At 50.5% G+C, this 69,184-nt stretch overlaps 2 protein-coding genes across 2 annotated transcripts; both read left to right on the top strand.

The window, feature by feature from the left end:
• The first annotated feature begins 16,992 nt into the window (after positions 1 to 16,992).
• On the top strand, positions 16,993 to 34,912 carry ARL8B (ARF like GTPase 8B). The gene is made up of 7 exons (XM_071550190.1): positions 16,993 to 17,356; positions 26,512 to 26,592; positions 27,181 to 27,254; positions 27,690 to 27,783; positions 28,385 to 28,452; positions 28,677 to 28,747; positions 30,091 to 34,912. Exons 1-7 carry the CDS (start codon positions 17,234 to 17,236, stop codon positions 30,138 to 30,140), a joined length of 561 nt encoding a protein of 186 aa, XP_071406291.1. The 5' UTR covers positions 16,993 to 17,233; the 3' UTR covers positions 30,141 to 34,912.
• A 1,252-nt stretch (positions 34,913 to 36,164) lies between these two features.
• EDEM1 (ER degradation enhancing alpha-mannosidase like protein 1) lies at positions 36,165 to 48,669 on the top strand. The gene is made up of 12 exons (XM_071550188.1): positions 36,165 to 36,593; positions 37,538 to 37,610; positions 39,176 to 39,279; positions 40,303 to 40,474; positions 41,716 to 41,899; positions 42,399 to 42,573; positions 43,124 to 43,244; positions 43,674 to 43,844; positions 44,455 to 44,528; positions 45,288 to 45,384; positions 46,095 to 46,280; positions 47,154 to 48,669. Exons 1-12 carry the CDS (start codon positions 36,223 to 36,225, stop codon positions 47,241 to 47,243), a joined length of 1,818 nt encoding a protein of 605 aa, XP_071406289.1. The 5' UTR covers positions 36,165 to 36,222; the 3' UTR covers positions 47,244 to 48,669.
• Positions 48,670 to 69,184: the final 20,515 nt, after the last annotated feature.

Below are 69,184 nucleotides of genomic sequence, written 5' to 3'. Positions count from 1 at the left end.
TGGAGGCAGGGGAAGAGCCTTGCCAGGAGCCAGGGCCTTTCCTAACCCCGGTGAGGACACACAGACACATAATTTTAGCTTTTCACCACCTGTTTGGAAAGCTCCTATAACCGAGCACTGGGGACTGGATGGTTTTTACAGGCATGTACCCCGGGAGCTGCTTATTTGCATTATGCATGGACCAGGGCCTAAAATAATCTGCAGTGACGCACATTTTTTGCTGTGATTTTTTTTCCCCCCCCTTTTCCAGGACTCCATTTTTCTGAACGTGCCATGACTTTGGAGGACCACGCATGGCTGCCCAGCCCCGGGGCTGCAATCCCTGATTCAGCACGTCCTCCTGCAGGGAGCAGGGGAGGCTCTGGCCCGGCTGTGACACGGGGAGGGAGCAGGGAGAGGGCCCTTCTCTCCCTGGGCTTTCATCTGCAGAGCGTGTCGCTGCAAGTGCGGCGTGTTTACAAATGCAGGCATTGCAAGATCCCTTGAACTGTGTCCTAGTACAAAAGAGGCTTTGAAACGAGAAAACACGTTGTCATGGCATGTTCCAGGCCAGCAGCACCAGACTGAACCAGATAATTGGTGTTTCTGCTTCACCGTGGAAAAAGCAGCAGGTCTTGAGCAAGTCGGTTTTTCCCTTTAGACACTGGGTGTGATGCTGAGGATGGAAGGAGAGGGTTGGGAATGCCTGGGCAGCGTGGGCAGGGGTGGGATGATCTCCAGAGGGCTGGGATGATCTCCAGAGGGGTGGGATGATCTCCAGAGGGCTGGGATGGTGTCCACAGGACTGGGATGGTGTCCACAGGGCTGGGATGATCTCCACAGGGCTGGGATGGTGTCCACAGGGCTGGGATGATCTCCACAGGGCTGGGATGGTGTCCACAGGGCTGGAATGATCTCCACAGGACTGGGATGGTGTCCACAGGGCTGGGATGATCTCCACAGGGCTGGAATGATCTCCACAGGGCTGGGATGGTGTCCACAGGGCTGGGATGGTGTCCACAGGGCTGGGATGATCTCCACAGGGCTGGAATGATCTCCACAGGGCTGGGATGGTGTCCACAGGGCTGGGATGGTGTCCACAGGGCTGGGATGATCTCCACAGGGCTGGGATGGTGTCCACAGGGCTGGAATGGTGTCCACAGGGCTGGGATGATCTCCACAGGGCTGGGATGGTGTCCACAGGGCTGGGATGGTGTCCACAGGGCTGGGATGATCTCCACAGGGCTGGGATGATCTCCACAGGGCTGGGATGATCTCCACAGGGCTGGGATGGTGTCCACAGGGCTGGAATGATCTCCAAAGGGCTGGGGTGTTCTCCACAAGGCTGGGACAATCTCCACAGGACTGTGATGGTGTCCCCAGGGCTGGGATGGTGTCCACAGGGCTGGGGTGTTCTCCACAGGGTTGGGACAATCTCCACAGGACTGTGATGGTGTCCCCAGGGCTGGGGTGTTGTAACTGTACTGCTGGGGCTGCTGATGCTGACCCTGGCTATGTGACACAGGGTGGGGGGGACGTGTTTTGTAACCCTGATCCCCGGCCAAGAGCCAGGAGATGGGGGTCTCACAGCTCCCCTGCCTTCCAGACCTTTCCCACTGCCCTTCTCCTGGCAGTTCACAGCACTTGACTTGAGAATTATCCAAATGCCTCTTGGTGCCAGGTAAGAGCTGCTAATTGGCCCCTGCATTGAATAGTCCCTTACTGGCCCTGGGCAAGCAGCACCTCTGCCCCACTGGGAATACTGGGAGCAGTGGGGCTCTCATGCCCACATTCCCAGGGCACCACGTGCTGTGCTGGGGTTGGAAATGCAGGGTAATAGTTGTACCTATTTTGGAACCATTTATTTCTTAGACATTTCTCTTTCCCTGAGGTGTGTTTTTGCCCCAGGCACATCACTCCATAGAGTCAGTTAGTGCCTTTGGAAATGGCCAAATAGGAAAAGCTCTACCTGGGAAGGCTTTTTCACCACATGTGCCTCGTTAAAAACTGCAGGGGTGGGGGGTGTGTTGTTACACCACACAGCTGAGGGAAACAGGAATGCCTGGAAATAAAAGGCAGGTCCCCCATCTGCTTTTGTGCCTGCTGCTATCTGTGGGACAGTGGGATCTGGCTGGGGTTTGTCCTGGGCTGGTTGCTACTGGCACTCAACTTTTGACACCCTTGTGGAGCTGCAGTCCTGCCCAGCACCCAGGTCAGGTCTGGCTCAGGCTGGGGGTGGGTGCTGAGCTCTCAGCACTGCCCGTGTCTGTCTGTGGGGGTGAAAGTGCTGCTAAGGCAGAGCTGTGCTGGCCATTGCAGCCTTGGGCTGGTCCCAGAGGTCCATTTTACTTGCCCTCCTGACCTTTGCTTGCTATTGCAGTACCCACTTTATTGTTTCCCTAACAACAGCTCAGGCCAAGGGATGGTGGCTGTGGCCTGTGATCGTCAGAGCTCTCACACCAGAGGAATAATTAGTGTATCTGTGCTGTACAGCTCCATCCTGCCTTCAGCCTGTGGTGCTGCTGGAAGTGCAGCAGCATTCCCTCCCTCCTCCAGTGCTGCTCCCTGGTCACCTCCTTGCAGTGGCAGCGAAAGAAAAGGCCAAGATCTATTCTGCCTTGAAAGTACTGATGAATATGCAAACTGTTAGGGCTGAAATATTGCTTATCCCTGTCACGGGGTGTGCACAGAGCTCGTGCTTGTGCTGCTGCCTGAGGATGTAACCAGAGCAGTGTGGGGCTGAGCAGCTTAGGGAAGATTTAACTCTTATTTCTATTCTGGATGCTGAATCATTAATACGGTTATGGGCATGTTGGGGGCCTTTCCCAGTGCCCTCCTCCCCCTGCTGTGGGGCCTGGGGACCTGTGGGCAGGGTTGGACTCCAGCTATTGATCAGGGCACAGCAGGATAATGTTACAGCCCAAATGGAAGCACTTGCTGATGATTATGGCATGGAATTAGTGCGTGTGTTGTGAAATTGGTGTGATTTGAGATGAAATGTGACCTATGGGCACAGGCAACACATTCTAATGTATTCAGGAACGCCGGGGCTGACGAGCTATTGCTGCTGGTTAAACCCCAGCTCGCTCTGCTCCCATTGAAATCAGTGGGAGGTCTGTCATTGCCTTCCGTGAGTGCTGGACCGCATCCAGCCTGCACTTCACAGGATGCATTATTCCATAGGATTAGAGAGGCACAGGCAGTGGGATTCCTCTCCCTCGCTGCTCTCTACTGCTTAGATGTTTGCCTTGGAGCTGGCAGGGACACAAAGGGCCCGACCTGGTTTTCTGTCACCCCTGGGAGGAGATGGGTGGTGTTTCCTCCCAAAGGTTGGCCAAGGCTGGAGTGTTGCTCTAGGGTGCAGTGACACCTGAGGTGCTGGGCAGCTCCCCTTGGTCCAGAGTACCTGGTGGCATGGGGGACACAGCTGGCATGAGGCAGCATTTCTGTAAGCACTGCCTGTACAAAGTGTTCAACCCACCAGAGTCCCATTTGGGAACCAAGAAGCCCAATCCCACCTCAGAACCCTCGGAGGGGCCCTGGCTCTGCACACGCTGGTCAGGAGGTGGCCAAGGAGGGGTTTTCTCTGGTTCTCGATTTCAGACAAGCGTTTGACCTCAGAGTGGTGCTGGTTGCTCTGGGCTGAATTCCCCCGTGATGTGGGAGGCTGCTGGCAGCACCAGGGCATCGCCCACCCTGCCAGGGCCCCACTGCCCAGCCCCACTGAGCCATGGCAGGGATGATGACTCAGGACCCCGTGCAGGAAGGGGGTGGCAGTGACCCCCCCAGTGCTGCTGGGGAACTGAAGCAATCTGTTTATCGTGGAAAAACTGCTCTTTGCAGCAATTCAAATGGAAACTTCCCAGAATGAGTGTTGCAGAGCTTTCCCCTTGAATCACCAGGCCTCCCAAGAGCTGCTTTCTAAGATGCCCTCGGGAAAGCTGTCACCAGCCTTGCCAAGTGCGGTGGCTCCTCTGGGCAGCACAGCTGGCCTTGATCCCTCCTCAGACCCATTCCCATTGGAGCAGTGGCTTTCTCCAGGAGGGACAGGTATGGGATGACCAGCACACAGGTGTCTCAGGAGCTGCTGGTCAGCCCCAGCACCCCATGCCGGGTGCTGGAAGCTCTGAGGTGATGGACACCCCCAGATTGGGGTGGAGGCTCTGACAGCAGCACCCGCTGCCATCTCACCAGGCTGCTGCCTGTTTCCCTGCCCGCTGGCTGCCTGTCACCCTTTCCATGGTTTAAATGAGTGTCCAAAGGTCGGGGGAATTCAGCCTCTGCCCGGCAGCTCACGCAGCCCAGTGAATAAGGAGTGAGTGTGCTACGCCTGACTCGCTCTGCTCCCGTGGGTGCTTTGCATCCTGTGCTGACACAGCCGTGGCCAAACCTGAGCTGGTGGGGAGCACAGGACCCTGCACTGCCCTCGGTGCCATGCCTGCAGCACAGGGCCCCTGGTGCTCCCAAGGGATGCTCCCAGGGCAGCAGGGTGCCCATCCTGGCAGGGGCTGGGCAGTGGACACGCTGCCTCTGCCACGGGGCGTCTCCGGGCCAGGGTAACCACAGCTGTGTGTAAGCTCTGAGCTGTCAGCCTCGCAGCCTGGGACAAGATAGGAAGGAATCTGGTGTCGCAAGGGCTGGGAGGCCACGGGGCTGGGCAGGGGTGGGGAGGAAGGGCAGGTTATGGCAGCCTGGTGATGCCCACTGCTGCCCTCAGAGTGGAGCTGCCGGGCATTTTTATACATTTATTCCTGCGGTCCCCGCAGTGCTTGTCCCCATAGTAACAGAGCAGGCTGGCACTGCAGCACTCGGTGACATCCCTGGTTCCCAGGGGGAGCAGAGGACCTGCATGGTCTGTGCCCTGACTCCTCAGTGGCACACACGAGCCCAGGGACAGCTTCCATGTGCTCCAGAGCAGGGCAGGCATTTGCTGTCTCTGCAGCTCTGGGAAAGCAAACAGCTGTTTGCCAAGAGCACAGCCAGGGCAGGCGTGGGGCTGGCAGGACCTTACCTGGGGCAGGGGGTGGCCGGTGGCACATCCTTGTCCCCAGGGCCTGCAGCAGCCGGGCAGCTGCGGTGGCAGAGCCTGGCACTGCCGTGTGTGTGACGAACACAGTTCTGGCTGCTGTGTGCGGGTGAGGCACGAGCCACAGGGGTTTCCAGCTGCAGACGGGCACCTGGGCACCTGAGGTCAGGAGGCATGTGCAGCACGAGCTGTTTGAACCCAGGAGTGAGGCAAAGGTGTTTTTAAGGAGATTGGCAGGACAGATCTCCGTGCAGATCCCGCAGCCGCTCAGATGAGTCAAAGGATTCCTGAAACAATTAGAGCTGTGAGGTGCAGCAGCAACAGCACATCCACCATCAGCAGCTCTGCCAGGTGCCCTTGGCCAGCTGCTCGTGCTTTCCCTTTAATAAGGCATATTAGGCAATTTCCCATTAAAAATGTTTATGGGAATATATAAATATTCACTTCTACAGAACTTGCCTGGCCCTTTGTGCACAGAGCAGTGGTGAGAGTGACTTGAATTGTTATAAATCTATCAAGAAAGCTCGAGATGGAGCCTGATGTGTGGTGAGATGGATGTCCTGGAGCCCCTGTGGGGACTGAGTCCTCCTGGTGCCAGGACAGGACACCTCACTCCGAGGGACAGAGTGCCCCACGGAGCAGGTCAGGGCCGTGGTGGGACCTGCGTCACGTCCCTGGTACCAGACACAGGCAGCAGCTGTGGGCAGGGTTTTCCCTCGTGTGATTTCCCGATGGCCACAGGAAGAGCTTGCACAGACCTGATCTGGATTTAATCAAAGGAATTTTTTTTTTCATTTGCTGTCTTATGCGCTGACCACCAAACCACATCCTTCAAGCCTGAGCCCAGCACAGTGAAACAAAAACTAACAAAAACTAGGCCAGGGCTTTTTGCTATATTTTTCTTCTTTCTTTCTTTTCCCTTAGTGCATCAGTTGAGTGCAAAGCTGGCACCCACCTTTCCTCCAGCCCCTCTGTTCCCCACAAAGCATCCCCATGGGACAGCCCCCTCCCGTGGCAGTCTAGCACTTCCCCCACCCCTTACCCTGAGCAAACCACTTGCAGCTCCACGTGAACCCAGGGAACTATCCAGATTATGGCCAGGGAGCACAGTGTCAGTGGGAGCAAATATAGAGGAATAATAAGTAGGGTCGTCCTGGCAGGTCGTGTTGTGGGGCCCTAATAAGGCCCAGCGTGGGGACTGTACTTGGCTCCCACTCGATGCACGAAGCAGCTGAGTGTGTTCAGCTTGGCTGTGGGGTCAGGGCACACCGGTGGGGCCCTGTGGCAGAGCCCCCAATGCCCGTGGGAGTGGTGGCCCTGCTGTGACACCCGACAGCACCCAGGGGTGATGTGCCTGCGCAGGGAAGTTCTCACGTTTGCAGAACAGAGAGCAGCTTTGTTTTATTTTGCAAACCAAAACCAGCCGGGAGTTTCTGAAGCGTCTGCCATCCCCACAGAGAGCTGTTTAGTCATGCCTGGTGTGTGTGCATGTGAGACAGCGATGGGAGGGAGGCTTGAGGACTTTGCAAAGATTAAAGATTTATGCTGACCCTTGAATCTGATCCAAGGCTACTAATCTGTCCTGATCCTATCATCTGCTCAGGGTGGATCTATTTCACTTTCCTTTATGGTGCTCCTGACTCATTGCACTCCCACTCCAGGCCAGTCCAGGGGAATGGGAAGCACTACCACATATTTGTTTGGGTTTGCATTTAAAGTTCTGGACCTGTAGTGGGTGCAGCTCATAAAGGAAACCAGTGTGGATAAGATATGGGTGAGCTGAATGCTTGGAAACCACTCCCAAACACAAGCTGAAGTGGTTTGAAATCAAGGTGGAGTGAAGTACTGAAGGCACAATCCTTGGCAGCTACGCCCAGAGTGTGAGAAAGGCGTTTAAATCCAGGGTGGTGAGGTAGGCAGGGCATCCAGCTCGTGCCTTGCAGGGTCTGCAGTGCCAGGTGTAACCTGTTCAGCAGATAAAGGGGTACCCACCTACCCACCCACCATCTCCAGCTCTGCCCTTTGCACCCCTGTGAAACCCTCTGTGGGCCTTTGGGAACCTGCACTGGGGGTTCTGCTCCTGCCCTGGGAAAAGCCTTGCTGTGCTCCATCACCCTGCAGGGAGAGGCTCCTGGTGGCTACAGGGTCCAGTACGAAAAACTATGTGTAGAGGAGAACACAGACCTGATTTTGCTGAGGGCAGAACAAACCTCCTCTGCCCTTCCAAAAATAAGAAAAAAGGGTGTGGTAAAAAGAGAAATAGGAGCTCTCCACCCCTGCCCAGCTCCCTCTGCCTCAGCCACACGTGTCTGGGGAAGGCTGGGGATGCCTCTGCCACATGCCAGCCGGGCATGGGGATGGATAACACCCGCCGGGCACCGCCGGAGCCACGGGCACACAGGGAATGGGATCTGCCAGACGGGCCTGGCCCGTGGCTGAACTGCCCAGGAGATGGAGTGTGGGATATCCTATTTCAGATCCCCTGGGACATCCTGTTCTCCTGATAACTGATGATATGTAAATATAGCAAATGCAAAGCGAGGCACTTTCCTGCCGCGCCGTGCCCAGGCGGCACGGGGAGCAGCGCCGAGCCCAGCGGCGCGCTGGGAACACCCATCTGCGACTGCGAAACACGCAGCAGGCTTTATTTTTAGTTTAAAATGAAGTTCCTGTTCGTAGGGCCAGAAGGGTTACAGGAAAAAAAATTATGAAGTGGGATCATTTACTGCTATTTTCTTTTCACGTGTCCTTCCTTCCTTCCTCCCTCCTGAGAAATAGGATGTAGCACATCACTATTCCAGGCTGCAACATTGGCTCGCGGGAGGGCTGGTTCCTGCTCCCTCCGAAGGGGCCCATTACGCCTTGTGTAACACAGACAACACCGTCCTCCCAGCCCCGACAATTACCCTTGATTTCCAGTTGCTACATGAAGGCGCTTATCTCATGTAAATGAAACACCGACCTCGCACTGACTCGCACTTCCTTTCTCTCTCTGCAGAGTTTTGGGCTGCCCCTGCCAGGTGGGGTGATGGGCAGGGGATGGGGATCCCTCCCTGGGTCATCAGTGCCCCTCCGCTGCCAGCTGGGGTGATGGGCAGGGGATGGGGATGCCTCCCTGGGTCATCAGTGCCCCTCTGCTGCCAGCTGGGGTGATGGGCAGGGGATGGGGATGCCTCCCTGGGTCATCAGTGCCCCTCTGCTGCCAGCTGGGGTGATGGGCAGGGGATGGGGATGCCTCCCTGGGTCATCAGTGCCCCTCTGCTGCCAGCTAGGGTGATGGTCAGGGGATGAGGATGCCTCTCTGGGTCATCAGTGCCCCTCCGCTGCCAGCTGGGGTGATGGGCAGGGGATGGGGATCCCTCCCTGGGTCATCAGTGCCCCTCCGCTGCCAGCTGGGGTGATGGTCAGGGGATGAGGATGCCTCTCTGGGTCATCAGTGCCCCTCCGCTGCCAGCTGGGGTGATAGGCAGGGGATGGGGATGCCTCCCTGGGTCATCAGTGCCCCTCCTCCCCGAGCCGCTGAGCCGACCAGCAGCTGTGGGACAGACTGAGACAATGGGATGTATTTGGTCAGGTCAGCCAGAGCAGCCTCTTTAATGAGCAAAGCCGAGCGCTAATTAGTGTGGGGTGCAGCCCCTTCCCCAGCGCCCGACCCTGCAGGGCTCCTCCAGCCGGGGGTCACGGTGGTGGCAGAGCCGCAGGGAGGGATCGGGCAGGTGCCCACGTGTTTTCCTCCTTCCCGTGCCCTGATAGGGAAGGGTAATCCCGAGCTGACAGGAGGGAGGCTGCGAGCTGCTGACGGGAATTCCCAGCTGAGGGGTTTTCAGAGCGGTGGGAGCTGCGGCGGACGGATTAGGTTGCTTATATACACTGTAGTGTGAAGGAAACAGGCGGTTTTGCTAATTCCCTTGCACTTTGGTTTAATAAAGCAGGATTTGTCTGGTGGGAAAGTGTAACTGGGATTTAAGCTGTGTGAGTCTCATGACTGGCACTCCCCTGGCTGGGTGGGAAGCAGGAGGAAGCTTTGGTCACATTCTGTCTCTCCTCTGGTCTCGTGTTTTTAGACATGATTTGAGTGCCCACAGCTTCGGATGAGCTTTATTTGGGATTAGGTTTATTTTAAAGATTCATGTGCAGATCCTTGCAGTGAATTAATTGTGTAGCCCAGTTTTTCAGAACTGCAGTGCTGTGTCTAAGCAGAGCCAGGACCACTCGGTTTGTCAGTGCCTTGTGACAAAGACTCACACAAACTGAGAGGGGATGAAGAGGAGGGTAATGGTACACAGAGGAGGAAGAGACAGGTTATTATCTGGTACAGCCTCTGTAGGCAAACAAGATCCTCCTGCTTCTAGTTTTAATGAGAAAGGCTCCAATGGAAATTTGAAATCTGGATCTGTATCAAATCCTCAAAGTTCAGGGAGTTTAGAATGAAGAGTTCGGTCCATTCCATCACACATCAGAGCTGTCTGCAAAATTCACATCCCAACACTTGGTTCCAGCCATGAATTCTGCCAAAGTTCTGGGCTTAGATGTGAGGTATTTTGCTTCTTTTTCATCCCTTTTGCTAATTTAATTCCCAGATCTCAATCCAACCTCGCCATCTCGGACTTTGTCGAGCTGGGACGCCTTGTTTGCCGTTGAGAAGTTTTGCTGTGCCCTCCATGGGGCGCTGGAGTGTCAAACGAGGTCACCTGTCCACGTAGGGGTGACCCAGCCAAGGGGAGCCTCGGGGTCAGGCGTGGGGCTGGCTGATTGCCAGAGCCCAAGTTTTGGGCTGTGCTAGTGAGCAAATCATTGCAGGGCTCCTGCCCTTCTTTCCCTCATTACTAAGAGGATAAATCCCAACCAATTATTGCAATATGCACAAATATGCCACTGATGAGGGCCCTGAGCAACCAGGCAGATTTTCCGAGCAGCCTTGAAGCAGCAAGACACAGCAGCCACATGCTGGGCTCTCCCTTATTTTTATTCTTTTCTGTTTTATTGGTTGTAGAATAAGAGCTAATCAAAGAGATGCTCTCCAGCAGGCTTTTGTGTATGGCATTACAGCAAAATCCTAAATTCCCTTTCCTGCTCATGCATACAAAGCAGGATGGCTGCAGACTATTTTCAGATGATTTAGACAAGGAGAAAATAACTGAGGGGCTGGAAGAAGGAGCTTCTGAGAGGGAATAACCTTGAAGTGCAGCTCTCTGACATGACAGTGTGTGAGGTGCCCAGCTCCCTGGATGGCCCTGCTCCATGAAATGGAACATGACTTCCAGAAGAGGTGACAAAGGACAATACAGACATCCAAAGCACCCAAAATCCAAAGCAAGAGAGGCTGCAGAGTGGGTTGAGTGCTCCCTTCTGGTCCTGAGCAAGAAATGGTTTCAGCATCAACATAAGTGAAGTTCCCCCTGCTCGGTTCAGGACACCTACCAGGAGCTGAGACAAGAAGTCAAGTATTTGGCTGGTGCAAATCAATGCAGCTCAGCTGACTGTGTTCATGGGAGGCTGCCTGTACCTGTAGATGTGTTGCTTCTTCCTCCACTAAAGACAAAGGCATCACTGGGACTTGCCCCTCTCACCTGGAGCAAGTGGGATGCTCCTTCGCCACAAGGCAGGAGTGTGGGCATCAGAGAGTGATACCTGATGAAATTCCCACCTCCCTGTGCTCCACTTCATGGCACCTGCTCTGCAGCCCTCCCTCTGCCTCATTTCAAAGTGACACCCAGGCCTCAGGGTTCTCTGCCCCCTTGTCTGTGGCAACACTGGGGACAAAACCCCAAAGGTGATCCCACCGGGCAGGCTGGGGCTGACATGGGACAATGTGTTGCTCTTTGTGTTCATTCCTCTCTCGTGAACAGCTCAGCACTGATCAGATCCCCTGCTTTGGATTTATTTCCTGCAATGCAAAAGAAAATTTGGTGGACCCCGTGGTGCCCCATGTGCCCAGGGAGGGCTGGGGTGTGGGTGCTGGCACTGCCAGGCCAGGGGAGGTCCTGGGTGAGAATGAAAGTGAGGATGAGGACGAGGATGAGGATGAAGGTGAGTTCGAAGAATGTTTGAAGGCTTTGGGCAAGGAGGATGGTTTTGGTGAGGCTGCATCCCCCTCTGCTGGAGAATCCAAGCAAAGGCAGCAGAGCACCTGTTGGCCGGGGAGAAAACTGGGGAGAAAAAGAGGGAATAAACAGGCAAAGAACACAAGAGAGACCCAGACCCGGAGGGGCCATGGTGGCAGCCAGCCTGGGCTGTACTGGGGGTTCTTCTGCTGCTGGCTGTGCTGACAGAGCTCCTGCTGGGGACAGCCAGATCATCTGCAGGAATCAGGGCCAGGTCTCCTTTGTGCCAGGCACAATCCCCCTCCCTGTCATAGGAATGGTGAGTGGGGCAAGGGCAGCACCTGGCCCCGTGGGTCAGGCTGGTCCTGGTGGCATGGCAGGGTATCACAGCTGGCAGAGAATCATGACTGTAACTAAACTGAAGTGCTCAGACAAAGCCAGTGCTTTGACACTGGGTTCAGAGGTGCTTCATAGCCCAGGTAGTGCCCAGGGGCCACGGCTGATGGGCATGAGGTGCAAAACACTTTGGTGGGACTGAAACAGTTGAGGTACCCAAATGGTGGGCACTGCTGTTTGTCAGGAGTGCTCTCTGGTTCTTGCCAAGCAGCTGGTGGGGGGAGCTCTCCTTCAAACCAGAGGCTGGAGAAAATGCCTCCCCTGGCCCATCACCTGGTCCCTGGTGGGTGGCTCATGCTCAGCCTAACCAAGTTGCCCTGAGAAGTCCCTGCTATGGATTTCCCTGCAGTGCTGCTCCATCTGACTCTGGTCACACAGGTGCCTGCACACGTGCCCAGGGCTCTGTGCTCCTCTTTCTGAGCCTTGCTAGGAGGCTGTTTGTGCTTAGGCTGGAAGAATGGGTTTGTTTCCTTTTGGATTTAAAACCTAAATTACAGAAAGGGTGAAATGTGGTGACTGAGCTGGCAAAGGCCCTGACTATGCAATAAATCTGCAAGCAAAGGCCTGGCTTTTGTGCAGGGGGCTCTGCAAGTGCCAAGGTCGCTGCTAATAAATCTGACTGGAGGACCAGGAGGAAATTTTTTTAAACTTACTGCAAAGAGCAGGCTCCTTTTTAACCACCTTTTTCCCCCCTGCTCCCTTCTGCTGATTCATGCTCCTGCTGCTTCGCCACTGGGAGACACCAGCATTCCTGAAGGTCATCACTTGCATGCAGCAGCTCACACTGCAGAGTGTTTGCCAGCATCTAGGAAATCGAAATGCTAAAGTGTCTGCCATCATTTATATTTTCCCTGGCAGTGACAGACAATCCAAAGCTTGCCAGCCGTGGAGCTGCCACGTTTCCAGGCTGCTCCACTGCTGGGAGGTAAAGGAGGCGCATGAAAGGTGATGCCTCCCGAAGAACCCGACACCAGGTCACCTCGGTGGCACGGGAGGAGGGTTTTCACCTGGCTTCACCTGCAGGCAGCATTCTTAGAGATATGGAAACCCAGGGTTCAAGCATGCCCCCCTCTGACTTACACCCAAACCGTTCTGTCCCCCTGTGATCCCGTGACCCTGGGAAATGAGATCCTTGTGCTCACGTCAGGAGTCACGCTGCTCCCTGGGGAAGCAGGGCTGGGCTGCCCCCACTGCCACCTCCCTCCCTTCTCTGCCTCTGCTCCCCACTGTGGGAAGGACTTGGTGCTGCCCTGGCCTGCAGGATAGAGGCAGGACTGTAGGGCAGGATAGCAGCGTGCAAACACCTCTGAGGAAAGAAGTTCTATTCTAGTTTTTGTGGCGTGTCTCCCTCTTAATGGCAAAAGGATATTCCTGGTGTAGCTCAAGCAGTAACAGCACAACAGACACATTTCTTTTTTTCAGGAAAGCGGCGAGGAAGACACAGTGAAATCTTTCCTTTGCTTCTTCAGGTTCTTTAGTGAGTATTTGTACTGTGGCAGTACCAAAAGTCCTGCCTAAAATGATGGGAGGACATTGTGTTACAGGCTGTGGCAGGTTTAGGAGCCATCACTTCTCTTTAGAAGTGACCACTGATCTTACCCTTTCCTTTACGAGTTTGTAAGAGGATGGCACAGATCTCACAGCCACTATCATCACCTTGGTTTCTGTTGGTAATATTGTAAGTGGGCCTTGGAAAAGAGAGCTGGAAACAGCCTCCAGCAAGGCTCCAGTTTGTCCTTACAGGTCCTCAGCTTCCCTAGATCCAAGAGCTTCTCCCTCACTTGAGAAGGAGCATCCTGACCTGGGAGTCATCCACAGTCTCTCTATTTTACAAATATCCAGCTCAATCCCTGAAAGAAAATCAGTGTCCAAGCAAACAAACACGACACGTGTGTTTGTCTCCTTAAAGCAACGGAACGTGAACAGGCAGGAAGGCACAAGCTCAGAGCATTATTGACACTCTTTTTTGGCTGTGGCTCCTGGCTGGGCAGCAGGGGAGGTGCCACACAGCGGGCGCCTGTAACTCATCAAATCAATTAGTTTCTTTGTCTGCAGCACCGAGCGGGAGGAGCTGGTCGTCAAAGGCAAATTAAAGGAACATCCAGTAAGATACCCTGTTCTGAGAGGAGCTGTCCTATTTCCTCGTACTAATGACAGACTCCGAAATCTGTGCACAGTTTAGCTCGTTATTAGAACTAATTGGTGCCAGGCATTCCATCCTCTCTGATAGGGCTAACCATGGGGATGAAATTTTCTGAGTTAATGAACCAGAGAATGGATTAAGAACTTTCAAAGTGCAGTTCATATCACAGCTTAATTGCAAGGAGTGTATCAGTTGGCTTTTTATGGATACAAAGGAAAGCCGTGGGTTGGGGTGGGAAAGCACTTGCACAGCCACCTTCCCTGCCACTGGGGAGCTGGGAATTTCACATTTCAGCGTGGCAGAGCCATGGCATTTGAAGGCAGCACCTTCCCAGAGTGCTGTCAGGCAGAGAGGAATGGCAGAGGGCTTTGTTCTGTGTGTGCAGCACTCGATATTCCTCCTGCATAAGGACCTGCAGGGAGAAACCAATTCATGCAGCTCTCCCAGGCCAGGGAGCTGTGAGGAGGATCCAGGGTGGATCCAGGCACTGTGGATCCTCCAGATGTGGATCCACATCCCCCAGACTATCATGGCCCACTGTGTGGCCCTGGTGGTTTTATGCCAATCCCACTCTGGTTGATTTTTACACTGTTCTGAAGAGTAGATTTGTGTCACCTGTTTCTCTGGCTCAGAGAAATACATTTTTTTCTGTGTGATTTAGAAATCTTCCTCTGGCAGCGATGGAGAAGGAGGACCCTTTGCAGATGTCCCAGACACAGCATGTGACCTTGGGAGGGGGTGCTTGGAGTGCTTGGCTGCCCCAAATTCACCAGCTGCAGGTGCTGCTGCTCTCCCTCCATCCTGGAGCACAAAGGCATCTGCCAGCTGCATACTGTGTATTTTAAAGATATAATGTATATTTAAAAGATATTATATTGTCTATTAATATGATAATATTATTTATTTTATCTTTAATATATATATTTTAAAATAAAATTTTTTATAAATGTTTAAAATATATATTTTAAAGGCTGCCCATGTTTGAACACAGTTCTTACACATGATTTTTGTTAGCCAGGGGCTAGGATAGCTAAGTTATAGCATTCATTGGGAAAAAAAAGCCTGTTAGGCTCAGCTGTCTCTGAGTTACACCTGGTGCTGTATTTGCTGCTCTTTGCAAATATGAGCAACACCAACCAACCCAAAATTCCCAGGTGCTGCTGCTGCTTCCTTGGGTGCTGTTCTGCACTGTTTGAGTGCTTGGCCCCTCTCTCTTCATTATTCAGCCTCCATAAAACTACTGTACCTTCTTTCCCTGCTCCCCTGGGAGCTGGGATGTCCATGGCCAGGTAGCCCAATCCATTCTTCATGCATTAATTTAGCTTTTTAATATTTGTAACATAATTGGAGAACCAGTGCAAAGCAATGGCTGCTTTCCAACCTATTGGCAACCAACAAATCCTGTTTAATTCCCATTCACAGCCCCCAATTTGAATCACAAAAGTTTTACTGCCACACCATGGAAAATCCTGAGGAAAAAGATGACACTTCAGGTGAATGGAAAATGTTGCCTTGGTATCCTGTAGCCTCCTTGTGATGTTTTTTCAGCCCCACCTTCATTCTCTCAGCTCGTGTCCCTCCTGCCCATCCTCTCTGTGCACAAGGCTCTGTGTAATTCCCAAAAACTGCAAAACTGGAGCTGCACAGTTTGTAAATTTGGGCTTCATTTGTCTGTGCACTAAAATAACCTCAGTTGGAGTGACCAGACCGACACAGTGGCAACATCCATGGCAAATCACCCAAAAAAAGGGTGCAAAATTCACAAATTCCTGGTAGGAATTTCTAGAGGAGGAAGTTCTGGAGAGCTGGATTTCTGGGAATAACCTGGAATAACGAGGTTAAGGGGGCTTTCCCCTCAGTTTTGGCAGTTCCATGAGCACACATGAAAGGGATCACATCCTGTATCAAACATAGAATGGCCAGCAAGCCCAGGGCAGTGACCCTTCCCTTGTACTCAGCACTGGGGAGGCCACACCTTGAGTGTTGTGTTCAGTTCTGGGCCCCTCAGTTGAGGAAAGAGATTGAGGGGCTGGAGCGGGGCCAGAGAAGAGCAACGAGGCTGGAGAAGGGACTGGAGGTGGCTCTGAGTGTCCTCTGAAACACCTCCAGGGACAGAGAATCCACCATGTCTTGATCCAACCTCACTGTGACAGAGTATCCAGGGTCAGAGAATCCACCATGTCTTGATCCAACCCTACTGTGACAGAGTATCCAGGGTCAGAGAATCCACCATGTCTTGATCCAACCCTACTGTGACAGAGTATCCAGGGTCAGAGAATCCACCATGTCTTGATCCAACCCCACTGTGATCACCAGCCCAGGGCACTCTGTGCCCTGGGCTGGTGATCACAGTGGGGTTGAATCAAGGGTTGGACTTGATGATCTCAGAGGTCTCTTCCAACCCAAGTGAGAAGAACAAAAAGGCTGGAGAAGGGACTGGAGCACAAGTGCTGTGGGGAGAGGCTGAGGGAGCTGGGGGTGTTCAGCCTGGAGAAGAGGAGGCTCAGAGGTGACCTCAGCACTGTCTGGAACTCCCTGAAGGGAAGTTCTGGCCAGGTGGGGGTTGGTCTCTTCTCCCAGGCACTCAGCAATAGGACAAGGGGGCATGATGGGCTCAAGCTCTGCCAGGGGAAATTGAAGTTGGAGAGCAGAAAAAAATTCTTTACAGAGAGAGTGCTCAGGCATTGGAATGGGCTGCCCAGAGAGGGGGTGGATTCCCCATCCCTGGAGGTTTTTAACCTGAGCTTGGCTGTGGCACTGAATGCCATGATCTGGTAAAGGGACTGGAGTTGGACCAAGGGTTGGACTCGATGATCTCAGAGGGCTTTTCTAACCCAATCCATTCTATGATTCTGTGATTTTACAGATGTGGCACTGAGTGAGAATCCACCACATCTTGATCCAACCCCACTGTGATCACCAGCCCAGGGCACTCAGTGCCCTGGGCTGGTGATCACAGTGGGGTTGGATCAAGGGTTGGACTTGATGATCTCTGTGGTCTTTTCCAACCCAATCCATTCTGTGATTCCCAGTCTGTGCTGTTCATGTTGTGCTGTGTCAGAGGAACCCTCCTCAGAGCAGAGACACCTCAGACAGGAGAACTGAGACCAGTGTGAGCCTTCCCCGTCTGTGACATCCCCAACCTCTGGGGTGCTGTTTGCTCTGCAGATGGTGGCCATTCCAGGAGGGGTGTTCACCATGGGCACCCAGAAGCCTGAGATCCTTCAGGATGGGGAGGGCCCTGCCAGGAGAGTCCACGTTGGGAGTTTCTACATGGACCAGTATGAGGTCAGCAATTAACAGTTCCAGAGGTTAATTAAGACACGCCCCCCCCCCCCCCCCGCCCCGGTCCTCCCGGTGCCGCCGCCGGCCGGCAGGGGGCGCTGCGGCGCGGGGCGGGGCGGGCCCGGCCGGTCACGTGACGCGGCGGGGGCAGCCGGGCGAGCACAGCGCGGGTGTCCCGGCCCGGCACGGCCCGGACCGGAGCGGTACAGCCCGGCATAGCCCGGCCCTGCACGGCACAGCCCCGACCGGCACCGCCCCGGCCCGCCGGAGCCATCGCCCGGCCCATCCCGCAGCGCCCCGGCCCATCCCGCAGCGCCCCCGGCCCGGCCCGCAGCGCCCCGGCCCGCCCGCCCCGCCACGATGCTGGCGCTGCTGTCGCGGCTGCTGGACTGGTTCCGCTCGCTCTTCTGGAAGGAGGAGATGGAGCTGACGTTGGTGGGGCTGCAGTACTCGGGCAAGACCACCTTCGTGAACGTCATCGCGGTGAGCGGGCGGGAGAGGGGCCCAGCCCGGCCTGGCCGCGGGGACAGCGCCTGTGGCCTGTGTGTGTCCCGCGTGTGTGTTGTGTGTGCCCTGTATGTGTGTCCTCCCTGTGTCCCGTGTATGCCCCGTGTGTGTGTTGTGTGTGCCCTGTATGTGTGTCCCGTGTGTGTGTGGGGTGTGTGTGTATGTCCCCCGTGTGTGTGTGTGTGTGTGTGTGTGTGCCCTGTATGTGTGTCCTCCCTGTGTCCCGTGTGTGTGTCCCCCGTGTGTGTTGTGTGTGCCCTGTATGTGTGTGTGTTGTGTGTGCCCTGTATGTGTGTGTGTTGTGTGTGCCCTGTATGTGTGTCCCGCGTGTGTGTCCCCCGTGTGTGTTGTGTCCCCCCCGTGTGTGTTGTGTGTGCCCTGTATGTGTGTCCTCCCTGTGCCCCGTGTATGCCCCGTGTGTGTGTTGTGTGTGCCCTGTATGTGTGTCCCGCGTGTGTCCCCCCCGTGTGTGTTGTGTCCCCCCCGTGTGTGTTGTGTCCCCCCCGTGTGTGTTGTGTGTGCCCTGTATGTGTGTCCTCCCTGTGTCCCGTGTGTGTGTCCCGTGTGTGTGCCCTGTATGTGTGTCTTCCCTGTGTCCCGTGTGTGTGCCCTGTGTGTGTGTCCTCCCTGTGTCCCGTGTGTGTGCCCTGTATGTGTGTCCTCCCTGTGTCCCGTGTGTGTGCCCTGTATGTGTGTCCTCCCTGTGTCCCGTGTGTGTGCCCTGTATGTGTGTCCTCCCTGTGCCCCGTGTATGCCCCGTGTGTGTGTTGTGTGTGCCCTGTATGTGTGTCCTCCCTGTGCCCCGTGTATGCCCCGTGTGTGTTGTGTGTGCCCTGTATGTGTGTCCTCCCTGTGCCCCGTGTATGCCCCGTGTGTGTGCCCTGTATGTGTGTCCTCCCTACATCCCGTGTATGTCCCGTGTGTGTGTGTCCTGTATGTGCCCTCTGTGTGCTCCACGACCCTCCGTGTGCCGAGGGGACCCGCGGGGACACGGCTCACACCCTGGGCCCGGCTGGTCTGGGCTGGGCTTAGAACATCGGGTGTCTCCGCTGCTTCCTGGCTCTGTTTCAGTGGCCCTGAATGGTTTGACGCGTCCCCCACTCGCGGGTCTCCTCTCCGATGTTTGGTTGTGCTGTTTGCTGTAGTCCTTCTCAAATAATCTCCTCTCTCTGAAGGTGCAGCGTCCTTAAGAAGTGCAACTTTAAGCTAGAGCAGCACCGGGCTGTACTGGGGCCTGGTGATGTGCCTGGAGCAGCTGAAGGAGGGTGTGGGACTCCTACACCAAGGTTTTCCATTATTGAAGGAGATAAAGGGTAGCTTTGCCTAAATGGCTTATTTAGCTCCATCAGTGTCCTGCTGTGTGGATGTATGGGATGGAAAACATTCCAGGACACAAGCTGGAGTTTGGGAGCCCCTCTAGGGAGACTGAAATGGGAATCCTGGGTGATTTTTGGGTTTCCAGGGAGCATGAGGACCTGAGTCCAGAGCACCCAGAATGAGAGCTGGAGGCTTCACTCTTAGGGTGAGCAAACCTTCAGCTTGTCTTTCAGGTTTTTTTGAGGCTGTCTCTTTAACACTATGGAATATTTGTGGGAATCTGTTTATTTAAGTGTCAGGTGAATGAATTACTGAGCAGGAAAAGGACTTCCATTCCCTTGCATTATATATTATCCTTGTACACTGACAGACACCCTGGTAAAATGTAACCAAAGTCTCCTGTAGCTCAGGTGGGAGCACTTGGTGGGCTCCTTGATGATCATGGGGAATGGCTCTGCCCCCACAAAAGGTAACTTTTCTCTACCTAAAATTTTCCTGTGAAAGTTGCTGGGCTAACCCAAGGGTGCCAGAAGCCTTTTGTTTCACACACTGCCACTACCTCTGGGTTTGCATTTCTCAATATGGAACTCTGAAATAGTTGAACAGCCTCAGTCTGTGGCTGCTGAGCTGGCACTGCTTGGGGTTCCTGCAACGTGGGGCTCTGAGGTTACTCTGCAGGTTTTGTGTCCTCTGGAGTCTTCATGGTGATGGTACTTGACAAAGAGCTGCTTTGCCTCTGTGTAGTACCAGCAGCTCAGGGAGTTACCTGTTAAACTCTGCACAGTGGAGGAGTTCAGAACTGTAGTAGCTGCACATCAGTTTAGTCTCTAAGTTGTCTCAAGTGGTAAAAGTTTTCCTAAGTAAAGCTGACACCAGTTTCCAGCTTCCCTTGCTGGGTTTGAGTCTTGCAAGGTTTCAGCCACATGTTGGGATCACACCCAGACTTTTATCTGAGAGTCACTCAAGGAGCCTTGCAAAACCCAGTGCAAGAGGGAAGTTGTGTGTGCTGACACAGCCTGGTAGTTGGGTTGGTTTGGTTTGGAAGCAGCAACTCACATTTCTAAAGTTTTTAATTAGGAAATCTATGAACTGTTTACAAAAAAAAAACAGAGAGAGGGGGCTTGCTCGGGTTTTTATTACTGGTTTTAAAAAAATAATAGCATAAGCCTCAGTCATTAGTGCTTTTTGGAGAAGTACTGCAGTCCATGGCACACACAAAGAACTTGGTAGTTTCTTCCCTGCATTTGGGAATGAGCACTGGAAAAGAGTAACTGCTCTCTGCAGGCCAGTTATTGGTTTGCCTGGATGAGGCTGTTGGGATTCCTTGAAACTAAAATGAAAGGAATGACACAGCAAGATGTCCTATAGGAGAGCTCTAAACCTGGATTGCACACCAGGAGCCTGGTATGGCTTACAAGGTTGTGTTCTGTCCAACAAAGGGCTGTTACCAGTATCAGCAACAGGGAGTTTAATCCAATATAAATCTCTAATGTAATTTCTGCCCATCAAGTCAGGCTTTTGGAACTAGAGGGAAACTCAACCAATTGTACAGGAAGCTTGATACAGGGCCTGACTGCTGCTGGAGTGGGAGGGCCATGAGAAGCAGACAGGCCAGTTCTAGAATAATTGTCTGGGTTGGTCGTAGTGGGTTTGGGCCACCTTTACTCCTCCAGTGTAAACAAGCACTTGGTTTGTAATCAGACCAAACAAGGGCCTGGAGTGATAGGACAATGGGGATGACTTTGAACTGAGAGATGGGGGGTGAAATCAGATATTAGGGACAAATTCTTCCCAGTAAGGGAGGTGAGGCCCTGGCACAGGGTGCCCAGAGCAGCTGCCCGTCCCTGGAAGTGTCCAAGGCCAGGTTGAAGCTTGGACCTGGTGTAGTGAAGGTGTCCCTGGCAGGAGGGTTGAACTAGATGGGTCTGGAATGTCCCTTCCAACCTGAACCATTCTGGGATCAGTTTGACTGGAAGGTTTAAAACCTGACCTTAGCAGTGAAATCTTGTTATAGCTGGATGTGGCTAATGCAGCTTCTGCTTTGCTGAGGCTCTGCATTAGTCACTGTCTCTAATTAGATATTAAGCCTCAGTTTTCCATGTGTGTGAGTAAACTTGCTCACAAGGGAGGATATCATTTCTTCCTGCTCCTAATTTCCCTAATGGGGATGGCCTGTGGCTCTTGCTCAGAGTTGCTGCCTGTCACCTGGGGTCGCCTCTGGGACTGTGGGCTCCTTATCTGAGTGCTGGAAATGCCCATGATTTATGGGGGCTGTTTGCATCTGTGCAGCTCGTGGCTGTGCCAGGCTCTCCCTCCCAGGCTGGCTGTGGAGCTGGGAGTGCTGGCCATGCTGGGGGGGAGGCACAGAGGGGACCAGCCCCTCCTCAGCCTCTGACACAAGAAAGAAGCCTCAGTCCAGAAAACTGACTCTGCTGCCAGGCCCCAGGCAGCCCTGCTGGTGGGTAATGGGGCACTTCAGAAAGGGTATTTCATGGAAGAGTGGCATATCCTGATTTGTTTTAGAAGTTTTGCTTGAAGCCTGGTAGGTTGATCTCAATCCAGGTGTTTGGCACTGGAAGACTGAGGCTCCTTAGTCTGATCCTCCAATACAATTGTCAGGTTTAAGGGCTAAACTCAACCTGTTTGTGGTGACAAGGTCCCTTTTTAGGATTTATGTCAGAGCCTGAATTAGTGTGGTTTGTTTTTTTTTAACTTTAGGATATCCAACAAGCCTTGGAATGAGGCCTTGGTTTCTAGAGAGAGGTAATTCTGGACCACCTCTCAACAAAAGGTTCCTTTGGCCACTTGAGAGCTGTGACTTCCCTCTGGCCTCATGACTGTTATAAGTAACTTTGACTTGAAGAAGCCACACTGGCAAAGTGTGGAAAAAGATTGTTCTAGAGAGTTCCACTGCTGTTCTAATACCTTCTGGAACACCCATGTGGACCATAAATCCTGTGTGTTGTCACTTCATACACGCAGCAACTGAGGGAGAGGAGTGATACATTTTCAAGTGTTGTGTTTCCTAATGGCAGAAGTCTCTTGAAATGCATTGCATCACTTAATTAGCTAATAAAGCTACCAGGAGGTGACTCATGCTCTGTCTTTGAGGTCCTGCTTGCTGTACCCCAGGTGGGCTGAACAGGTGACTGAAATTGGAGTCTGCTTTCCCATAGTGGTCCTGGGTTCCTGCAGAGCACTCTGTAAGAAATGGAAGAGCTCTAAGTAGTAACACCTGGATCAAGATGCTTTTGTGACTGTCAGAGACGTGATATGAGCCCTGGCATGACTGACTTCTAGAGAGAAATATGTCTTTTTTGTGGTAGTTACATGATAAGTGGTTTATGTCCTTTTAAATATTCCTTGGAAGGGTTGGGGAAATAAAAATGCCTTTTCTTGTCGGGTACTGCTGTTTTGCTTTCTGCAGCAACCATTCATGAAGTGCTGGTGCAAAGCCTTGCAGGGGACTGTGAGATCACAGAGACTGAAGCTTCCTGAGTTCAGAGTTGTGAATGTGATTAGGAGTAGCTGGAACAAGTATTTCCAGAAGGAAACTGGACTCCAGGTATTTGATTTGTCCCTCTGTGATGCACTACTTGGTTGAGGCCATGAGTGTTGCAGAGGAGGTTCAGTGTAGGGGTAGCTTCATAAAATGCTAACCACACTGTTTGTTAAATTATTTTTTAAAGAAGAAATTTCTGAGAGATCCAGCCTTTTTTCTTGGTGTTAAAAGAGAGAAATTCAGGGATGAACAGCAGGGTTTAACGTAATGTGCTGGTTCAGGTGGATTGGGAGTGTCCTGGCTGGAATCCATCCGTATTCCACTGGTGTTTTCTCCTACTTGGTTAAGCTTGTTTGTGATCTCTCCTAGCTGGATGCAAAATAGTATGGGTAAAGATTAAAAAATCATTGCAGTGTTGTAACAAAGCCTATATGAAGCAATTGGTCCTATAACAGTAATTAATCATGGCAGCTTTATGAGATGCAAACTAAAGGCTGCCCTGACCTTTTCTGATGATGGAAAGAATGTCCTTGCACAGGCTGTGGAATCACAAACAAGCTGCTTGGGGGGCTTGGTGCTGACAGTGTGGGAAGAGGTGTCCAAGGCCAGCCTGGACAGGGCTTGGAGCAACCTGGTCGAGTGGAAGGTGTCCCTGCCCGTGGCAGGGGTGGGACAAGGTGGTTTTAGAGGTTCCTTCCAACCCAAACCACTCTGTCATTCTGTAGCTCTCTGGAAGTTGAGTCTTAGGGCTATGGAGAGACAGAGGAAGTAGAGTGTGGTTTTGTTTGGTTTGGGGTTTTTGTCTCAAGATACCTGGAAATGGTAGGTTTATTAAGCAGCTTGTTATAACATTAACAAAGTATCAAAGAAGACTAAACTTGCATGCCTTTTACACTGTGCTAGAATGTCAGGTGAGGGCCAGTTAAAGGCTTGCCCCAGGTTTTCCTCTGGGAAATGAGCTGTCCCTGCAGCTGGCACAGTGCTACAGTGTGGGAGAGTTAGTGCTGGTGCTGGATACATGGTCAGCTGAACCCACACTGGCAGATCGAGTACAGTGCAGGGGCTTAGTTCAGTCTGGAAGCAGTTTTGCTGCTCTCAGTAATCCTTGTGTAACAGAGGTAGACAAGGATTACAGGTAAATGAGTTGATATTGCACAAAAATCGTGTGTTCAGGTTCTCCAGGAGCTTTGAATATCAAAAAGGGAGCATCTCTTCAACCAGGAGGCTCAAGGACCATCAGTCCTGTGGGCTCCTCGTGCATGTGGCCTCTGAAATTTGGTCTGTTTAGTCTCCCTGTTCCCTGTCTCCCACACAGGGCTGGAGTTAAGTTTGTTTGCTGACCTTCAGTTTGTGTTTGCTCTGTATGGGCTGCGTGGCCTCAGAGCTTGGGCTTCATTCACAGTCACTCTTGGGACATGGGGCTGCTCCTCAGGAGCCCTGCAGGGAGTGCAGGGCCTGCCTGGTGGGGGGGACACAAGTGCTGGAAAGGAGACAGGGCTGGGTTTGCCAGCAAGTGGCCTTGCTGAGAGTTTGGGCAATGCTGCTGAGTGTGACCACAGCCAAGGGCTTTCTGAGCAGGAACTGAAAATACTGCTGGGCACATCAGATGTGTTTTAAAGCTGGTGCCTGTTTTGGAAGGAGAAAGCATCATATTGTGATAGGGCTGAGTAATCTGTTCTAGGAGGGAAGTGATCCAAGCAGACCTGCCTCCTAAGAAAGGCATATTCCTCTTGTTCTGCTGTGTGAGTAGCTTTTGCATCTGAATACTCCAAGTTGCAGCTGAATTCCTGGCTTTTTTCCTCTGTAGAGGTAGTAAACAAAAGCTCCCTAAATTCTGGGTTTGGAGAACTGTGTCTGGGCCAAGGCAGCTGAATCCAGAAGCAGAATCCATCAAAGGAGATCACTGCCTGCTTGCTAAATCCTCTCCAGGAATTTTAACCAATCTGTGACCTGTCTGAAAAGAGCAGGTGACTGACTGCCAGTGGCTTTCTTAGGGTGCACTGCCTGTGAGCAGAGGAACACCCACACGTGGGAGGAAGGCCTTTCAGATGGAGACCTGAGCTGATCAGTAAGTGCATGTCAGCACTGGGTTGTCCCTCTGCAGAGCAGAGAACAGACACTGAAACTCAGGTGGAACCGAGGACTCTGCAGTGGAGGTTTAAAGCAAGTCAGAGCAAGTCTGGGGATGTGCAGCGTGGGCTGAGAGTACTTGGGAGGGAATAGAAGGTGCTGCAGCTTTCCTGAGGATTCTGTAAGAGCCTCTTAGTGGTGGGTCATGGGAATTCCTTCAACATTACATGAAACACATGGCAAACGAGGTGCTGCTCCAATCTGAAGGAATTTGTGTCCTAAAAGAGCAGTGAGAGAACATGAAGTGGACACTGAGCACGCAGTGATTGGTGGGATGGCTGGTACAAGTGCAGAGCTGCAGTGGAGGGAGGGCTGTGAACTCCTCAGACAGGCTGTGGGACAGGCCTGTGTGTCAGGGCTCTTTGCACTGTCCACAGCTTGATGATGGTCATGATAAGAGTGTTCATGGGTAAGAATCAGGGAGAAGGCCACAAGGCAGTACCCCAGTGGGAATCTGTTCCGAAACACCAACCAGGAAGGAGAGGCACCAAAATACTCCTTAAGCAGCTGGGAGAAGTCTCACAAGTGCCCTGTTCTTGAAGGGCACTTAAACTTCCCAGATATCTGCTGGAAATGCAACACAGCGGAGAGGAAACAGTCTAGGAGATTCCTGGAGTTCTGTTGATAGGAACAGCTCTCTAGTGAAGACTCTGGAAGTATCTGAGTGGGAATAGCTGGCAACATATGGGGTAATATGCAGCAGCACAGAGATGGAGGTTCAGGGAGTGCTTGGGAGATGCTCAGATAGGAGCTGTGGGTGCGGGGTGTGACTGTGGAGGCTGGAATGTGGAGGCAGGAATGCAGTGGGGCTTGAGCAACCACAGCAAGTGACCCTTCAGAGGGAAGATTGGCTCCAGGAGCCAAACTGAGCTGCATCAGCCATGAGGCACAGCCAGCCCTCAACTGCTGAGCTGCACATGAGTGGAGTGGATGGCTCAGACACGGAGATTTGGGGCAGGAATAGGAGCTGATGGACTGGCACCCAGCTGGGCACCACCTTGCTGAGTTAGAAGTTTAGAGTGGATTCTGCAGCAGTGCTGCAGGAGGCTGATCCAAGCTCCTCTGTGCAGCCCTGGTCCTGCTGGCCACATTGATCTGGTACAAACCAGGACCTACTGGCCTTGTTGGCCTCCTGGTCAGGCTTGGTTGGTACTTCCAGCTTGTGGCAGTCAGGCCCTAACCCTGGGGGTGTGATGTTTGAACCTGGGGTGGCCTCTCTGTGCAACATCAGGGAGAGACACAGACCCTGCTGTGATATCAAACCCTAATTAAATAACTGAAGGCTTTTGGATCAGCCCTACTTTCCCCAAATCTGGTTGACTGACTGGTTTTATTACACATAATGGATGTAGTCAGCTTCATAATGGCCACTGTGGCTGATTCACCTTGTGCCAAGCAGCCCAGGGAGCAGGGGGAGAAATCTGCTGTTGATAACACTTGTTATGGCTCCTGGATTGGCTGCAGGAGAGGGCTGGGAACTTGGCTCTCCAGCTGCTACAGAGAAAAGTGTAACAGACAGTAAAACATCTGCCACTGGGGAACCTCTCTAATGCAATGCTGGTTGCAGCAGTTCTGCTGTCAGAGCTTGGGGTGATGCTGAGTGTCTGGTGGAAACAGGCTCAGATGCTCTCCAGTTGCATTCCATTGCCTCTCCCAGTGCTGAACAGGTTGGACACTTCAGCCTGGCAGGAAGCTGATCCATCAGGTCCTTCCACTTTGCAGCCTCCTAACACTCCTCAGGGAGTTACCCCATACCTGTGGGTTGGAGGCTTCCTCCAGTGAGTGATTTATTGCTGTAAATGCTGTCCATGGAATAGCTTGCATCAGAGGAGATCTTCTGGATATTTCTAGCTCCCAGGTAACTGGGAGATCCTGACATGTAGACCTTGGCTCCAGCAGAAGTAGGTGAATGGCTCTTTTCCTGTCCCTGTCCTGGCTGTCCATCTGTCAAGCTGTGCAAAGCACTTCCCCCAGGTGACTTTGCTCCCTGACTGCCCCAAGGCTTGAAAAATTATTTCAGTGCTTGTAAGAAATGACTGACTTCAGTACACATGGATATAATACCTTGGACCTCTTGGCTTCAGTTGGAAGGCAAATGGTTTGAAAAAAGCTTGTGATATTTTACTGTGTAAACCAGCTGTGTCAGACAATCACTAAATTTAACTTTATTTTTTCTTTCCAGTCAGGTCAGTTCAGTGAAGATATGATTCCTACCGTGGGCTTCAACATGAGGAAGGTTACAAAGGGTAATGTTACAATAAAGGTACGTTGCCACTGTTGTCTTCAGCTTCTAGTTTAATATGTGCACACTTGCTCTGTTTTGCTTCCAGCCTTGGGACAAATATAGAAAACTGAAGAGGCTCAGCTAAATCTGTCAAGTAGCTTAAGAAGACATTTATGTTTATTTATGGAGTTTCTTAAATGAGAATCTGTGTGTGATTTCCAGGTTCATGGACTAGTTAAAGCAATCTTGTGATAAGGCTGTCTGGCTTTAATCTGAGTGTTTAGGGCCCAGAGATGCTGCTTTTGTACTCATCAGTATTGCTTAATGGAAGGTTTACATCAAAAGCAAAGTTTTAAGTCAATCCATCCTGTTTTCTTGTCTACCCCAGTGTGTATCCTTGGAGCACAGTGTGTTCTTGCATCTGGTGTGAGGTGCTCTGGTTTGCAGCCCCTGCTGGGGGGTGTGAGCTCTGAGCAGCTGTACAAGGGAGTAGTTCTGGTTTAACATGGGAGGGGTCCAGCAGCTGGTTAAGGAGAAAGGACAAACTGGGGTTTGGTTTCTTGCCTTCTCCCTGCCTGGCACGTTTGAACACAGTGCGTGGCTCACTTGTGTCTGCCCTTCCTGCAGATCTGGGATATCGGGGGGCAGCCGCGGTTCCGGAGCATGTGGGAGCGATACTGCAGAGGAGTCAATGCCATCGTGTAAGTGCCTCCCCGGCTCCTGCTCCCCTCCAGAGGTGCTGCCCTGCTCTGTGGGCCTCCTGGCAGTGCAGGCTTCACTCTCTAGTCCTCCCTGCAATTCTGAAACAGTGCTGCACCCAGACTGACCTGTTTGACCCCTGAGTTCAGGGCTCAGGGTGGGTTATGTTTCTGTCTTTCTGATCTGGAGTACTAACTCCTCCCTGTCTGAACTGGGTGGGAGTGCTCTCTAACTCAAAGGATCTTCCTTCTACTCCAGTCTTAGAGATTCTTTTTTTTAAGAACTAAATTCTTTTCTCAGAAGCCCTAGCTTTGTTTAAAGCCTTGTTGAGCGTGCTCAAAACTGGCAGTGTAAAAGAAAGACTGAAATAAAAAAAGTGTAAAAGAGAGACTGAAGTAGCTCAGTCTCACTGACCTAACCTGAAATTCTCTTTAAAGCTACATGGTAGATGCTGCAGATCGTGAAAAAATAGAAGCCTCTCGAAATGAGCTGCACAACCTTCTAGATAAGCCACAGCTACAAGGAATCCCTGTAAGTTATATCAGCTTGAACAGTATTAAGTGTTTGAGGAATGTGCACAACTTTAGCAACTCTGAAGTCTGCCCTGAACTCTTCATTGTAAGGGCCAACCTTACTGGTCAGTGTAGGCACGAACAATACCTGCCCCCAGTGCCTGAACTCAAATTGTTCACCTCAATCTTTCAGTGATCTGATTTTGTTCAGTGCCCACAAAACAAAACACAGAAAATGGAAACAGTGGTTAAGAGGATTCCACAGTATGGGTTGGTGCTCCTGTCTGAAGGTTAACCAGAGTGTAACACAGAAATGTAGGACAGGTTTGGGGAATCTCAGGTGAAGGTCTGCTGGGATTGTTCTCACATCAGCTGGTGTGTTTTTGTGCTTGCTCTTTGCACAGAACAGTTTGTACCCCCTCTTGCCCTGTCAATAGGTTAGTCTGCCTTCTTGGTCTGGTTTAATAGTGAACATATCATTGTATTACATTTAATTTCAGGCAAGTGCAGACTGTGAGACTCCTGTAAAGTGTGTTGGTTTGGTGGGTTTAGTTCACATTTTTGTCTATTATTTGGTTTTTTTAAGCAAAGCTGCAACCATCTCCTTCTCTGTGTTTCAGGTTCTAGTACTTGGAAATAAGAGAGACCTTCCTAATGCTTTGGATGAGAAACAGCTAATTGAAAAGATGTAAGTCTAACCCTTCCAAAGGACTTACTGAACTCAATAACTTCATGTACACAGGGTTGGTATTAATCAGAGAGCTTGCACTTAAAAGCAGAAAACCCAGCAAGAGGAGGTAACAGCATTGTACAGAAAGAAGTTATGTGGAGGAGGTGAAGGGGAGCATTTAGATTCTCAGTAACAATCCCTGTGTAAGAGAAGTTCATGCTGAAATATTCTCTCTTTCTTAGGAACCTCGCTGCTATTCAGGACAGAGAAATCTGCTGCTACTCAATTTCTTGCAAAGAGAAAGATAATATAGGTAACTATTAACCCAAAATGCTTAACATGAAGAGCCATCAGAGGATGGTTTGGGGGTTCCTGGCTTCAGGAAATCAAAGAACAATGTGTGAGTGCACTGGGTAAATTCAGCAGGACTCCTGGTGGCAGTGAGGAAGCCTGACTGGTGTGGAAGTTGTAGGGTTGTAGTTACCCAAGTGTATGTCAGTCCCTGTGAAATGTGTTCCTTTCTTTGGTTAGTTTGCAGGAAATAGCTGACCAGGCTCACTGTTAGGTTGGCCTAAGTGATTTTACACTTTATCAGGTGCTCTCACCTCTGCCTCACTTGGGAGGAAAGCGAGTACTGGCAGTGAGTTTTTCCTCAAGTCATTCCCTTGAAATAATCACCTTCCCTCCTGTCTTATCAGAGCATTTGTGCTGTGGCATCTGCTCAGCACTGCTCCCTGCAGCCAAACAGTGCATCTGTCTGGCACTGACATCAAATGCTTTAGAACTTCTGGGATTCAAAGGCAGAAACCACGTACTGGGTGAGAGCTGGTTCTTGGCAGTAGTTTTGTGAGTAAACTGAGTGAAAACAACATTTAACAGCACTTGCCATCCCTCTCCTGATGCCCCCTGTGGCTGCCATGGGGTTAACACTGGAGCACTGCCAGGCTAACAGGAGTTTGCTGGTGAGGAAACTTGAGGGAGATGCTCCCAGGAGAAGCTCCACAGGATACCAGGACTGCTTTATATTATGGATTCAGCTTCTTTCTGGGGAGAATGAATAGCCTGTGGAACAATTTTGGCTTCTCTTCCAAGAAGCCTCTGTCACCATCAATTAAAGGTTCAGACATGATGGATAGAAGCAGATACTCCCTTCTGTGATATCCCACACACAGTTCAGCACAGCTGAGCATCACTGGGGCTCTGGGGAAGGAGCTGCTGGGAGCATCAGGCTGGGGTGGTGCCAGTGGCTTTCCCTCCCCAGGAGACCCCCTTTCAGGCATGGAGGGGCTTGATGCCTCACACCCACAGGGCTAAATTAACTTGGCACTCATCAGCTGAGGAGCTGCAGACTGGCTAAATAGAGCAGTGCTGATCTAAAATGAGTTATTGGAGCCATACTGAAGTGTCAGAGTAAGGGATGTCTTTTCCCTGGTGGTGTAGATGACTGAGGAGCCAGGATTGATTTCTGGGGCAGTGACTATTTGTTACTTAAAGAATGCTGAGCAGCTGCAGGACCAGACAACAGACAGCAAGCATTCCAAAAAATCATTGTTGATCTGCCTTGGACCATCCTCTAGAGAAAGACTTGGATGCTCCTATACCAAAGCCATGCCAGTTATACAGACACCTGAACACTTCTCTTCTCTCTCTCTGTAGATATCACTCTTCAGTGGCTTATTCAGCATTCAAAATCTAGAAGAAGCTGAAGTCTTCCTGGAATCTCCAGTACCAGTTGGCCATAATCTCAATTGTCCACTTCCCTCCATAATGAGATACTACCCCAAAATCCTGTATCAAGAATCTGCCTTTTCACGGTTCATTTCTCATGTGCACTGCTGAAGACTTGTATTCCTATTCTGTCACAAAACAACTAGAGTTGTCATGATAAAGTCAGCACAAATATTTATTTTACAACCATCTGTGGTGGGAGGGTTGGGGGGGGGCTTTTTAAAAGAATATCTCTACCATGTTAACTATGATGGTACACTCTGTTCTGGTTTTTCAGGGCCAGGTTTTTATATGATTTTCAGCAAGTGTTTTATTTCTAGTGTTTAGTGGCTTGAAGATGCTGATGCTTGCCAGCATTAAGGTTCTGTAAGATGCCACATACAGTAGTTAGAAAACATTGAAGCGTGAGTTGTGGGATGCTGATCTGTCTCACAAATGCATGTGATGTGTGTGTGTAAGCAGAGGAGTGGAAACTGTTTGCAGAGGGGAGCACAAGGCATAGATCAGCATCACTAGTCTACAGCTGAGATCCTGTCACTTGAAAAACAAAACTGATGGTGAATTAGGAAAGAGTCATCTTTTAAAATCGTTCTGTTGCTTCTGTTTCACATTTGTGTGGGGGATGGGAATGGACTTGTTCTGTCTAACTTTCAAAAATTGGAGTATTCCAGCATGAAAACAAATTGCTAGGAACATGAGGCTTTGTTCAAATACATTCTTCTATCTCCAGATACTCGTGGTCTCTGTCTGAACCCAGAACATGCGTTGTGAGCAGCTGCATGACACCCAAATTACTGATGCTCTTGTATCGAGGTGGTTGTTGACCTTTAGCACAATCTGTGTAATTGTGTAGTGTCTCTCCTGCTCATGGAATGGCTGGGCACAGTTTCACCTGGTGCTATGGAATACCTGGGCTATTGTGACAACTCTAGACCTGCCTGCTTTTCGATGTAACCATGTGCAAAGCCTGTAAGATGCAAGAGGAAATATCCTACTGTGTCAAAGCACAAGAGAGCCAATGATCCTGTTTCTTGACTAGCTCCTGCAGCTTAGGGAAGTGTGTATAAACTCCAGATTGTAATGTTTCTGTAGCTTTCCTTTCTCAATGACTTCAGCCTATTTAAAGGGACAGACTTGTTAAGACTGGTTTGTTCATACAGCAGTGTCAGTGTAGCTTTCCTCCTGTGTGCAAGTCCATGGTGCACCTGCTCGTGTTGCCTCACACTGTGTGTGATTCCTCACCTCAATGTGGTTTGCATCCCGTGGGAGTCCTGGGTTGGGAACACCTCTAGTCCCTGTCAGCTGTGACAAGGCAGTTTTAATGCAGCCTGCCATGGCCTTACAGTCTGCACCACCTCTGGCACTGTTGCACAGACACTACAAGCTGCCTGCGTTCAGTCTGAAGTTGCATTTTAACTTTTTGTCCCCGTTCAGTTCTCTGAAGCATGAAATCAATAAGTCATACTCTGGTGCTGTAGAGGAGAGGGTAAATTAACTTGCTACTGTAGTCCCGAGTTCCTTGGGAACTGCTACAGTTACTTTTATTTAGCAAACTTGCTTGTGCCTAAAATAAGGAACCTAAACTAGAATGTGTGAATCGTTGTGGGGGACCAGGTCACTGTTTAGTTAACTGGCCTATAGCTGAACTTGATGTGTTTGGTGTTTATATACTTCACTGCTTTCAGCGTTTATGGCATCCAAACACTACCAATTGTTAACCTGTGCATTACTCTCTGCATGTGAACAACTTATCCAATTACTGAACTTTGTAAATACGTGAACTTTTTTATTTAGGTGGATGCATATGTTGGTTTACTGCTCTTCAGCTTTATTCAATAAACTTATGTTTTGAGGGTTGTATTGACACTTAACTGACTGCCTTGAGTTGATGTGGCTGAACTCATGGAAATACACGATGGGATGTGTCTCCTTTCCCAGAGATGACAGTGGGGGAAGAAGGATTGGTAAATGCCTGAGCTGATTCAGCATCTGTGGTTCAGCTGTTCCAGTGAAATGCTGATAAAACTACCTTGGAGGCCTGGGGCTTGCTCAGCTTACCTGAGCAAGCTGAGACAGTCAGTCTCAGGAGAACTCAGTGCTTTTTTTGTTTATGAAAAGCACTGGGCAGCTGAAGGGTCTGAAGTAGGGAGCAGCCTTCTGGAGCTCAGAGAGAAATGCATGTGTCTGCAAGCTTGTTTCTTGTCAAGCCTAGAGTAGAACCTTCCCTTCTCTAGCACAAGTGTCAGATCTGGCAGTGCCTGATCATTCACTGCCAATTAAAGCCAAAAGATTCTTGTCTCGGTGGGAAGTGAGGCTTTTGTTCAGTGAGATCTTGGACAAAACCTTTGCTGTGATTGTAATCTGGTTTCATTGACTGTTCTTCCCAAAGGCTTTTGTTGCATTAATGTCTCTTAGGTCACTGGTAATTTATAGGACTGTATGTCATCATCTTCCAATTAATGGTAACAAATTGGATGTCTTGTTTCAGGGCTTTCCTCTGCTAAGCTTCCAAACTTGCTGAGCTGTAACAGGTTAGTTTTTAGACCTGAGTGCAGGATTTTAAGCATTCTTCACGTGTAACTCAGCTGGTGGGAAGGACTGGTGAAGTGTTGTGTAAAAGATGATGTGTGTATTTCTTTGGGAGTTTCCTGCATCCCAAACCAGCTCCCTGGAGTTCGTAGTCAAAGCAAATTGTCTCTAGACACAAACCTGAGAACAGTATTAGTGCACTGAGCTTTGTTACCCTGCTTGGTTTGATACCAATCACTTCAGGAACTCAGCTGTGGTAGGAACTGGCCAAGAGCCCTTTGCTTGACGTGGTATTTCAGTAACAGTTTCTACTTCTGTATGTAAAGAGAGAGAACCAGGGGGGGCACCTGTGATGGGTGTGCTCTAAAATTACTAAAATTACTTCACAAAACATGCCAGGTGGGTTTCACAGCTGTTCTTGTACTCCCACATGCCCTTGGTTCCTCACCTGGCCTCAAAGTGGCTGTTTGATCCATGCAGAGGATGGCACTGGTCCTGTTTCAGGGCTTGATTAACTCCCAACTACCTTCCCTTTGAAGCAGAAGGGAAGTGCAGTGAGTCCTGGCAGAGAAGTGAGGCTGTTCTCAACACCCTCAGCCTTGCACTGAAAAACTGCTCCCTCATCTGGCACAGTTGTGGCCAAGGTTAAACCTTGTCTGTTCTAACCAAGGTGGGAGCCCAGGACAGGCATTGGCAGTGGTGTCTGCTGAATTTGGATGCTACAGCTGAGTTCTAGAAATCTAATCTCATGATGGTTACTTGTCTCAGGCTCTGTAATGAGCCTGGCTGGTAAAAAGAGCCTGATTAAATTTCCCTTTCTCTCAACAGAAGTTGCTTTTGAGGGGGGATGCATTTTAGTAAGACAAGCTGCTGTGCTTGACATCAGCAGCCATATCTGACACTCCTCTCACGTGGGCCTTGGCTGTTGGCATGGGCAGAGTTGCAGATCTTGTGAAAAGGCAAATATTGAGCCAGAGAGAGCTTTAGGTGTTGAATATACAGAAGTTAGACAGCAGTCCTGCCTTGGTGATCCCTGGTGTGCTGGCATTTTGTGGTGTCCTGGTTTAAAACAGCCATCCCCTTCTCAGTCCTTGGTGGTGGGTTTGCCCAGTGCAAGTGCTCCTGGAGCAGCAGTGATTGGATCAGGAGTGTTTGTGTTTGCACCCTCAGCTCCAGGCTGTGTCAAAGGTTTCCTTGGGGTGTTCCTGCCCTCTCAGCTCTGTGTGGATGGTGGTTTCTGGAAGTGCAATTCCAGAGCAGGGAATTCTCCTCATCCCCCAAGTACAGCTGAGGGTCAGGGAGCTGCACAGAGCACTTCTGGCAACAGGAATGATGCCCAAATGTGGAGCTGTTTCACAATCCACAGAACTAATAGTCTGTTTTCTCAATGATTTGTTTTCTCTTTGCATCTTGATGGGAACAGGATGGAGGGATGGTCCTTTTTGGATGCTGACATATCAAACTGCATAATCTTCACTTTCTGGTAGAAGAAAGGCCAAAGAAAATGCCTTAAACAGTCTCTCTGTTTAGTAGAGGAATGTTGTGCAGGGATCTGTAATAACCTGAAGTATGGCTTAGCTGGATTATCAAGCTTTTGGCTTTCCTGAGGTTTCCTTTTGTCGTTGCTGTGGCTGTGCAGTGGCATGTCCTGGTTTGCTTTGTGCTTCCTCAGCATGCCCAGCACTGCTCCCCACTGCCCTCCCCTGCACTGACCCTGACCAGAGTGTGGATGCAAAAAGGGGTGTGAATCAGGCTGGTTCATCTGTGATTCTGAGGTGACATGGCCAGCAAAGCTGTGAATGGTGTTAAAGGAGAGGTAAGGTGTGAGTGCCTGACAGGCCCTCTGGGCCTTTATCCCAAAAAGGGAGTGTAGAATGACCTGTCTCACTCGACCATGACCCTTCAGTGAGTGCTCTGCTGCTCTAGGGCTGCAGATGCTGGATGGTGAGGTGTGTTGTGGTGAAATGTTGGGGTTTCCTCTTGCATGTCACTCAAGTGACAAACACGGAATGGCACTTGGGGCAGGTTTGCACATACTCTCTAAAAGGAGAAGGGAAATACTTGATGTTTTTATCTCCCTCACAGTGGAAGGTGGGTAAGTAGACCTTTGTGCCAGGATTAGTGCCTTTTAATTACGACATGACAGGTTTTATTCTGTTAAAGGCAACATCTATCATTGTGATAATTTTGAAGTGCTTCAATAAAGTGTTGTTGAAAACCATTTTTTTGCATATTTATCTGTAGTAGGATAGCTGCTTTTATTGGAAATATGTGAGAAGCCTCATTAGCTACTTGTGGGATACTTTTGGTGGCTCTAACTGTGTAACTTCAGCTGGAGGTGTGACCATAAGCCTTGTGGGGAGGACTTTGAGAGGTCAGTCTGTGAAGTTCCTATTACTGATTATTTTTGCTTTAGGTGCTGGAAGAATTGATGGTCTCCTTTGTGTTTCTCCCTGAAAAACCCATTGGGTTGAAGTTGCTAAACCGGGTTAACAAATCAAGGATGTGAACAGGGAAAGATAAAGTTGGGATGTGTGAAATTCAGAGATAAACTTGCCAAGAGTCTCAGTGAAGTGTCCTGGTGAGTGGCTTGTGGTTGTGTTCACAACAGGGAGGGATTTTTAGAGTCAATAATGGAACTTCTTGGTGTAACATTTAAAGGATTTCCATGGATTGAGGAAAGGAGCTGGAAGAGCAGCTTTATCATCATGGCTGTGTCCGGGGCTGGAGGTGCCCCAGCAGTGCCAGCACAGGGCGGTGGCACAGCTGGCACAACTGGCACAGGGGTGGTGGCACAGCTGGCACAGCTGGCACAGGGGCGGTGGCACAGCTGGCACATCTGGCACAGGGGCGGTGGCACAGCTGGCACGGGGGCGGTGGCACAGCTGGCATAGCTGGCACAGGGGCGGTGGCATAGCTGGCACAGGGGCGGTGGCACAGCTGGCACAGCTGGCACGGGGGCGGCGGCACAGCTGGCACGGGGCGGTGGCACATCTGGTGGCACAGCTGGCACGGGGCGGTGGCACAGGGCGGTGGCACATCTGGCACAGGCCTGGTGGCAAATTGGCACATCTGGCACAGGCGGTGGCACAGCTGGCACGGGCGGTGGCACATCTGGGCTCCTGCCCGGCCGCTGTCGCCGCAGCCGCGGGCCCTGCCGGCTGTGCAGGCGCTGTGTCCCCACCCGGAGCTGAGCGGGACTGGGGTGCCCCGGGGCAGGAGCGGGCCCGTCCCGTGCCGCTTCTTTGGGGACACCCGGTGACAGCCTGACCCCTGTCCGGGCGGAGCCGCGGCCGCCCCGGCGGTGCCACGACAGCCCTGCCCAGCCCGCCCCGCCCCTTTAAGACCGCCGGGCCGCGCCCTTGAGTGACGTGCCTTGCGCCCAATGGCCGGCGGCCGCTCCTGCCTCCGCGCCGGCTCCACCAATAGCGGCGCGACATGGGCGGGCTTTGCGCCCCCCCAGCGCCCGTGTGTCCCTTCCGCTGTTAAAGGGGCGCGGGCGGCGCGGGCGGCGCGCCATGCGCGGGGGCCATGCGATGGCGGGCGCTGGTGCTGGGGCTGCTGCTGGCGCGGCTCGGGCTGCAGGCGCTGCTGGCGCTGCTGCCGGCGCTGGCCCGCGGGCTGGGCCTGCACCCGCACCCGCCGCCCTGCCCCGCGCCCCGGCCCCGGCCCCGGCCCGGCCCGCCCGCCCTGCCCGCCGCCCCGCGCTGGGGCCCGGCGCGCCGCGATGAGTACGAGCGGCGGTACAGCCGCGCCTTCCCCCCGCAGCTGCGGGCACGGCTGCGGGACGCGGCCCGGGGCATGTTCACCTTCGGCTACGACAGCTACATGGAGCACGCCTTCCCCTGGGACGAGCTCGACCCCCTGCACTGCAGAGGCCGCGGCCCCGACCGGAGCGACCCGTGAGCGGGGGGACAGGGATGGGATGGGGACAGGGATGGGATGGGGACAGGGGATGGGACAGGGATGGGATGGGGACAGGGGATGGGACAGGGATGGGATGGGGACAGGGGATGGGACAGGGATGGGATGGGGACAGGGGATGGGACAGGGCCCGGGACAGGAGACAGGACAGGAGCGGAGCTGAAAGCCCATTCCATCCCACCCCAGCCATGGGCAGGGACACCTCCCACCAGCCCAGGCTGCTCCAAGCCCTGTCCAACCTGGCCTGGGACACTCCCAGGGCTGGGGCAGCCACAGCTGCTCTGGGCACCTGTGCCAGGGCCTGCCCACCCTCCCAGCCAGGAATTCCTTCCCAGTATCCCATCTAAATGTGCCTTTGTGTCTGAAGCCATTCCTCCTTCCCTGTCAGTGCATGCACTTACAATTATTTGCACTAATAATAATAATATTTGTGTTATTTGTGGTCCTGAGTCGCTGACTGCACTCTTTGTACATCAAGGGCAGTCCATGTACAGGGACCATAAGTATTTATTCAGTGTTTTAACTGTATTTTCACACGTCTATTGCCCCGGGGTGGGGCAGCCACAGCTCCTCTGTGCAGGCTGTGCCAGGGCCTCGCTCCCTCCCAGGGAAGAACTTCCTGCTGATCTCTGACCTAACCCTGCTCTCTCTCACTTTGAATCCATTCCCTTGTCCTGTCACTCCAGGCTCTTCTATGAAGTCCCTCCGTGTCTTTCCTGTAGGCTCCTTTAAGGTCCTGGAATCACCTTCTTTCCATGGAGGTGGCAGAGCCTGGAACAGCTGCCCAGGGAGGGGGTGGATTCTCCCTCTCTGGGGACCTCCCAACCCCACCTGTGTCACCTGCTCCAGGTGACCCTGCCTTGGATGATCTCCAGAGGTGCCTTCCAACCCTAAAGGTTGTTCTGTGATTCTGCTCTTCCAGCTCCAACCTCAACATCAACGATGTGCTGGGGAACTACTCGCTGACTCTGATTGATGCGTTGGACACGCTGGCGGTGAGTCCTTGGGCTGGGGGGACTGCAGGGACACCCCTGGCACCTGCCCAGGCCACTCCTGGCACCTCCCTGGGCTGTGGGCACTCGCCAGGGCTTGGCCAGGGGGTAGCAAACAGCTGGATCAGGAGACAGCAGTGTCACACGTGGGTAATAAGAGAAGTGGGAGATGTGTCAGCAGAGATTTCCAGAAGGGACACAGGAAACTTTGGAACTGTTCCCCAGTGCTTGGGTGAGATGTCCCTGGGGATCCTGCCATCACTCTGGAGCTCAGGAGGGGTGGGTTTGAACTGGGACAGGTGTGAGTTGCTGTGGGACAGGTGTGAGTTGCTATGCTGACTAAAGCCAAAACTACTACACTGAGAGATACGTCAGGAGGGGAGTTTGTGGTGTTCAAGGTGACTGGAAAAGCTCTGGCTGTTTTGCCTGGCAGAGAGGGCCTGACTGGCACACAGATCTGTGTGAAGAGTGCTGAAAGAAAGGGGAGAACCTGTAAAGCTGCTTCTCACCTGCATTTCTGATGAAATTAGAAGACAGTGTGAGAAAAACTCATTTTGTGTCAGTAGTACCAGTGGGGTGGTGTCGTGTCATGAGGAAGAGCCCCCTCCTCAGACTCCTGAGGCATATTTAGGAGTCTGAAGAGGGTTTCATTTTTGCAAGCAGGGCAAGCTTTGAGCCTTCTGGAGTGTCAGGGCTCGCTGGTGTGCTGGGCCATGTGGGGTGTGTGTCTCTGTGGTGCAGAGGGTGGTACATGTGCCTTGGGTTACCCACCCCTGCCCGCTGCTCTGGGGTGGCAGCCCTGGCGAGGGGCTCTCAGAGCTCTGGGCTGCCTGGACATGGCAGTGCTGAGCAGAACTGAAAGCAGAAGTGAGGAAACATTGGGGTTTAACTGAAACAACGTTTTGGGATCTGTGCTACGTGGCTGATGGTGTTGCTGGTTGAAGTGCCTTCCTGTTCTCAGTCCCCAGTGTCCTTTGGGGGCACTGCATCATGTTTTTTCTCAAATACAAACCTTCAGGTTCCTAGAGGGTTTTGTTTTTCAGAAGCTTTGCATGGAGGAGGCCTGTTTTGCTCTCTGTCTGCTCTTATCAAGCATGTGATGCTTTCCCACTGGCTCTGGGTACTGGGGAGAGCTGGCAATGGTGCTTTTGGTCCCTGGACACCCAGCCTTTTCAGGGACAAGCAGGAACCTGTGTTTTCCTTCCACATTCCTGCTTCCCTGGAGCTCAGGCTGAATGTACATCTGTCTCTGGATGTGCTGAAAATCAATGGCTTAGTTACACCTGTAGAAAACTGGCACAAAGGAGCTCCTGGACATGCAGTGCTGGGTCAGAAGCCTGAAGGGTTGGACTCACCTTAGGTCAAATAAACATCAAATCAGACTTCATTGTTCTGCACGTTGTGTTGCCTTTTAAGCTTAAATTAACTCTTAAACTGATAGTTGAGGCAGTTTGAACACTCAGGGTGCTAAATCTGACTGTTGGTCTAAGATGTGAACTTGCCATTCTCTTCCCCATCCCTCTTCTGAAGCAACAATTGGACAAAACAACTTTGTTTTTCTGTGGAAGGTAATGGGAAACTCCTCGGAATTCCAGAAGGCAGTGAAGCTGGTGATTGACACAGTTTCATTTGATAAAGACTCAACAGTCCAAGTTTTTGAGGCAACAATCAGGTACATCATGTTACATTTCTGTCTCTAAACCAGTAACAGGGTAAAGCCTTGATGTGTGTGATTCAAAATAAAGTCATTGCTAAGGATGTCTTTGGTAGGCTTCATTCCAGAATTGTCCATCCTGTAAGTTGTTTCTTAACCTTTTATGAAAATATTCCATCCTCCCCTAATGCAATGATTTTCCTGGTCACACATGACCTGAAGCAGAGGGACAGTGTTGTCTCACCTGGGCTTGGCTTGCAGATCCTGCTTTTTTGTTGTTGGTCTTGCAGCAAGTTCAGTTGGTTCAAACTTGATTGTAATAATGCCAAGGTCATGGGTTCAATCCCCTGTGTGGGCATTGACTTGAGTTGGACTCGAGGATCCTTGTGGGGCCCTTCCAATTCAGAATGGTCTGGGATTCTGGATACACCAGGGCCACCCACAGGGATATCACCTGAGATCAGCTCAGTTGGTTCAAACTTGGCTGTAATAATGCCAAGGTCATGGGTTCAATCCCCTGTGTGGGCATTGACTTGAGTTGGACTCGAGGATCCTTGTGGGTCCCTTCCAGCTCAGAATAGTCTGGGATTCTGATTCTACATTACATTGGCTATCAGAGACTCAGATCTGTGCACAGCAAACAACCCTGCACGGGGTTTCCTGTTTGGTTTTCTTTTATGGACTTCTCACTTTCACTTTCGTTTTAGATGAAGAACAGCCTTGTGTGCCTTGGAGATACTGTCTGGTTTTAAATGGTTTCATTTTCTGAGTGTCTTAAGACTGTTTGTTCCTGCTAGGATTCCTTTTTTCTGAATACTGGCTGTACATAACAACCTTCCTGCCATTTGCAGGGCCTGGGTATGTTGTTATAAGGGCTGCTGGGGTAGGTGAATGTGGCAGAACCAGGTTTTGGGACTGTGTGTCTGACAAGCAGGGGGACTTCTAAACATATTCACTGGTGGTGGGGAAAACCAGATCGCTTTCTGTAGTGCTTGTAACTAGTTCAGATCACACTAAAAACTGTCTCATCCCTTCCCACAGGGTTTTGGGGAGCCTGCTGTCTGCCCACATCATAATTACAGACAGCAAGCAGCCTTTTGGGGATATGACCATTAAGGACTATGACAACGAGCTGCTGCACTTGGCCCGTGACCTCGCCGTGAGGCTCCTCCCCGCCTTTGAGAACACCAAAACTGGCATCCCTTATCCTCGGGTAAGGAGCACTGGGGCAGCTCAGCTCAGAGCAGCCCTGCAGCTGCCCCACAGCTCGAGTTTTGTGCCCCTTTTTGGGCACTTGGGGTGTTGAACCTGCTCGAAGTTACTGGAAAGTGATGAGGGGAAACTGGACTAAGTTCTGGTGACATTGGCAATACTTCAGTTAGTCCTTATGGGTAGTAAATGTTTTCTTGGGGCTGATTCTTCACTCTGTGTTTGTTGTTCCCTCTGGGTCTGGAATCATTTGTTTCTGTGCTGTTTGAAGGCTGGAACATTCCCTGTGTGACACAGCAACAAACAGTACTGTCATTAAAAAGTTAAAAATGCTGTAAAGACAAAGAGCTGACAAAAGTGACTTTATTGATGACTTGGTACTAACATAATTGTGATAAGTCTTACATAAATGATAGTTTTGATAAATCTTACATAAATTATAGTTTTGATAAATCTTACATAAATGATAGTTTTGATAAATCTTACATAAAAGATAATTTTGATGAATCTTACATAAAAGATGTGTCATATGGGGCTGGGAATTTTTAATTTTACTGAATATTTCTCAGTGAATCCTCAGTGCTGTGGTATTCTTGCATACTGCCTGCTCTTGTTTTAAGCAGAGGCAGCTGGCAAGGCCTGCTGGCAGATGTCAGTTCTGCTGGAGCAACTCTAAACTGTAAAACTGTAATTAACACTTGGTGGCTGCTGTTAATTTCTGGGCACAGCAGCAGTGCTTTTCCTGCAGACCTGTCAGGCTGCAGAAATAGGAGTTTTCCCTTCTGTTCAGAGTCTGGTGAAGCAGATGAGGGTGGTGTAACTTCCTCCAGCATTGTGTTCTGGGGGAAAGGGGGGGAACATTCCCTGAGGAAACTCTGGGTTGCAAGAGCATGAGCTGAGAGGGAGCAGTGCTTGGATCAGCCTTGGAGAAACCTGAATGTGTAGTGGAAAGCATGAAAAAGTGAGCTGATATTTGGAAGAATGAGCAAGTGTAAGAGTAGAAAGATTAGGAGATCCCATGCTGAACATGTTACAAAGTGGGTAGGTGAACTTCAGGAATTCTACAGGAAGCCTTTTTGAACAAGCACCAATGTGTTGCCTTTTTGTCTCTATACCCATTGCATGCTGCACATTGTGCAAAAACTGACAGAAAGGCTTGCTGGTAAATCTGAGAGTACAGATGTGAGCACAGCTGCAGGAGGTCCATCCTACCCTCTCCCTGTAGCACTCTCTGCCTGTCCACAGGTGAACCTGAAGAAGGGGGTTCCTCCAGACAGCCACAATGAGACGTGCACAGCAGGAGCTGGTTCCTTGCTGGTGGAGTTTGGGATCCTCAGCAGGCTGCTTGGTGACTCCACGTTTGAGTGGGTGGCCAGGAGAGCTGTCAAGGCCCTCTGGAGCCTCAGGAGCAATAACACTGGACTGTTAGGTAATCCTGAGGTGGTGCTGTCCTGACTGGTTCCATGTTTAACCTGTCTCAGTCTTGTGCCATCAGGCTGCAGGTTTCCTGTGTGTCAAACTCTGTCCATCTGCCTCCTCTGTGGCTCTTAAGTCACATTGTCCTTGTGGACTTCTGGTTTGTGTTGAGCAGATGGCACTCTGATTTTGTAAGAAAACTGGAGTCTCTGAATGACTCTTCAGGACACAGGTTTTCAAAACAAATCTGTAATGAAACTGAAGGTCCTGATTTGTGTCTCCATTAATGTAATTTAGATTGGCAGATGACTTGAAGTACTTACAACAACTACATGTGTGTGGATGTTCCTTGGATGATTCCACTGTCACATATTTGATGCTAATCTTTGATCCTTCCTCCTTGAGACTTTCTGAATGTGTAATATTTCCAATATTTCCAGTATTTCTTGACTCTTGATCTTTCTCCGATGTATTTGGCAACTTCAGACTAAACTTTTTGTCTGTTCTGAAAGGAAATGTTGTGAATATCCAAACGGGTCATTGGGTTGGAAAGCAGAGTGGCTTGGGAGCAGGGTCAGATTCATTCTATGAGTACCTGCTGAAGTCCTACATCCTCTTTGGAGAAAAGGAAGACCTGGAGATGTTCAATGCTGCTTATCAGAACATCCAGAACCACTTAAGGAGAGGGTATGTTATTTGTATCAGTTCCTTAAGCAATGAATGCTCCAGCAAGATGGGAGAGACTGGATATAATGCTTTGTGTCATGCCCTAAAAAGTCTGTGTTCTCTTTTTTCTTTAAAAAAGAAAATCTTATTTCCGTGGCAGTCACCATGGAAATGCATTTTAATGCTCTCTACTCCTTGCTCAGCTGATCTGTGCAGCATTGAGGGTGCAGAGGAGCCCAACTGGTTCCTGTCCCAGTTTTTAAATGGTAGGCTGAGAGGAGGCTGAGGCACTGCAAAGGAAGTGTGTTAAATTGGCTGCTTTGGTTCTCCTTAAGTCCTGATCTTACCTGGCATGACTTTTTGATAGAGATTCTTCAGGCAAAACTTTAGATTTTGATGTCCACACCTTTATGAATTATTTTTTCTGAGGGCATGACTGATGTTTTGGTTTTTTTTCTAAATGGCTCTGAGCCCAGCACTTTAGGTCTGTGGCTCCTTGTCTGCTGGTGGAGTGGAGTGTGCATTGTGTTCTAAACAGAGAATATTGATGTGTCCTTCTTGTTCTTGGCAGGAGAGAGGCCTGCAATGAAGGGGAGGGTGACCCTCCCCTGTATGTGAACGTCAACATGTACACGGGGCAGCTCATGAACACCTGGATTGACTCTCTGCAAGCCTTTTTTCCTGGGCTGCAGGTAGGGCTGCATTCTGCTAAACACCAAGTAGAGGGGTGTCAGAAAGGCTCATTAATCCTGGGCTGGGAGGGAGGCAGCAGCTCTGAGCTGGGGTTTCACCTGTGGGTTTGCATCTGGCTGCTCTGGTAAGTCTCACTTCAGCCTCTGCATTACCATAACAATGTGGGCAGGCCTGGCCTGTTCTCTGCTAGATTTGGGATGCTTTAAACTTTTCTCATTTAACCTCAGCATTTGTATTCTGTGCTGTGAGGCTGAGCTCTGCTGAAGGTTTTTCTGCAAAGGAATACATTAGTGCTTTCTGGAGTTGCATTCTTTTTGTCTCTTAGGAGAGGAGTATTTTATTCTGTGCCACCTTCTCATAGAGAGCAGAGAGCAGTTTTCTGGCTTGCAGCTTTAAACAGGCATGTTGCTGGCTGTTGTTGTGCCCAGGTGTTGATAGGAGATGTGGAAGATGCCATTTGTCTCCATGCTTTCTATTATGCCATCTGGAAACGTTATGGAGCTCTCCCAGAAAGGTACAACTGGCAGCTGCAGGCGCCCGACGTGCCCTTCTACCCCCTGAGGCCAGAGCTGGTGGAATCCACATATCTTCTCTATCAGGTCATTTTTACTTCTCTGAGATCACAAATCATGTTTTGGCAAAAATGGTTTTGTTCACAAAGTCTCTTTTTCCACCCTTAACCTCTGGCCAGGTGAACTTTGGTGCCTCTGGATCTCCCTGTCGTTGTGTGGAGGTCTCTGTGCAGGCACCAGCTTGTTGTGCAATGTAGTTGTTGTGGTGTTTGCTTCAAAAGGAGCCTTAAAAGACAGGCAAAAATGAGGCTAAACAACCTTTTCACAAAACTGCTGGCAGAGTTTTACAGGGCAGAGACTTGTGGCTTCTTAATCAAAATTGTTGAAGTAAATGTAATGGCTTTCCCTGCAATATTGTCCAGGCACAATCTCCAGCTGGCAGAAGATACAGTAAACTAAAATAACTGTCTGGCTACCAGAAAGTTATCAAAGAGTTTGGATTTAGTGCAAGTTTTACTAAGATTTACACTAGAGCAAATAAGAGAAGCTTGCACAGAGTAATCCAAGTCATGTTCCTGTAAAGATAAGTTTGCTGTGGTACATGAGACTCTGGTACCACAAGGCCTTTGTTGTAAGTGTTATTTTTACAAGATTTCAAAACTGCTGACTCTAACTCTTGTCTGTCTTCCTTATTTAGGCCACAAAGAACCCATTTTACCTTCATGTGGGAATGGATATTCTGCAGAGTTTGGAAAAATATACAAAAGCAAAGTCAGTCTTCAATGTTCCTTGTCTTCTCTCACTGCTATATATCTACATTTTATTATACAAATATTATATAGAATCCAGTCTGCCACATGTAGGTAAACCAGAAAACCCAATGCTCCATGAAAGCCTCAAATGATGAGTTATTTATTGGGCAACTGTTTCCCATCTGAAAATGAGATTATAGTCCAGTGGCAACTTTATATCTTCAGAATTTTATAAGTGCCTTTTAAAATGCATTGATCAGTTGCTAAAAACTGGTGCAAATAGTAGTTGGGATTTTTGCTGTGGATCTTTCAAGAATTGTTCTAACCTTCATGGCCCCGTGGTGTTCAGCTGAACTGGAGGCATGACCTCTGAGGGAGATGCTGTTGCATGTCAGCTTCCATTTCAAGACAGCAGCAGTGAATCCTGACTTAATATTGAGGATCTGAACTTCTTGCAAGACTCAGAGGGAAGACAGTGAATTTTTATTTGATGATCTCAGAGGTGTTTTCCAACCCAATCAATTCTATGATTCTGTTTGTTATTATTAATTATTAATTATAGTCAAATCTGTACTAACCATTGGAGAGTTCAAGCCTTGGAGTCAAGTGGGTTCAGGTGGTTACAGACCATCAGAACACCAGAGCCAATAATCAGTGAGTGCTTGTACAGCAAATTTGCTTAGTTTGAACTTCAGCCCTGACAATTGGAATGGTCTGGGGAGCACTTTGAGAGCAGAGTAAGTGGGAACTAAACCCAAAGCACTGCTCAATCTTGCAGGTGTGGCTATGCCACGTTGCACCACGTGGTAGAGAAGACACAGGAGGATCGAATGGAGAGCTTCTTTCTCAGTGAAACGTGTAAATATTTGTACCTGGTACGTGTCTGTCCTTCATCTCCAAGGTGCTGTGCACAAACATGGCAGAGCCAGGGGGCAGGAGGTTATTAACTATTAATTAGACACCGTGTTGGGCTCAAGGCAGAGCAGCATTAATTAGAAACTGCTGGGCTCTGGGGAAAGGGGGGGTTATCTCCTGGGGTGTATCAGTGTGCTCCTCCTGCTCTGACCTCACCCCAGTGACTGAGGGTTGGCAGCTGCCCAGCTGTGGTGTCCTGAACCTGGAGAGCTGCAGCTCAGGTGGGAGGAGGCTGGGAAGGAGAGGGACAAAGTGAAAGGAGGTGCTGCTCAGCTCTGAGCCAAATTGCTGCTTGTAGCTGTGCTGTCTCACAGCAGCCTCTGATTTCTCCCCACTGGCTTTTGGCAGTCATGGGAGGAAACATCTGAGCTGTTCTCAGTGTCCTTTAGTGCAGAAAACCAGATAAACCTGTGATTGAGCAGGAGCAGTGGGTGCCAGCCTAGAAATGCCTGCACAGGACAGCTTAGAAAAAAAAAGGCAGTTTAAGTTGTGTGAGAAGATTTTCTTCTGCTCCCCTTTAACTGCTCAAGCCAGTCCCTTGCATTCAGATTATTTATTTCCATTTGCTCTAACATTATTTAGCAATCAAATGTGTGTGTTTTTAACTCGTTGCTGTGACACAGAGCACATTGCACACATCCTGTACCTGTCTCTCCTCTCTCCTGTTCAGCTGTTTGATGAAGAGAACCCAGTGCATCAGTCTGGCAATAAGTTCATGTTCACCACGGAGGGGCACGTGGTGTCGGTGGACGGGCGGTTCCGGAGCTCCCTGTGGGGGGACATCCTCCCTGGGCAGGAGGGCAGCACACCCAGGGCCAAGCCCAGTGAGCCAAAGGCTGCCAACTTCAGCTCCAACGTAAGGAGGGCACCGGCTGCTCCTGCTGGGGCTGGGCAGGGGAGAAGGAGCCCTTGGGAGTGTTGCTGTGGAGCTCTGCACTGCTCCCCTTCTCAGTGTTAAGTAGCTGAGAACCTCCCTCTGCAAAGCATCTCCAGCAGCACTGAGTGGGTTGGGATCATGGCAGGGATTGTTGCAGGTGAAACTTGGCCCACTTGAAGTATTTTGCAGCAATTTTTTTCTTTGTTAATTCATTTCCAATTATTTTTCCTTTTCCCTTTTCTTTGCCCTTACAGTTTTCCCATGTTGCTGTCAGGGGGAGAGAGCAAAGGGTCATTATAACACAGTTTTTCTTTCTCAGAATGGTTTTGAGGTGACCTTTCTTAGCCAGGCCTCAGCTGAGCACACAGCACTGGCCCCAGTGCCAATCACCAACCAAAACTCTGGGTTTAATTGTAGAATCACAGAATGGATTGGTGTGGAAGGGACCTTAAAAATCATCCAGTCAAGCCCCTGCCACCTCCCACCATATCAGGTGACAGAACAATGTTTTAAATTCCTGCTGGCAGGTTCTGGGATAGTTCCTTTCCTCCTCCCCACAGAGCTCCAGAAAAAGAGCATTATTTTAAACCTTCACAGTTGTCATAGTGAGGGAGGTCTCAGTTGAACAACAAGCTGTGCTGTGTGTTTGGGAGCTGCAGCCTGTGCTGAGGAAACACTTGCTGCTCATTTATGGGCTTTGCTGTGGAGTTTGGAGAAGAGTGAGGGAAACTGGGGACAAAAAGAGCTACAGTGTTCTGTGCTGGGAGGAAATCTGCTGAAGGGATTGCAGAGGGGAGGGGATTGCCTGGTTTTGGACTTGAGTTCTTAAAAATATTTTCATTTTGTTGACAGTGTAACAGAGTTCCTGACGAGAGGAGGTACCTGCTGCCCCTGAAGAGCAACTACATGAGGCAGATTGATCAGATGGTGGGGCTGATCTGAGGGCTCTCCAGAGAAACTTTGAGCAGGAGCAGTGTGGGATTTATCTGCAGACTTCTCTCCCCTCTCCAGCTTCTCACCTGCATCCACTGAGTCTCCTGGGAACCCCCTGGGCTTGTTGTCAGTTCTAGACATGAAGGGAGATCAAGTTCAGTCTTAACTGTGGTCACCTCACACACCACCTGAACAGAGATCTCTTGTTTTAAGACTTCCTATGAGAAATGTTGTTGCAAATGAAGGCTGAATATCTTCTAAAAGAAAAAGCAAGCAAATTGGCAGGTGCCACTTGGCTACCTCTTTGTAGCTGTATTACAAATGTCCCTCTAGAGAAGGGTCTGCTGTTTAATTTGAAATGATCTTGGGGTTGGGGAAGGAATGGGAAAGTGCAATTTCTTACACCAAGTTTGATGATAGAGTTATTCTGAATAGCAATACACAACCTTAAGTACTACTCAGGTAGGAACCCACTGGGTTTTGCTGAAACAAAAAGGCTGTTTTGTCTTGCCAAGATAACTCGTGGTGGTGTAGAAAGCTCTTAGTGTAGTCTGATGTCCCTCCTCCAGCTGGATTCAACTTGCAGGGCTGCAGGAGCCTGTAGCTGGAGAAACCAGTGAGCAAACAAATCCAGGTGCCTTTTGGGGAGGGAATGGGGGGAGGGAAGGGGAAATTGCAAAGCCACTCTGCTTTTCAAGCAGCTGGGCAGAAGTTCCCAAAGTTTCCTTGTTTGCCATGTTCTAGTGCCTTTTCAGGAGAGCTGCTGCTGAGAACTGCTCTGACAGTACAAGAACAAACTCTGACATTCCTGACAGCGTTAATGTGTTAGTGCCTTAATTTTCCTTCTCTGGCAGGGAGAGCTGAGCTCCCTCAGGAAGATGGAGACAGTATTTCTGATTAGCTGGTTGCAAAATACAGTGGAACCCAAAGCCACTTAAAAAGTGACATGATCTCCCCACTGGAAAAATATCTATGAACTTTCAGGAAGAAACCAGTTAAGGGCTTGAGGGATGACAAAAAACTGAGGCCAAACCAACTTATTCTAAATATAGCAGGTTTTTCTTCTAGTGGTTTCCTGTTGCTTGAATATTTTTAACTTTTGACTACAGTTTAAATAGTAGAATGTTACTTTTGGGTTAATTATTTTTTAAATTGAATCTTAAATACAAGGACAAACTTGGTCTGTATTTTCAACTTCTTAAAACAACATTGGTTTTCTTAAACCATGTGTTGCAACTCAAAACATTTCTAATAAATATGAAGTTTGTGCTGGAGAGGTTATTGTTGGAATCTTTTAACATAGAGATGTATCTCAGGGACTTCACTGTAGAATCTTGTATTGCATGAGAGTTGAATTTTCTGTTCCATGAGAGTTGAATCTTCTATTCCAGAATAGTTGAATCTTGTATTCAGGCCAAAAAATTTAATAATCAAGTCTTCTTAGTCTTACTGTGTGTGTTTTAAGGGGTGAAGGGTTGGAGGGGGGAGAGGGAAATATGTTCAAATTTCCCAGAACATTGCAGTAGAATGGGCTGGCCTTGTTTGAGCAGCTGGCAATTCCAGCTCTTGTAGAATTGACTTTGCAAACATATCATTGGAATGTCTTAGTTGCCTGTTTGGGAGGAAAACACGAATTCCAAGTGTTCTGCTCAAGGAGGTGTTGGGAGAGGTTGAGGTGTTACTGCTGCCCAGTGCTGGGGTCTGTGCAGGGTGAGGATGGGCAGAGGGAGGGCAGGACTCTGCCCACTCAGGGGGGTCTGGGCTCTGCAGTCCTGCCCCTGCCAGGACCTCCAGTGCAGCTCTGGAAGGAGCAGGCTGTGGCTGTGGCAGCCCAAAGCAGCACCTCCCAGCAGGCACTGAGTCCCAGAGCAGCAGGGGCCAGGCTGGACATGCCCTGGGGCTGGTGTGGCTCTTCCAGCTCCTGCTTTGTCCCTGACCCCAGTTCAGCTCTGTGTGTGTTCCACCCTCCCATCACCTCCCAGTGTCCTGTGCCTTCTGAAGCACCTGAGCCCAGGGGAGGGTCCAGCCCAGTGTTATGCACAGAATCTGTTCCAGAGGTTTCCTCAGAGAATTCCACGGCTGATGAAGTTGCACAATTGTTCTGCCATGGTGTTTTCCCCTGTGATTGCCAGCAGTAGTGACAGGTGGCTGTGGGATGGGAGCAGCACAGGCAGCCATTGCAGCCTTTCAGCCAAACAGGGTCAGCTTCCCTTAGGAATTGCTTTGGAATTTGTGCTGCCAGGTGATGTAACAGTCATTTTCCATTGGAATGCTCTTTATCCTCAAGGAGGCTGGTGCTGACTGTGGTAAAAGACTCTGTGTTCCTTCAGGAGCCAACTTTTCCTCCTCTTTGTTTTAAAAATGCTTGAACCTGGTTTTACTCTGGGCCAGGGCACATGTTATGCACTAAAATGAAAACTTTAAGTCAACTCTATCAAACCAGAATTGATAACACTGCTGGAATGACTTGCTGCAACAGACTTCTGTATTTCATGTGCAATATCAAGTTTTTCTGACTGAAAGTGCCATGTATGCTTAATTGCTGTTTATCCATGAAGTGTTTCATTGAGGACGGGAAATCTTTAAGAGGACCAAATGTTCTTTCATGAAATGTCCTGAATTTTCAAAACTTGGCTTAGATTTTACAAATCTGCATTAAAAATAGTGTGTTTGACCAATTTCCTGTGTGTTTGTCTCAGAGGGTGTGTTGTGGGTTCACCCAGGTGGGCCTAGATTTGGGCTCTGAAGTCTGGACTAGGCTGAAGCTGTCAGCTGACTTGAGCTGGGCTGAGCTGACAGCTGACCTCTCCTAGCCAGTAAGTTTGTATTCCATCCCACATTATGGCATCATCTCCAGGGAAGCAGGAACCAGTGTGGGAGTGGTTAAGGCAGTCTCTTCTCAGCCCTCCTCTTGGGAGGACACACGATGCTGTCCCAGGGGGATGGAGAGGACCAGGCCCACCACTGGCTCACAGGGTATCTCAGGAAAGTAAACTGTGTTGTTCTGGGTCTCTCCTTTCTGCTTGGGTTTGTCTCCCTGGGGAATAAGGTTTTTCTTAAGTAATGTGTAGTTAGGACAGTAGAATTTGTGTGTTCGTTAAGAAGTTGAGGTGGGGAACTTGTTGTTGCAGACTTGTGTGAGTGAATATTTGTACTCTCTTCTAATTGTCTCTTTCTGTGAAAAATATATGTAGATTTAGTATAAATGCAGTTTGAAGTGGGTTTTTTTTCTTTCCCCTCTCTTTTCCTCCCTTTCCCTGGTGTTAGGAGGGAGGTTTTTCTCTCTGTGCTTGGGGGGGGGTTGGCAGTTGCTTATCTCAAACCAAGACAGGGTGGTTCTTGTAAGGCCATCATGGTGCTTGAAGGGCATCTCCCTGTGCCTTCTGTGTGCTGGAGTTGCAGCTGGTTAGAGCAAGGGAGGCTCCAGGAGACCTCCTGTGCACCCTTCCACCTGCTCTCCAGGAGGGTTTGAGGGACAGCTGGGAGCAGGGATTGCTGTGGGATGGAATGAACTGTGGAAGCATCAAGGTGCTGGTACCTGAGTCCCAGTAGGTGCTGCCTGACCTGCCTGCTGTGGTTGCTGATGCTGCTTTGTCCAGTCTGTGGAGAACCTGGTGCAGGTGGGAGTTCTGAGAACCTTGCTGGGCTCTTCCCAGTCCTGGATAAATACCCTGGAAAACAGCTTGTGCTGTGTTTGCAAACAGGAACATGGAAAGAGCTGCCTGACCATCATTTTACTGTTTCCCTTTTGCTCTTTTTCCCTCCTGGATTTGTTTTTGATTCCCATTCTCTCTTGTGTTGTTTCCTGGGTTGCAGTCCTGGTTCAAAGTTTCTTGGAGCTGACAGGACTTTTGCTGTGTCTGTCTTGATCAAACTCTGAGTTCCAAGGAGATGTCTATGGATTGAATTTTTGCAGTGTTTTTAAAGTCCCTCTGTTCTTTTGGAAGGTGAGATTTTTGCCCATCTCATGCCACTTTTGCTGCATTCAGACTTCCAAGAGCCAATTCTGAAGCACAAATGGGCTGATACCCAGTTGGGGGTTCTCTCATGTTTTCACTGGTTGCACTTTTCCAGTGGTGTTACTGCCCTGGGCTACCATTTATCCTTCCATAACTTGTCTTCCTTACCTGCTCTCAGAGGGCTGGTCAGTGTGTTCCAGCTCTGAGGTGGGACTGATGCTTTGGTTGCAGTTTCTCCAAGTCCACATTGAAGAAATTACCTCCAAAAAAGCCACCCTTCCATTTTTGGTCTTCTGAGCAATTTGACTGTAGGAAGATCATAAGTGATAAAATATTTAAAGTCCAGAGGAGTTTGTGAATGCTCCTTTTTTGGGGTATAATGCATTGGGCTAAGGGGACTGCAGCAGCAAAGCCTGGCGGTGGCTCAGGCAGAGGGAGGGCTTTGAGTTGGGTTCGAGGCTGTAGATCCGATGTCCTTCCACCAGAGACCACTCTTGTGCCGCGGTTTGGAGCCCTGGCTGTGGCTCAGCAGCAGGAGAACCGCAGTGCCTCGGAGGTGGAGCGTTGGGAAGTGCAGTGTTAGAGCTCCGGGGGGAGCTGCAGAGAGTCCCTGAAGGAGCAGGGAAGGCAAAGCTGGGTGGGCTCGGCTGTGCTGCTGCCAGCGTGGAAAAATCAGCTCTTCTGGTTCCCAGAGAAACTGGCCTTCATTCGTGGTCAAAACTGCTATTAGAGAGAATGTTTGTTTCACTGATCACTTATTTATTCACCTAAAAGACATCAACAAGTGTTCTCTGGGAGCTGCTGTGTTCCCCTTCTGCCTCATTTGCCCCCTTGTCCCCCACCTCTCTCACCCTGATGATAAAACCACTGGATTGGAACAATTTTGCTGAAGAGCATCCTTTTTCCTCCCCTAGACCATGTGATTGTTGCCTTACATTTTGTATGGCCATGGAACAGGAGAGCTTGGGAGAGCTGCTCCAGCCTCACCAGCACAACTTGGCATTCCAGGGATGGTTGCTCCCATTTTCCAGGAGGAGATGGCAGGACTGGTGTTAAAACAGCAACTCTGTGAAGTTCTGGAAAGTGATTTTTGTATTTAGGTAGTGCTGAGAAGGGGGGAAAAGGCACCAGTGTGTCCCAGTCCCCAACTGGTGAAGATGCTTCAATGTGCTGCAGGAGTCACAGGTGGGATCACCCCAGTGGCACTGGGTGTGGAGCTGCCGTGGGGACTGGGTGAACTGGGAGAGCTGGGACCAGCCAGTCCAGGCTTAGTGATCAGGTGTGGGTGTGCTGGGCTGAGGGAAGAGCACTGTGCTCAGTCTCCATGGGCAGCAACTGGTGTGACTGGGAGAGCTCCAGTGACCCGCTGCCCTGGGGAAAGCAGAGATCATGGGGAGCACTCCTTGGCATTTGGGGAGCATTCCTTGGCATTTGGAGATCAGGGGGAGCATTCCTTGGCATTTGGAGATTGTGGGGAGCACTTCCTTGGCATTTGGAGATGATGGGGAGCACTCCTTGGCATTTGGAGATCAGGGGGAGCATTCCCTTGGCATTTGGGGAGCATTCCCTTGGCATTTGGAGATCAGGGGGAGCATTCCCTTGGCATTTGGAGATCAGGGGGAGCACTCCTTGACATTTGGGGAGCATTCCCTTGGCATTTGGAGATCAGAGGGAGCATTCCCTTGGCATTTGGAGATCAGGGGGAGCACTCCTTGGCATTTGGAGATGAGGGGGAGCACTCCTTGGCATTTGGAGATGAGGGGGAGCACTCCTTGGCATTTGGAGATGAGGGGGAGCACTCCTTGGCATTTGGGGAGCATTCCCTTGGCATTTGGAGATCAGGGGGAGCACTCCTTGACATTTGGAGGTGGTGGGGAGCACTCCTTGGCATTTGGAGATGGTGGGGAGCACTTCTTGGCGTTTGGGGAGCACTTCCTTGGCATTTGGAGGTGGTGGGGAGCACTCCTTGGCATTTGGAGATGATGGGGACACTCCTTGGCATTTGGAGATGATGGGGACACTCCTTGGCATTTGGGGAGCACTTCCTTGGCATTTGGAGGTGGTGGGGAGCACTCCTTGGCATTTGGGGAGCATCCCCTTGGCATTTGGAGATCGTGGGGAGCACTCCTTGGCATTTGGAGATGATGGGGACACTCCTTGGCATTTGGGGAGCAATCCCTTGGCATTTGGAGATGGTGGGGAGCACTCCTTGGCATTTGGAGAGCACTTCCTTGGCATTTGGATATCGTGTGAGCACTCCTTGAATTTGTTGCTGGTGGGGAGCACTCCTTGGCATTTGCATACTCAAGGCAGGTGGTTTAAAAACATCAAAAACAGATTAAAAAATTAAAAGGAAAAAAAAAGACTATTTGACTTGATTAATACTCTTGAATAATTGAAATGACTGGCTGTGTTAAGGCCCAGAGGCTTTCCAGTAATGGCAGCCTGCATACCATTAATTATTTATGGCGTTCGTTTGGTGGGGTAAGTAATTGCCATCGTTAACAGCTCTTGGAGGGCACCGAGAACCAGCGAATCCCCTCGCGGGGTGAGGCAGCGCCAGCCGCTGCTTTTGTCACTGCCTTTCCTCAACTTCACATGAACACAAAACTCTGCCTTGGAAAAATATTGCCTTTTCCCTCCTGTGTTCCGGAGAAGATGGATTTTTTGCAAGCAGCCTTCAGGAGGAAAAATGAACTCTAGGAGGAGTATTTAAATAAGCATTTTTAATAGATCAAATACCCCCGTGCTCGCAGACACTGCTTAATGAGGAAACAAATTAGGTGGCAGCTCTGGAGTTTCTTTTTGAATTTTTATTTGCAAAGGATTCCTCTTCCTTCCCTTTTGCTCCCATCCCCACCTGGATGCCCCAGGGCACAGCTGGGGGCTGTGCTTTCTGCACATCCACGGCCTTTGGGGCAGTGCCAAGTGCTGCCATGCCTGGTGGGAGCAGGAAGGATCATTCATCCACAATCTGGGGGCAGAAAACCAGAATATCACATAACACACAGCTGGGGATGGGGTTTTTCCTTTTTTCTTTTTTTTTCTCCTTTCTCCCCCTTTCCTCCTTTCCTTCTCTTTTCCCTTCTCTTTCTCCCTCCTTCTCTTTTATCTTCCTCTCTTTCCCCCTCTCTCTCTCTTCTCTTTCCCCCCTCTCTCTCTCTTCTCTTTCCCCCTCTCTCTCTCTTCTCTTTCCCCCTCTCTCTCTCTTCTCTTTCCCCCTCTCTCTCTCTTCTCTTTCCCCCCTCTCTTTCTTCTCTTTCCCCCTCTCTCTTTCTTCTCTTTCCCCCTCTCTCTCTCTTCTCTTTCCCCCCTCTCTTTCTTCTCTTTCCCCCTCTCTCTTTCTTCTCTTTCCCCCTCTCTCTCTCTTCTCTTTCCCCCTCTCTCTTTCTTCTCTTTCCCCCTCTCTCTTTCTTCTCTTTCCCCCTCTCTCTCTCTTCTCTTTCCCCCTCTCTCTTTCTTCTCTGTCCCCCTCTCTCTTTCTTCTCTTTCCCCCCTCTCTTTCTTCTCTTTCCCCCCTCTCTTTCTTCTCTTTCCCCCTTTCTCTCTCTCTTCTCTTTCCCCCTTTCTCTCTCTCTTCTCTTTCCCCCTCTCTCTTTCTTCTCTTTCTCCCTCTCTCTTCTCTTTCTCCTCTTCTTTTTTCCCCTTCTTCTCTTTTTCCTTTCTTTCCCCCCCCTTCTGTTTTTCCCCCCCTTCTCTTTTCCTTCCCTTCTTTTCCCACCTTCCTCCTCCTCTTCCAACCCTGGCCCAGGTTGCCCAGAGTGACTCCAGAGCAGCCCCTGATGGCTTTGCTAAGGTCAGTGACTCCCCAAGTCCCAGTGATTCTCCTTAAAACATCCTGGAATCTCAGCTGGGAATGTGTGGTCAGGAGAGGGAGGTGAGGTCAAATCTGAGATGAGGAGTTGGGGTGTGAGTGGAGGGTTCGGGGGCTCAGGGCAGTCCTGGTTTATCCACGGGATCCCAGGGATGTGGAGCTGGAACACACAGGGCACAGCAAGGCTGGGGCTGTGCAAGGGGGTCAAGGTGGGACATTTAGAACTCCAGAAATGCTGTTCAAATGAATTCAGTTCCTCCTGCTCTGGCTCTGGCAGCTGGACTGGCCTTGATCCTCAAAACTGGATTTTGGGGAGGGAAAAGATCCCCAGCCCACCCTTCTCCTCCCCTTTCCAGCATCCTCTCCAACTTACCACTGGGAAGATTTCCCCTCAGCACATAAGGAATGCTTCACTCAGTGATTAATTAGTATTGCTATTAATACAAGATGTGATTCCATTAGATTAATCTATCTTATTGGCCAGGCTTTAATTAATTAGGTAATAAAAGCCACCCTAAAAAATTCTTGAACGCTGGTTAATGAAACTCATGGATCTACTTATTAAGAATTAAACCCTTTCTCCCTTTGATATTTTTCCACATTATTAAACCCTGCTCTGTTTCTTTGTATGGTTTGTCCCATCAATAATGAGTCTCTTTCTTCTGAATTGCTTTTTGTGAGCCAAGAAATCTAATATTATCTAATTGGGGACAACTCTTCCTGCATAATAAATACAGGAGCAGCAAAATCAATTTGTTCCAGGCATTTTGTATTATTATTATTATTAAAAATGTCCAGTCTGAGACACCAAATACCTGTTTTCATAGAAAAAAATTTTCTCAGGAGATGAAGAACTGGTTCCATCCCTGGGGTTGGGAGTTCTTGGGAGCCCAGCCTGGGGCAGCTGGAGCAGCTCCAGCAGGGACAAGAACTGCCTCAGTCCCAAAAGGGCTGGAGAAAAACACACAATTTAGGGGAAGTTTCACCATCTGGATACCTCCAACTCTTCCCTGTCTCTGTGTTTCCTGGTCCATTTGGACTGGGAACAGGAACAGGGTGGTGCTGGATGTCGTGTTGCTGCTCCTGTGCCCCAGGTGGGGTGGGAGAAAACTCAGCTCTGCTTTGGGTTTGGAGCTTTGCCACAGCCTTTCCTTCCTGCTGCCAGGGAGCAGGGATTTCACTGGGATTCCCTGGGAGGAGGGCTCAGGGAGTTCTTTGCTGGAGCAGTTTGGAGGCTTCAATTAAGGAAGAACCCAGAGGTTCTTTTTTGTTGTGTTTCACCTTCTCGTGTCCAAACATTTCTGGTTGTAGCTTGGCAGGAGCTGAAATTCCACAATTCCTGTCTCTGTGACCCTGCTGGGATCACTCCAGCTCCAGCCTGGCCCTGCACTCATTGCCCAGCTCAGTCTGTGAGTCCTCCCAGGGGTTTGCTGGGCAGTTACACCCAGGTTGGTTTGGCTGGGCAGAGTTAAACCCAGGTTGGGTTTGCTGGGCAGTTACACCCAGGTTGGTTTGGCTGGGCAGAGTTAAACCCAGGTTGGTTTTGCTGGGCAGTTACACCCAGGTTGGTTTGGCTGGGCAGAGTTAAACCCAGGTTGGGTTTGCTGGGCAGTTACACCCAGGTTGGGTTTGCTGGGCAGAGTTAAACCCAGGTTGGTTTTGCTGGGCAGAGTTAAACCCAGGCTGGTTTTGCTGGGCAGAGTTAAACCCAGGTTGGTTTTGCTGGGCAGAGTTAAACCCAGGTTGGGTTTGCTGGGCAGAGTTAAACCCAGGTTGGTTTGCTGGGCAGAGTTAAACCCAGGCTGGTTTTGCTGGGCAGAGTTAAACCCAGGTTGGTTTGCTGGGCAGAGTTAAACCCAGGTTGGGTTTGCTGGGCAGTTTCACCCAGGTTGGTTTGGCTGGGCAGAGTTAAACCCAGGTTGGTTTGGCTGGGCAGAGTTAAACCCAGGTTGGTTTGGCTGGGCAGTTACACCCAGGTTGGGTTTGCTGGGCAGAGTTACACCCAGGTTGGGTTTGCTGGGCAGAGTTAAACCCAGGTTGGTTTGGCTGGGCAGTTACACCCAGGTTGGTTTGGCTGGGCAGAGTTTCGCCCAGGTTGGTTTGGCTGGGCAGAGTTAAACCCAGGTTGGTTTGGCTGGGCAGAGTTTCACCCAGGTTGGTTTGGCTGGGCAGAGTTAAACCCAGGTTGGTTTTGCTGGGCAGTTACACCCAGGCTGGTTTTTCTGGGCAGAGTTAAACCCAGGTTGGTTTTGCTGGGCACAGTTAAACCCAGGTTGGTTTGGCTGGGCAGAGTTAAACCCAGGTTGGGTTTGCTGGGCAGAGTTTCACCCAGGTTGCTTTGCTGGGCAGTTACACCCAGGTTGGGTTTGCTGGGCAGAGTTAAACCCAGGTTGGTTTGCTGGGCAGAGTTAAACCCAGGTTGGTTTTGCTGGGCAGTTACACCCAGGTTGGGTTTGCTGGGCAGAGTTTCACCCAGGTTGGTTTGGCTGGGCAGTTACACCCAGGTTGGGTTTGCTGGGCAGTTAAACCCAGGCTGGTTTTGCTGGGCAGTTACACCCAGGTTGGTTTGGCTGGGCAGAGTTTCACCCAGGTTGGGTTTGCTGGGCAGAGTTAAACCCAGGCTGGTTTTGCTGGGCAGTTTCACCCAGGTTGGTTTGGCTGGGCAGAGTTAAACCCAGGTTGGTTTGCTGGGCAGTTCCACCCAGGTTGGTTTTGCTGGGCAGAGTTAAACCCAGGCTGGTTTTCCTGGGCAGAGTTAAACCCAGGTTGGGTTTGCTGGGCAGTTTCACCCAGGTTGGTTTGGCTGGGCAGAGTTAAACCCAGGTTGGTTTGCTGGGCAGAGTTAAACCCAGGCTGGTTTTCCTGGGCAGAGTTAAACCCAGGTTGGGTTTGCTGGGCAGTTTCACCCAGGTTGGTTTGGCTGGGCAGAGTTAAACCCAGGTTGGTTTGCTGGGCAGTTCCACCCAGGTTGGTTTTGCTGGGCAGTTACACCCAGGTTGGTTTTGCCTGGTGGGACAGATGGCAAGAGGAGGGGCAGGAAAGCTTTAGTAAGAAACAACAAAGCTGGAGAAAGCCAAAGAGGTCCAAAATTATTCTCGAGATCTAATTATTCCAGGGAATGAAAAACCAGCCTTCTTGAACTCTCCTTCTCAGGGTTACACTAATATGAAGCATTTAATCATTAGGGAGATGAAATTAGTTCACCCGGATTGATCTCGAAGCTGAACTGGAAAGTTGAACAAAATAATAATTTCATAAACTTCCTCAGAATAACAATTTTCCTGGACAATTATGCTGAAGGACATCAGCTGGTGACCTTGTGGGGCTCCCCCAGCCACGTGTGCTGCCTCTGGAAAGAGGAGGGATGGAAAATGCAGCTGCTGTTTTTAGGAGTCAGAGTGGGAAGGGTTTGTCTCCAATGCACAAGAGCACAGTGGTGGGTGAGGAGGCTCAGACCTCGTGGGAAGGGGCCCTGGATCTTCATTTTCTCTGCTTTTTTAATTTTAATTGAAAGGTTTGGTTGGTGAATTTTTATGGGAAGTGTGTTTCTCATCTCAGATTTAATGTCCAGGAAGGAATTGGGATTTCAGCAGCTTCTCTTCAGTTCTTGGTCCCGAGTGTAGTCGAGGTCAATGCCAGAATTTGTCTGAAGGGTGGAGAAAACCAGAATAACAATTGAAGAAAATTGTTGCAGGTTGTTACAATGATATAATGAGAACCAGGGGATGTGATTAACTACTAATTATCAGAAGGTCTGTGCAGGTGGTCAGGACCTGCAGTTGCAGCTTCTCTTGTCTTTGAGGGACTTGGCTGTTATTGAAACAATGGGGAGATGTTCTCTTTGTCATTGGAGTTTAGTATAAAAAAAAAGTTATTTATGACCTACAAATGACTCCAAGTTTTCAAAAAACGAATGTGGGAGAATCCAAATCAGTGCTGGAAAATAAGTGAGACTGTTGCTACCTGGGCATCCCTTCAGGAGAGCAGAACACCTGTGGAATCTGCAGCTCCAAAATGCACCCCAAGAGATGTCCTGGAAGAGTTTCATTGCCAGAATTAGGGAGTTCAGGGGAAAATGGAATGTTGGAGGGTCTGGAGAAGGAGTCAGGCACCTGTTGGAGGGCCTGGAGAAGGAGCCAGGCACCTGTTGGAGGGCCTGGAGAAGGAGCCAGGCACCTGTTGGAGGGCCTGGAGAAGGAGCCAGGCACCTGTTGGAGGGCCTGGAGAAGGAGCCAGGCACCTGTTGGAGGGCCTGGAGAAGGAGTCAGGCACCTGTTGGAGGGCCTGGAGAAGGAGCCAGGCACCTGTTGGAGGGCCTGGAGAAGGAGCCAGGCACCTGTTGGAGGGCCTGGAGAAGGAGCCAGGCACCTGTTGGAGGACCTGGAGAAGGAGCCAGGCACCTGTTGGAGGACCTGGAGAAGGAGTCAGACACCTGTTGGAGGACCTGGAGAAGGAGTCAGGCACCTGTTGGAGGACCTGGAGAAGGAGTCAGGCACCTGTTGGAGGGCCTGGAGAAGGAGCCAGGCACCTGTTGGAGGGCCTGGAGAAGGAGCCAGGCACCTGTTGGAGGGCCTGGAGAAGGAGTCAGACACCTGTTGGAGGGCCTGGAGAAGGAGTCAGGCACCTGTTGGAGGACCTGGAGAAGGAGTCAGGCACCTGTTGGAGGACCTGGAGAAGGAGTCAGGCACCTGTTGGAGGGCCTGGAGAAGGAGCCAGGCACCTGTTGGAGGGCCTGGAGAAGGAGCCAGGCACCTGTTGGAGGGCCTGGAGAAGGAGCCAGGCTCTGTGTCAGAGAGGCAGCCCCAGTGATGTCTCAGGGGATGTTCCTGTCGTGGAGCTTTGTGGAGGAAACAAAGCCAGGCTGCAACTGGCTATTGCCACATGACTCAGAATAATGACAGTGTTAGCAGTAAACAGGTCTAATTTATACAGGTGACATTTAAAATGCAAATAAGACCTTAAGATAATTGCTGGGAATAAGGAAGCCTCTGTTGGTTTAGGGAATATCTCCAGTTTCTATGGAAATTATTTATAATGCAGTGAGATCAATGAAGGAGTTGGTGTCTTGGGGGACTTGGCTGGAGTTGCTCCTCCATGGAGTCACAAGACTTGTTTAAGGGGAACTGGTGGATCAGGATCAGGAACTGGTGGACAAAGGAATGTCTGGGCTAAAAAGTACTCAAATCTCTTGAAAAAATATAATTTTTCTCTTGATGTTGCAAATGCCTGTGGACCAAAATTAGATGATGTTTCAACCAATGTGTGTGCCTGAAGCTGCTCCCTGAGAGAACTTGGATCTGACATCTCCCCAAGGGCCTGGAGTGACAGGACACAGGGAATGGCCTCCCACTGCCAGAGGGCAGGGTTGGATGGGACACTGGGAGGGAATTCCTGGCTGGGAGAGTGGGCAGGCCCTGGCACAGGTGCCCAGAGAAGCTGTGACTTCCCCAGCCCTGGAAGTGCCCAAGGCCAGGCTGGACAGGGCTTGGAGCACCCTGGGCTGGTGGGAGGTGTCCCTGCCCATTTTAATCCAGTTTCTGTTGTTCAGTGGGTTTCTAAGAGCTCTGCCCTGGCCTCCTGCAAAGCAATTATTTCCTCTTTGTGGTCAGTGAATGCCACCAGGGGCACCTCCTGGGGACCTCAGCACCTTTATCTGATTTATAGCAGATTTCTCCACTCTTTACAACCACCAGTCTTGTTTTGTGCTTTGATTTCACCCTCCTCTCCTGCAGCTGCACTCCCAGCTCGAGGTTTTGGGTGTCTTTTGATGGTAGTTCATCTGAGTGCTTTTTTCCCTGCTCAGCCTCCCACCAAGCCTTTAATTTCCCTGACATTAATCCCTCTCTGTGCCCAGCTCCCAGGTTTGCTATGCCCTGTTTCTGCAGCCCGTGCCATTTACCCAGTGAGGGGTAAGCACTGGTCCTGCTTCTCCCCCTGAGTGGTTTCTCAGCAGCTGCTCTGGGTGGGATGTGGAACACGCAGGGCTGTGGGTGCTCCCACCACTGTGTGTGTAAAAATAAACCTTCTGGCTGCAGGGGATGAATAAAGTAAAGATGCAGTTCTGAGCTGCAAGAGGACAGTTTAGGTGACTTTGGTTGTGGTTTGGGATGTGTTTAATGCAGATGGGAGGTGGGAGGGGGAGCTGTGGGTGCACAGGGTGATGCTGTGGAGGTTCCTCAGGTGCCCTCTGAGTGCTGGACACCCAGCAGGTGCCAGGGATCAGCCACCAAGAGGTGCTGAGTGATCCCAAACTCAGGTGCCCCTCCTCCTCCTCAAGCCCTGCTCCCACTGGCTGCTCCTGTGCCACTGGGTGACTCCCCTTGGTCTGTGGGGTGGCACTGCCAGGGAAGCAGAGCCCAAGGGAGGCTGGAGGTGCCTCCCAGGGATGGGATGTGCTGGATGAGCCCAGCAGGGACAGAGGGAACCAGCTTGTGTCTCGTGGCCCGAGCTGGTGTGTCCTTGTGCCTCCTGGTGCCACAGCTGCCCACGCTGTGCCCATGGGGCAGGGGGCACTGGGCAGCTCCAGCAGAGCCTTTATTGCTGGATTTCCAGTAAAAAGCATTCTTTTCCCTGCCCATTCCTTTGCCCAGGTGCTGTTGGGTAAGGAAAGAGGAACTGGTCCTTCTCCCTCCTTACTGTCCTTGTCTTCCTCTCCACAGCCACTTCCACAGCCCTGGCTGTGCCCCCCACTGTCACCCCCAGAACTGTCACCCCTGGAGCTCTTCCCACCTGGAAGCTCCATCCCAGCTCCCACCTGAGGCTCTGCCTGACCTTATCCCTCCCCCAGCCCTGCCCCAGGAGCCTCGTGCCAAGTCCTTTGCATTTACCTGGTGCCAGCCCCCTCACCCTGGTGGAAATGGATGCAAGTCCACGGATTTCATTTGGCTGTGAGCTTGGGGCCCACCTTGTGCAAGGGGTTGCTAATATATTATTCATTTTAATGTTATCTTTTCATTCTTTATTCCTTGAATCCCCAATACTGGAGCTACAGGGACAGGCTGTTATGTCTTTATCTTTAATTGGGCCTTCTTAAAAGGTTTAAAGAGGTTTTCTTATTCAGGTTAATAACTTGCAGTTGCACTTCAAATTAATGTTTTTATTCAATGATCAATTGTTTGTGCAGCTTGGAGGACTCAGCAAATCTGTAAGATATTTATAATAAATTCTGTAACCACCTGATAGCTACGAGAGACTATTTAAAATTAATGCCCTCCACATTGGCTGATGTTTCTGACAGGCCCAAATCCTTAACCACTGATTAATTATAAGCAGTAAAAAGGTGCCTCTCCCACCTTTTCGTGGCAACCTGTGCTGGGGGCTGTGGGCACAGGTGAGTCCTGCCCCTCTGTGCCAGTGCTGGTGGGTGTCCCTGTCACCTGCAGGGGGTGGAGCAGCAGCTGCAGAGCCTCCCCAGCAGCCTCAGGGTGGGCACAGCACGCAGGGGTGATGGTTTTTGGGCGTTTGGTGGCCCTGGCACACCTGGCTGTGCCATCAGCTGGCAGCAAAGCCCTGGGAGTGGCACAGACAGGCTGTGCCCACCTGCCCCAGGTGGGCTCCCCTGCTCCAGCAGGAGCTCCAGGGCACTGGGAATGGCCCCGGGCTCTGACACCCCCTTTACATCCCAGAGGGCAAAACTAATTTAATTCAGGTGTGGCAATTAAGGAAACAATTATCTCACACGTGTTGGGCTGATCTCCAGGTCGCCTCAGCATTATCCCTTTTGATCTCATTATGAATTTAAAATACCCAATAAATTGGCTCTTAATTCTGTGGGAAAGGTCAGGCTTGGAGACAGGGACGTGTTTAATGGGAAGATCTCAAGGACAAGGGAACATTTGTTCCTGACTGAGGGAAGCAGTGCCAGCCACCTCCTGGGAGGGACTTCTGCATGGGCACCACCTTCCCAAGGGCAAATCCTGCCTGAAGACACTTTCCCAAGAGGTAAAATCTGACCCAGGGGGCAACTAAATGTTGGTGTCTCATCAGAAGTTACTCTTGGGGGATCCAGTACAGAGAGAACTGAATTGTGCTCAAGGAGCAAAGAGGAGACTCAGGGAACTTGAGCTCTTCATTCTCTGGGAGATTTTTGACAACCTGCTTGAGAAAGTGGGTTAACAGCTCATGTTGTGGCCAACAGGCCATTGAAGGGGAACAGTAGCCTTGGCAAGCCCAGTTAAGATCCACTGCCCTAAGCTGAGCTCTGCTGACTTACCTGTGTTAACTTCAGGTTTATGTAGGTTTTGATTTTTATTTTTTTTACACATTTACACCATTGTGTCAAAAGCAAAGCACCCATTCAAAGACAGCTGAGTGTAAGCAATAAACAGCTGTACAACCTTGATTACTCTCTCAAACAGGATGAGCTTTAGGGTCCCTTCCAACCCAAACCATTCTACAGTTGGCAGAATGCTCAATAATTTTATCAGTTGTGTTTCTCAGGATGGGATGTTACGAGTCCCTGCTTGGTCAAAGCTCTGAGGCTGATAAAATGATCTGTAGAGCTTTGGTGGTTGGTGGTTTCCCTTCCTCTGCCTTCCAAACAGAAAGTGTATTATGAAGAAAAAGTCACTCTGGTTTAGTCCTGCAAATGGAATTAGTTAAATAATAAATGCCACTGATCAAGGTTTTAATCCAACCATGGAAACCCTTTGAAGTGTAAAAGGTGCTGCTAAAATGCTGCATTTGTGTAACTCAGGTAAACCTCAATTTAAAAGAAAGAAGATGAGAATTTTTATCTTTTATTGGTTATTCTATTCACTTCTGGCTTTTATGCTTTCCAGGACGTAAAAAGTAATTCAAAACTGGACTTACAGCAGAATTCTCTCTTCACACTCTTTAATATACATTGCCTGGCTGTGCAGAGGACAGATAATGCAGAAATGGATTATTTAGATGCATGTTTTAAAAAGCACTGAGCATACAAATTGCTGGTGGTGTGAGGAGCTGGAAGCATCCCAGCCTTCCCAGGGCAGCTCCTGGTGCAGAACCCACCAGGTCTGGCCTATCCCAGCTCTCCTGGCTCAGCTCACTATTGGTGGTGCCAAACCATCCAAACCACCAAGGCTTTGGGAAAACTGAAAACTTGGTAGAACTGGCCCAATGGGCTGATGGTGAGTGTTCCCCAGGGATGTGGGTCCTGCAGCCCTGGGCAGACCCACAGGCTTCTTCATCAGCCACAGTGGGTGTGCAGCTGGCACACAGGAGTGCCCCCTCACCTGGCAGGGATCTGCCCCTCTCTGCTGTACAGTTGTGCCCAAACCCCTCAGTTAAACTGGGATCATTTCCAGCCCCTGGTTCCTGAGTACCTTCAGGAACTTGGTTGAATTGGTGACCTTACCAGTGGGTGGTTTAACTTCCCTCAACAAATGACTTTCTGAAGGGTTTGGACTTGGTGTCATTGTGGGTCCAGACCCTTTTCTCTCCCAGAGAATGAACTCAAGGTGGAAACACAGATGTTGACCCTGCAAAACTTATTCTTTGAGCCCTAGGAAGTGTCCAAGGGCAGGTTGGACAGGGCTTGGAGCACCCTGGGCTGGTGGGAGGTGTCCCTGCCCATGGCAGGGGGTGGAAGAGGATGGGTTTTAAGGTTCCTTCCAACCCAAACCAGTCTGGGATTCTCTGAGGGCACCAGGAGAGAGGAACAAGCTCTGTGCTTATTTGGACCATTGGCTCCACTGTGGATGGGAGCAGTGGAAGGATGTCCCAGAGAGCCCCATGGCTGTGGAGTTGCAGCTCCAGATGGTGGGGCTGGTAAGGTTTGTGTGCCATGAGCTGTTGGCGGCCATGGATGATGCCTTTGGGCCAAACACTGGGCTGGGAGTGTGGGAGGTCCAGTCTGGGAATGCTGCTTGGATGTACCATGTGCTCAGATTCTCTGACAATCCCACCTCGGCCTCTCTCCTGTGCTCAGATCTCTGTTGTGGCTCTGCATGAACCAGAGAGTTCCCAGGAGCAGCAGCCCCTGATTCCCACCTGCCCAGCCCTGGGGGCTCCTGGGGGGGCTGTGCCATGGCCGTGCCTGGGGGAGCTGGAGGGGTGGAAGGGCGGGAAGGGTGGGTGGGAATGACTCATGTCTGCCTTGGTGCATCACTCAGGAGCAGCAGATGAGCCAAACTGGGGTCTCCCTGCTGGATTAGAGAGGGACTAAATCCATCATTTGTGGGGCTGAGAAGACCTCCCCAGATAGTGCACACGGCCTGGTGGGTGCTGGGGCTGCTTTGTGTGGGACCAGGTGCTTGGCCACTGCAATTCCAGGAAGGCAAGTTCACCTAAAGGGAGGAGGAAACCTGTTTTCCAGGGGCTGGGGAGTTTTCTATCCCCAGCTCAAGGCCAATGTCTTAGGAATCCTTCCCTGAAAACAAACTGGATATGAGCTACTTCTATGCCCCATCTAAACAAGGAAAAGCTGCTTTAAAGGAGTTAAAAATTAAACAGTAACTTTTATTAAAAGGCTCCCTTTCTACCACCTTTTACCAGAAACACTTTATTTCCCTAAAGATGAGGATGAGCCACCAGCCCTTGTCCCTCACTGGGAAGAAGCAGGTTGGGTCACCAGCACAGACAGAGAAATCCTGTCTGTCCCACAGCCCCTCTTTCCATAAATTATTATATCCACAATCCTCTTTCCATAAATTATTTTGAAACTTAATAAGAATGAACAAACTTATTCAGGAGATGTTCCACAAAGTTGAAAGCAGGGGAAAGCAAAGGGCCGTGTGTGGATGTTCCCACAGTGAGGGAGCCTTAGAACAAAGCCCTGCAGAGACCCTGGGATTTTTATTTTTCAGTAGTTTTCCTCTTTTAAAAAAGAAAATCACGATTCCTAACAAGCTGCAAAGATGAAAAGCTTTCAACCTCCTTATATTTATCTGGAGAAATACCCTGGGAGGGCACTGAAACAGAGCAGGCTCACAGGCTCATTTGGCCTTTCTAAACTGATAAATACATTTATTGGCCGTGCCTGCTGGGGCTGTGCCACCTCTCCGTGCTGCCCATGGCCCGGGGGGTCCTTCCTGAGCGTTCAGCTCCATGGATGTCGGGCTGCTCATCCCCAACCGCCCTGCCAATGGTTGTGTTTCCTGGCATAGCCCGGGGCAGTTCTGGAGCTGCGCTTTGGGGTCTGGGCTCTCACTGCAGAAAGGCGGCCAAGGGAGGAGTTTCCTGTGGCTCCAGTGGGGGATGTTCCGGGCTCGGGAATGGGATGATCAAAACCAGTGGATGCAGTGGAGCATCCTCTTGGCACAGCTGCTGAGGATGCCAAGACTCCCTGGGCACTGGGGTGGCAAAAGCCTGCACAGAAAAGAGATGTTTGAAAGACTAGAAGTAGTGAAAATAACAGTGAAAATCTACAGATTTTCTCCTTATTTTTTACAAGGCAAAGAGCACAGAGATCCTCACCTACTGCTGGGGCATGGGGCAGGAATTGGGCATTCCTGGGGTGTGGGGCAGGAATTGGGCATTCCTGGGGTGTGGGGCAGGAATTGGGCATTCCTGGGGTGTGGGGCAGGAATTGGGCATTCCTGGGGCAGGAATTGGGCATTCTTTAGGCATTGTGCAGGAATTGGGCATTCCTGGGGCGTGGGGCAGGAATTGGGCATTCCTGGGGCGTGGGGCAGGAATTGGGCATTCCTGGGGCGTGGGGCAGGAATTGGGCATTCCTGAGACAGGAATTGGGCATTCCCGGGGTGTGGGGCAGGAATTGGGCATTCCTTGGGCATTGTGCAGGAATTGGGCATTCCTGGGGCAGGAACTGGGCATTCCTGGGGCAGGAATTGGGCATTCCTGGAGCATGGGGCAGGAATTGGGCATTCCTGGGGCAGGAATTGGGCATTCCTTGGGCATTGTGCAGGAATTGGGCATTCCTGGGGTGTGAGGCAGAAACTGGGCACTCCTGCAGTGGTGGGAAGTGGATGGAGCCACCAGCCAAAGTCTGGTTTGCTTTTCAGTTGGACAGAAGGGCCTGCCCTGCTGCTCAGCCCAGCCCTGTGGAGAGGGATCTCCCTCTGGCTCGGCCCCAGGAGGCAGCTGGAGCTCCAGATGCTCCAGGGCTTCCCAGGCAGCAGCAAATTTCCTGGCCTTGCTCATGTTTCTCCTGTGAAATTAGAGCTCAGAAACTTGATCCATTCTAAACAAAGCATAATAAAAGTTGGCTTGTTTAGACCTCCAAGGTCCCCTCTAGGGTAAGGTATCCACTACAGTAACACAGAAAAATATATTTATAATTATAATAATAATTTAAATAATAGTTTAGGGTTATACATAAAATCCCTTTTTTAAAGGTGAGCTTTGTTTTCCACTTGAGTTCACGGACCTATTTAATTTCCATAGAAGTTCTTTTCATTTTGAACAAAATTAATTTCGTTATATTTTAACAGACTTGGTGCCTCATTCTTCCTTTAAAACACTCTTGACTCCAGCCTGGTGGTTCTCAGGGGAATTTAGTGCTGTGTTTGTGCTGGAAATGCCAGCCCTCCCGACTGCTTCCCTCTCCAGTGGAGAAATAGAAACGTTGGCAGTGAGAGGTGGGAGAGCTCTGACATGTGGCCACAGAGCCCCGTCAGAGTTTATAACCACAGCCCTGCCCTGAAATGCCCCAGGGGAACGAGAGCAAGGGTGAGGCACAACTATTAGATCAGGGTGACAAGGGAGGAGCTGCTCTGCCACCCACCTGCTCCACCAGCCCAAGCTCCCTGGGAGCAAATCAGGTTTTCCAGAGCCTTTGCTCCCCTCCCCAGCACAGCCCTGATTTAAAGGGCTCCTTTTTGTGTCTCACAACACAATTCTGCTTCCCTGGCGTGCTGTGCTGGCCTGGATTGGAATTCTGTGGCACCCGGGCACAGAAAAGGGGGTTTCAGTAACTCGATAGGTGTCCTCAGTTACCCACCTACAAAACATGATTGAAGTCACTTCTTTGTCCCACAGAAATGAGCAATGGAGAGAGGATGTCATTAATTGAAATTAGTGGTGCCTGCATTTCTGCAGTCCATGGTTTCTGCTTGGGATCTGCAGGCAAATGGAAAGGTCCATCTCCTGGTGCCAAACCCGAGGAACTGGGCAGTGAAACAGCACCTCAGAGAGGGCTTTTTCCATCCCATGGGAAGGGGTGTCCCAGGGCTTGGCAGAGGAGGGCAGGAGGAGCCCTCAGCCCCAGCCTTGTGAAGGATGGAGTTCTGCTTGGCTGGCAGAATTCCAGGGGTTTCAGAGCGTTTTTGGGAGGCTCCCACAGGTGCCATGTGGTGCTGGTTTGTCTCTCTGCTCCTCGTGGGTCTCAGTGCCCACTCAGAGCAGAGGGTCTTTGCCCAAGGCAGGACACCTTCCAGAGGGCAACAAACACGGGAGACCTCCAGGAGATTTCTACCCTCTTCCTGAAATGCTTTGTGTCACCTCTAAAGAGTGTCCCATCTGTTGGGTTTTTTTCAAAGGCTCCTGTAAGGAATTCCTGGAAAGGCTTTTCCTGTTGGATCCAAAGAGCTGCGTGCCCAGGGTTGGAGTCAGCTGTGCTTGGTCACCTATGGATGGTGCCACCTCCATCAAACCTCGCCCTGCTCCCTCCCACAGGTAATTCCCATCTCCCTGAGCTGCAGCTCTCCCCTTGTCTCCATTGGATTTGTCCTGGGGATGTTTGTGGGATGTTTTCCCAGCTGTTTCCATGTGGATTTGGGTGACAAACTAGATGGAAATCCCTGGTTGTCTCTGGTATCAATACAATTTCTAATGCCTAAACACCAACTTTTCTTCACTGTGTAGCCCACGTGTAGCATGACCTGCCTGGTTAGACACTAATTAAGGCGACCTGTGTAGCAATTTGGCAGAGCAGCCTTGATGGGCATCCATTTAGTGAAGAGCTCCACTGCCTTATTAGTGAGTGAGTGATGGGAGACTTTCTGTGCCCCTTTTACAAAGGTCGTGCTGAAATCATCACATCATCACTCTTAATTACAGCAAGTTAATTTGTTGTTTGTCTGCCTCGCAGATGTTTAGGAAAACACATTCCGTGCTCCACAGATCATGGGTTGGGGGTGATGGAGGCACTGCAGCTGCCCAGGGGTGATGGGCAGAGACTGGTGAGGGATTGCTTGGCAGGGCCTTGCCAGCCCAATCCATCAGGGATTAGTGAATTCTTGTTCCCAGCTCCGTGGCATGTGTGTTTCTATAATAATAATAAAAACAATAATAAT

The sequence above is a fragment of the Pithys albifrons genome, chromosome 3 (assembly GCF_047495875.1).
Source record: "Pithys albifrons albifrons isolate INPA30051 chromosome 3, PitAlb_v1, whole genome shotgun sequence".
In the NCBI taxonomy this organism is placed as follows: domain Eukaryota; kingdom Metazoa; phylum Chordata; class Aves; order Passeriformes; family Thamnophilidae; genus Pithys; species Pithys albifrons.
The sequence above is the reverse complement of the archived record's forward strand: the minus strand, read 5'-3'. Positions and strand labels throughout refer to the sequence as shown.

What these genes read in the sequence shown, in the direction of transcription:
- ARL8B (XM_071550190.1), top strand. Translation starts at nt 17,234, where the DNA reads ATGCTGGCGCTGCTGTCGCGGCTGCTGGACTGGTTCCGCTCGCTCTTC. An exon ending in AGGGTAATGTTACAATAAAG is followed by an intron (nt 26,593 to 27,180) that starts GTACGTTGCCAC and finishes CCCTTCCTGCAG; the next exon opens with ATCTGGGATATCGGGGGGCA. An exon ending in AGAGGAGTCAATGCCATCGT is followed by an intron (nt 27,255 to 27,689) that starts GTAAGTGCCTCC and finishes TTCTCTTTAAAG; the next exon opens with CTACATGGTAGATGCTGCAG.
- EDEM1 (XM_071550188.1), top strand. Translation starts at nt 36,223, where the DNA reads ATGCGATGGCGGGCGCTGGTGCTGGGGCTGCTGCTGGCGCGGCTCGGG. An exon ending in CGTGTAAATATTTGTACCTG is followed by an intron (nt 45,385 to 46,094) that starts GTACGTGTCTGT and finishes TCTCCTGTTCAG; the next exon opens with CTGTTTGATGAAGAGAACCC. An exon ending in CTGCCAACTTCAGCTCCAAC is followed by an intron (nt 46,281 to 47,153) that starts GTAAGGAGGGCA and finishes TTTTGTTGACAG; the next exon opens with TGTAACAGAGTTCCTGACGA.